Raw genomic sequence first — 72,089 nt, 5'->3', positions numbered from 1 at the left:
CTTAAATCCGAAGGCAATTTTCCGTAGTTTGGTGTACAGTAGAGATTTCGCCTTTGATAGTTAGCAGCCTGGGAGCTGACGAACTTGTGAAGTCTGTGTGCCTGCCAACTCGGATGTCTGTGTCTGTGCGTGCTACCTTTCCCGTGCACGCCGCGAAATGACTAAATTACAGGTGTTTTACATGTGTTTTGTGGCACAAGACAGATACGGTCCACTGGTATAATTTATCTTGAAACACCCTGTTTTACAAAATTATAGAAAAGCACTGCAATTTGCTCAATTTTTTATTTCTAAGACTATGGCAAAATCTTCAAAGCCTGGAGGATGTCTTGCAGATAAGAACTTAGCCAGGCAATCAACAATTTTCATCAAAGCTCCGGGTTTGGGGAAATAGAGCACAATTGTGGCTTTAAAATCTTGGTAATGTTTCCTACTATTAGCTATTTTGTCTTTTGTATTTTGACCTAATTCAGCCACCAAAGGCATCAATTCTTACAGAAGATTAGATACGCACACACACACATACACACACATGCACACAACAGTCCAAATCAGATTATCCACAATCAAGGTAATTGAGACGCACAAAATTGGTCATCTGTGCTGTGCAGCTGCCTTTGGCCTTCGCCTTTGATCCCAAGTGCTCCTGCTGAAGCCCCAGCCATACCCGCGCTCTCCTATCACCCAGGGGCGATTTCCAATTTTAAAAATCGCGTTTTAAAATTTGTTTTGACTTCCTCATCCTTCCTAGCAGGATTACATGTGAAGAGCCAAAAGACTCCCTAGAAAAACGTGTAAGCCTTATGGCATTTAAATAAAACGCAAGACAATTTGATATTGAAAACAATTCTCACTCATGTTCAGTGATTACTTAAAATACATTGTGTCTCTAGTTAGTTCAGTTTTAAATGTTCTTTTTTTTTTTTAACAATCAGTGAAGAATCTCTGGATGTTAGGAAATATTTCATATTTGTGTGATTACACTGATTGTGAAATTTTGACATAGAATTTGACACTCCATTAAACACAGAAATAACAATCAATTACAAAATGGCAATCTTTAAGTTTTATATTTGTCAATGTGGCTGGATATGTCAAATTTATATTTATTTTTTTACTTACGTTGTCTATTTAACATTCTGGAAAATCTATCTGAGTATCTATTATGTATTGATGGGGCTCAATTGGCTAAAGTTAAATTCTGTATCTTAACTTGTTACTTTAAATGATCCTTTATGTAAAATGCTTCTATTACTAAAGACATGATCAACCTTTCTTCTTTGGAACTATCTGAGGTGGGCATAACTTACAGGTATTTAAAAGGGGTGGTTTGTAGGGGCTTTGTGCTTTGCTCAGCTATTTTTTGTTCAATAGAACGAGAACTTCTGCACATTACCCATGAAGTACACACCTCATCAGTAAATCATCCCTGAGAAATTGACATATTTTCTGAATTCATAGTTTTTGATGACTTTACATGTATATGAGGTAACAGACTGAGACAGTGGAACGGAGTGGACCAGGGATATGGCCTTTATGTTGGAGTCCCCTTTCTATCCACTTATTAGCTTCGTGGTATTAGGATTCTAGCTTAATTTCTCTGAAATTCATTTTAAAAAAATTACATCAGCTAGTTGTGTTGTTGGGGAATTAGTAACAATTATAGATAACCTGAATCAAAGGCTAAATGATAGTTATTACATCAAGCATTTTACATACAATGTCTCACTTATCTCACACACAAAAAAATATATCCAACATCCTATGTACTATCATGATCCTTATTTACAGACTAGAGGCCCGATGCATAATGCGTGCACGGGTGGGGTCCCTTGGGGTGGGAGATCGGACCACAGCGCGCCCCCAGCCTCGCAACCCCGCCTGGCACCCCACCTTGGCCTGGTGCCACCCCCTCACCTGCTCCACCATCCCTCCTGCTGGGCGATCGATTGGGGCCGGGCCCCCCGCCTGGCTTTCTCAGCACCTGGGAGCCAGGCGGCGGCCCTGCCCCCCACTGCTGCTGCTGGTTGCCGTCTGCTGGGCAATTGGCTGGGCAATTGGGCCCCGTTCGCACCCGCCTTGACCTGTTGCTTCCCGCTCACCTGCTCCACCATTCCACCACAGTCCCGCTCTGGTCAGGGCACATCAGGGCCAGCAGTGCCTCCATGCCTCCTGCTGCCAGTGCTGTGTCACTGACGCCTGCCATGTTCTACACTGCTCCCTGGTGGTCAGTGAACCTCATAGCAAGTGGTCGAAAGACCACCCACGGGGACAATTTGCATATTAGGCTTTTATTATATGGGATATCAAAACTGAAGTCCAAGGGAGCTAAATGCTGCCTAGTGCCATAGAATCAACTCAAGATCCGGACTTCGAATCCAGGCTCTTTGAATCCAGAGGTCACATCTTTCACTACGTTATCCTCGAATCCTAAGACACTGTTTAAAGTGAGGTATGCACAGAAAATGACAGGGAGTAGTGAGGATGTGGGGACAGTGGAGGACTGGTGCACTGTTGATGGAAATGTAACACGAAAAACTGCATCTCTAAAAAAATGAAAAATAGAATTACCATGAGACCCAGCAACTCCATTCTGGGTATATACTCAAAAGAACCCAAAGTAGCAGCATTCTGTGAAATATTCTGAAAAGTGAAAGTAATCTAAGGATCCATTGATGGAAGAATGGATAAACAAACTGTGGCATAAATCTATAATAATAAAAGCGTAATATGCTAATTAGACCAGACAGCTGAGTGACCTTCCGGACGCCCTTCCAGGTGACCTTCTGGATGACACTGCAGCTGTATGGGCCAAGCCCCTTGCACAAATTTCGTGCTTCGGGCCTCTAGTAAACATATAATGGAACATTATTCAGCCTTAAAAAGGCAGGGAATTATGATACATGAAGTACACACCCTCATCCGTGCATAACCCTTAAGAAGTCGACATATTTTCTGAATTCACAGTTTCTGATTTGATTTTACATGGACATCATATTACAGATGAACAAAGAGGACATTATGTGAGTGAAATAATATACAAAAGAGCAAGTCCTGCATGATTCCCCTTACATGAGGCACCTGGCAGAGTGAAATTTATAGACACTGAAAACAGAACGGTGGTTTCCAGGGGCTGGGGGATGGGGAGGAGGAGGAGTTTCCGTTTTGCACGATTAAAAGAGTTCTGAGGATGGATAGTGGTGATGGGACGCAAGTACTTAATGCCACCAAACAGAACGCCTAAAAACAGCACATTCCAGGCCACAGGCATTGTGCCGTGATTTGGTGAGGGGGCTGGGGGTTGAGGAAGATAATGGACACTCTCTTTTTTCTTAATAAAAGGGGAAGAGGAAAGAGGCCATCTCAAATAGGAATTAAATTTTGCCAACCACGACTTCTGAATGACATGAACTTTAGATTTTTCTGATACATTGGATAAAAAAAGAAATCAAAATTACCCACGTGTGCAATTTTAGCCACTTGTACGAGAAGCATCGTGGTCCAGGCTCAGGGCTGACACGTTTCAATTAACCGATCATGACGTGGAGCGCCCGTCCGTGCTGCCTGACACATCCAGGCCGAGCCCAAGGCGGCCACGGCCACGCCGGCGAAAGGGCTCTAGCCTGCAATTTAATTGACGAGCTGAGCTCTCTCTTTCTGAGAAGTTGTAATTCCCCAATTTCGGATATCGCAGTAAATGTGACACAGAAGACAGCATCTTAACATAGCATTACTTAACAAAGACGGCTGTCATTTCTGTCGCATGAAAACCTGTCAGGAGCCGCACTTCAACTTTCCTGTTGCCATAGATACCGCCTTTCCTTTTGTGACCAAAAGTGAAAAATGCAGCTCAGTGTCACGATTCAAATATAAAGAAGGGAAACCACTTCAGAAGTGTACACAAAGGCTCAGGAGCCAGTCGCTCACCACCGGGACTTCAGTGACACCGAGGAAAATTCTGGAAAATCGCTAGGTGTTGGCTGGTGGAGGAGTCGAGCGCAGAATACCACGAACCAGCCCTGCCCGTTTCCATCGGCGCATTCTGCATTCATGTTTTCATTATGAATAAAAGGAAGTACCTGGGACTTCCCATTCAAGCTGTGAAACCTAACCTGGATGAAGGGAAGCTCTTGGCGTAGTTATATTAATAATGGAGCGAAGGGGACAGTGTGTGTCATTGTGGTGGTTTTATCCTGGCCTGTACGTGTTCTTTCCAAATATATTTTTATTGATTTCAGAGAGGAAGGGAGAGGGAGAGAGAGATAGAAACATCAATATTGAGAGAGAATCATTGATCAGCTGCCTCTTGCATGCCCCACCTGCAACCCGAGTATGTCCCCTGACCAGGAATCGAACCCGGGACTCCGTTCCTACGTCACCACTCAACCACTGAGCCATGCCTGCTGGGCTGTACTACATTTTGTACTGAAGAATGGTAGCCACTGGTTACCCATGAGTTTAAGGATAAATTATAAAAGCTGTGTATTTGGGAACCAGAGAAGTTTGAAGAGCAAAATTACCCAAATGAAAATGAAAGCTCTGACGAAAATCCTATATAATAAAGGTCTAATATGCAAATTGTCCCCACGGGCGGGAGTTCAACCTATGGGGAGTTAGACGTGTGCTGACGACCAGGAGGCGCCGCTAAACATGGCAGGTGTCGGTGATGTGGTGCTGGCAGCAGTGGAGGCGATGCTGGCCCTGATGGGCCCCGACAAGAGTAGGACCACGATGGGATGGTGGAGCAGGTGAGTGGATGGCACCAGGCCACGGCAGGTGTGAGCAGGGATCCCAATCTCTCCACTGGCCACCCCACATATCAGCCCTGATCACCAGCCAGGCCTAGGGACCCTACCCGTGCATGAATTTCATGCACTGGGCCTCTAGTAATTATATGACTGGAAATCACCTGGAGCAGGAAACTGCATGTGCAGAGAAAGGGCCACCCTCACAGGCCATTCCCTCACCCCGCTGTGTGGCCTCTGACAAGCCGGCTGAGGGAAACTAGCTTTCTCCACTCTCTCAGGTCCTCTGGGGAGGGAGAGTGGCAGAGATATAAGAATCCTTGTTCAGTCGGCGTGGCTCAGTAGTTGAACGTCCACCTATGAACCAGGAGGTCATGGTTTGATTCCCTATACTGGGGTTTCAGGCTCGATCCCCAGTAGGGGGCATGCAGGAGGCAGCCAGTGATTCTCTCTCATTATTGATGTTTCTATCTCTCTCTTCCTCTCTGAAATCAATAAAAATGTATCTTAAACAAAAGAATCTTTGCTCAAATGCCTTTGCAATTAAAAAAGGATTGAAAATGTAGGGGTTTTTTCCCCCCTCCTTTCTTGTGGTCTTTTAAAAATATATTTTGTAATAAATTCAAGTTGAATAATCCTCGTTTAAGAAAAAAGGGGTGATTAAAATAATGATCCACTAAAATAGTTATTCATACAACTATTTTTTTAGAAAACTGTTCCCTTTCTGTACAGAAAGGCAAGTGGGGAGGGACTATTAATGTTTACTAATGCGCTCAGCATTATTTTTGGTGGGATAGTGTTCAGGGGGATAGAATTCCTTCATAGTTATCACCTACAATAACGGGGAAGCAACAGGTGTGATGGGTGAGCCTATGGGCTTCAGTGGTTCTCAACCTTCTGGCCCTTTAAATACAGTTCCTCATGTTGTGACCCCCAACCATAAAATTATTTTCGTTGCTTCTTCATAACTGTAATGTTGCTACTGTTATGAATCGTAATGTAAATATCTGATATGCAGGATGGTCTTAGGCGACCCCCATGAAAGGGTCGTTCGACCGCCAAAGGGGTCGCAACCCACAGGTTGAGAACCGCTGGCTTAGGGTTTGATGGACTGGCCTCTGCCACTCAGTAGGATGGGACAGTGAATAAGTTACTTCTCTAAATCCTGATTCCTTCCCCAAATAAAATAAAAGCAACATCCACCTGCTGGCGTCATTACTAATTTAAAATGATAATACAAATAATTATCACAGTTCCAACCACATGGAAAATCCTCATAAAAATATGAGAAACACTACTGAGTGCCACAAACATGGCTATGGAGAGGGAGAAGACATACCACCTGATCTGATGGGAAGACTGGATTTTGTAAGGAAGGCTGTTTTTTTCCAAATTACATTGGACACAGTCCCAAACAACATTAGCAGGAACTGACAAAGGTCATGTGGGAGACTAACTGGAATCCAAGAGAAAAAAAATAATTTTTTAAAAAAGTGTTAATGATTCTAAGATATTTAAGATTTACTAACAAAAATCTAAACAATATGTCATATTGCAAGAATTACGAAGAAGCTTAATAGAGGATGAATACCTCAGAAGCAGATTCCAGGAAGTATAACACTTGACTATGAGAAGAATGTTGTATAAAAAGTCAGTGGAGAAATAAAAGGTTACTCTCAAGGTGATTTTAGAAATATTGGATTAACGTATTAAGAGAGTAAAGCTAGACTATATTATATATCATAGGTGGAAACAATGTATGAATGTGCTACAACACTAGAAGTGAAAATTAAAATCATCCTAAAGCTCTAGAAGAAATCACGGAATATCAATGTATTTAGGAACAGGAGATGAATTTCTAAGTGAATGAGTCTGGAATTCCAGTGGGAAAGGTGTTTAGATGTAAAGAAATACGTTTAATGTCATATATCAACAATTTCATAACCAAATGTATAAGACAAATAACAAAAAGAAATATGTTTGTAACAAACAGCATTACACAAAGATCAGTTTCAAGTCAAGTAAGAAAAATGGCCCAATAGGAAAAATGGCCCAAGTCATTTAGATGCGTTAGTGAGAAATACAAATGGCCACTAAACACAATAAAGGCTTCATATCACCAATAATTAAGTAATGCAGAATCACAAAAGATGCCATCAACCTCCATAAAAGTGGCAAATATGAAAAGAATTCCAAATGCAAAGATAAGTATGATGGGACAAGGATCCTCATAAGGTACTTTCAGAAGTAGCCTTTCGGGAAAGCCATTTGGAAAATAGAGGGTTTTGTGTTTTTTTTGACTGTCTTTTCTTCAATATTCGTTCTTTCCAGATCTCTATCTTAAGAAGATGGAAAACAAAGGTATATGTGGAAGAATTTTCATTGCAGTGCTTTTGTGAAAAGAGTAGTAAGCAATATAATTATCATCAATTATAAAATCTATAATAATAAAAGCATAATATGCTAATTAGACCGGACGTCCTTCGGGTCGAAGCCAGGGCTGCGAGGGAAGCCCGGGTCCTGGGTGCCAGAGGGAAGCTGATGAGGGCAGGTGGGGGAAGGAAGGCCCACTCTTGCACAAATTTCATGCATCGGGCCTCTAGTAGTTAAATAAATGATTAGCCAATACTTTATTATATTTTCATTAAAATTATTTTTCAAATAAACGACATTTCAAGTGATCAAAGTGTATTAAATGAGAAAAAGGAGCAACTCAGAATACAATGGCCTACCTGCATAATTTTAATTTTGTGTAAGTAAATATTTATAATTTACAGTTGTGTGAATGTATTCTAAGTAGAAATTCAATTAGAACATTGACAGAAGTATATTTATGAAATGGTAGTGAAAATATTTCTCAGTTTCTTCTCTATACATTTTTGGATTTTACCAATTTCCTAAAATGAATAATGAAATATGTTCAAATAATCTAAACCTCCGACTCCTCTGTGTGGTAGGGTTTAATTGCTCCATTTGTTCAGATGCGGAACAGACCAATAATTTGTCTGAGGCCATAAAACAAAAATCTAACAGATGCCACTCAATCCCCAGATGTGCTTGGTTCTGGTGAGTTAGCCTGACCCGTGCAATCACAGCAGCCATTTGTTGTAAAACACTAATCAATTAATAAATTTTAACACATACTAATAAACGAATCAATAAAGTACTTAGTCCATCAGATTTGAATAGGATATTCAGCCTACCCTAAGTCATTGGACTTTGATGATTCAAGGCTTATGAACATCTTCTAGTTTTAATGTTTGAATAAAAATGTCTTCCAGCCAAAACCGGTTTGGCTCAGTGGATGGAGCGTCGGCCTGCGGACTGAAAGGTCCCAGGTTCAATTCCGGTCAAGGGCATGTACCTGGATTGCAGGCACATCCCCAGTGGGGGATGTGCAGGAGGCAGCTGATCAATGTTTCTCTCTCATCGATGTTTCTAACTCTCTATCTCTCTCCCTTCCTCTCTGTAAAAACTCAATAAAATACATATAAAAAAATTTAAAAAAAAAATGTCTTCCAAAGAGAAAAATAAAAAGTTGATAGTTATCACTGTTGATGTTTTTTAAATAACCTGGAGGACAAATAACATAATAATGAAACCAAGGCTAGTGATTAGCTGCTCAAGTACAACCTCTTCCATCACTGGAAATGCTTTTCTGCATCAGTAAGGACATATTATGTAAAATAGATGTTTGGCCTCAGCTTATAACTGGTCTGCCCATAATTAACATTATTGAAAAGCTTATACCTGGTCTGCCCATAATTAACATTATTGAAAAGCTTATACCTGGTCTGCTCATAATTAACATCATTGAAAAACTTTAAGTCCTAACCACATTTTCCATAAAAGGGAATATATTGTAGAGGGAGAAAATTTTCTCAATTATTTTTAACAACTTTATCCATAAGACTCTAGTTAATAGTATTTTCATTTTAATGCTCTACATTTTAAAGTTATATTTAGTAACAGACTACAGTAGTGTGATTAAAAACTTGTTATTTGAAGTGTATAATAATCTAAAAAGACCTATAAGTAACTCTACACTTAAGAACATTGTCTTTTTTATTCAGAAACAATGCTTTTTATGCTAGTAATTGAGTTATTATAAAACTAGAGGTCCGATGCACAAAATTCGTGCAAGAGTAGGCCTTCCTTCCCCCGGCTGCAGGCACTGGCTTCCCTCTGGCACCCGGGACCTGGGCTTCCCTCGAAGCCCTGGCTTTGTCCAGAAGGTCGTCCGGAAGAACGTCCAGTCTAATTAGCATATTACACTTTTATTATTATAGATTATCAATGAAGTCTCTGGTATTTCCAAAGGTGCACTCATTTAACTTCAACCAAAATTCCATATTCTTTGGAAATTACTCAGAAATTTGTCACCCTAGACTGCAGAGAAAAAAAAATCACAAACTAACTTCCAAATAAACAACATACTTAGCACAAACTGTTATGTAATCAATGTTATAATTCCTTTTTATTATAATTCTAATGACTGACTTTTTTATCTAAATGGATATGAATGTATGTATACTAGAAGCCAGTGCACGAAATATGTGCATGGGTAGGGTCCCTAGGCCTGGCCGGCGATCAGGGCCGATCAGGGCCGATCAGCGCCTTCCTTCCCCTGGCTGCTGGCTGGGGCCTGCCTTCATTCCACACCGCACCCTGGGGGTCAGTGCACATCATAGCGAGTGGTCAAACTCCCGATTCGGACACTCGAGTGGACAATTTGCATATTAGCCTTTTATTATATAAGGATGTGTATACATACATGTGTACATTGTACATTTTTTAGAAACAATGGCAATAGCAGTCCATATTTTATTCCTTGCTTTTAGGGAAAAAGAGTAAATAAAGTATCAAGTACACTGAGAAAATTATATTTTTCCTGTGGAGCCCAAAATTAGTGAATTGGATGTCTAAGAATATTTTATTCTAGAAAGAAATCACTGTAATTCGACATCTGAGCACAAAACCTCCACTTGTTTTGAAGTACCTTTTAGCTTTGTAATGTGCAAAGACTAATGTGTAAGTTCTAATGGCAATGGTTTTATATTAATGGATTTAGTGCTAGAAGGAATTACAACAGCTCCAAAATTCTGCTGTAAGCTAGAAGAATAAGAAGTGGAATCAAAGTGTGTTTTTGAAATACAAAATAACATACATACTAACATGCTTGCAGTGTGTCTGTGTACATGACACGCATAATTTATAAAGTGTACCTATAGAAATATAGGCTTCTACTGATCTCATTCACAATGAATTATCTTTCATGCAAGAGCTAAAATGACAAAAATATATTTCACATTTGATTCCAATTCAAGGTTCAAGATAATTTTATCAAGAGAAAAGTGCTAAGACATTCATTATTTAGTATTATTCATAGCTTTCTAATTTATGATTAAAAGTATTTCAATGGCCTTAATTTTGAAGAATAATGGTCAACTGAAAGAAGCCATTCTCCTGAACTATTATTTTCTACAAAGAAAAATGCTGATGATGAACAATAAAACTACAACATATGTAAATAGAAAAGAAAGAATAATGTGCCCAAAGCAGATAAAGCAAAATTTGGAAGGAACAGCAAGTGAAACTGAAAGACCAATCCCATAGTCGGTCTTCCTGTTATCTTTCCGAAGAGGTGCTGGCGGAGGTCTCTCGGTCGCTGCCACATCCCTCCATCCCAGCCTCATGTCAGCACAAGACCAGAGCGCCTTTGCTGCCAACATGGCTTTGTTTGAGGTGATCTTTCTGTATTCAGTATAAGTCACTGTATTGTTGGTGGAAATGTTTTACTAAAAAAAAATAACAAAATCCGAGCACACACACAACCGATAGCTGGGTATGCAACAGATCACTTCACCTTGTTCATGAAGCCTCACGTTAAAAATAAATGAAGGCAGAGCTGCTAATGACACGCTTTCTCGGAGTTAGTTCTCTGTGACCTGACAGCTCGCATGTCTCGGGGCCTGTAAGTCTGACAATAAGTGTCTGAGCGTCCAGAGACCCAGTAATGGGGGCGCACACGGCCGCTGGTGGGCAGCTCTTCATCAACCTCTAATTCCAGTGTCATCACCTTAGCGGGAGACACCCTGTGTCCCTTCCTAAAGAGGCCGGCAGCGGCCCCTGGCCCAGTGGCCTTGGTGCCCCGCAGGGGAGGTGGCCAGGGACCACTGCTCTCTCATCCAGCGCAGCCTGGCTGAGGCCTCCCCACGGTGACTAGCAGCCGAGTGGCCAGCACTCACTAACTGGTAGACTAGCAGCCGAGTAGGCCAGCACTCACTAACTGGTAGACTAGCAGCTGAGTAGGCCAGCACTCACTATCTGGTAGACTAGCCGCTGAGTAGGCCAGCACTCACTCACCGCTAGACTAGCAGCCGAGTAGGCCAGCACTCACTAACTGGTAGACTAGCAGCTGAGTAGGCCAGCACTCACTAACTGGTAGACTAGCAGCTGAGTAGGCCAGCACTCACTAACTGGTAGACTAGCAGCTGAGTAGGCCAGCACTCACTAACTGGTAGACTAGCAGCTGAGTAGGCCAGCACTCACTGACCGGTAGACTAGCAACTGAGTAGGCCAGCACTCACTAACTGGTAGACTAGCAGCCGAGTAGGCCAGCACTCACTAACTGGTAGACTAGCAGCTGAGTAGGCCAGCACTCACTAACTGGTAGACTAGCAGCCGAGTAGGCCAGTACTCACTAACTGGTAGACTAGCAGCTGAGTAGGCCAGCACTCACTAACTGGTAGACTAGCAGCCGAATGGCCAGCACTCACTGACCAGTAGACTAGCAGCTGAGTAGGCCAGCACTCACTAACTGGTAGACTAGCAGCTGAGTAGGCCAGCACTCACTCACCGGTAGACTAGCAACTGAGTAGGCCAGCACTCACTAACTGGTAGACTAGCAGCCGAGTAGGCCAGCACTCACTAACTGGTAGACTAGCAGCTGAGTAGGCCAGCACTCACTCACCGGTAGACTAGCAGCCGAATGGCCAGCACTCACTATCTGGTAAACTAGCAGCTGAGTAGGCCAGCACTCACTCACCGCTAGACCAGCAGCCGAGTAGGCCAGCACTCACTAACTGGTAGACTAGCAGCCGAGTGGCCAGCACTCACTCACCGGTAGACTAGCAGCTGAGTAGGCCAGCACTCACTCACCGCTAGACCAGCAGCCGAATGGCCAGCACTCACTGACCGGTAGACTAGCAGCCGAGTGGCCAGCACTCACTGACCGGTAGACTAGCAGCCGAGTGGCCAGCACTCACTGACCAGTAGACTAGCAGCCGAGTGGCCAGCACTCACTAACTGGAGCCTGAGCTGGAGCAGCCAGTCTGGCAGGAAAATGGGACCCGCCTGCCCTAATGTTTGCATCCCACACAGAAGGAAAAGCTCACTTATGTCTGTGAACTCAACATCCAGATCCCAGTGGGCTGATCACAGCAACATGGCCCCCATGTCCCCTGACCCGGACACACATGAGAACCCAGAGACCTGGGAGCTGTGGGAACCCCATGCCCTGGCCTCCTGGCTCCAGAAAGCCCATGGCACTTGTTCAAGGTCCTGATATGGCCAGATGCCCTCTCATGCCTGGCACAACCGGACCCCCCACTTCCCCAGCATGGCCATCCCTCTGGGCCCTATGGGAGCGCTGCTCTCTCCAACGCTCCCCCCACCCCACCCTCTGCAGCGTCTTCCATGCCCCACCTTATGAGCCGGTAACTCCCTGGGCCTGGGCCTCAGGAGGATCCTGCCCTTTCTCGGGGGCTGGCAGTGAGGCGATCTGAGGTGGGGACACATTAAGGGGACCTCCCCCCGCCTCAGCGCTACCAGCCTCTCCTCGGGCTTCCAGGGGGAAGCCAAGGGCAGGTTCTTCTACACAGACCATCCTTCCCCTCCTGCGAACAAACCACACCCCTGAAGAGGAGCAGACATTCCCTCACCCCCAGCCCCAACACCCCCATATACATCCTGCACGTTATGGTTGGATTCTCTATTGGGGGACCCCTCCCTCCACTCCTCCAAGTCCTTGGAGAGCCCACCAAGGGGCTCAGAGAGGCACCGATGTTTGTGGCGGGCGGCCCCCTGCCCAGGCGTGAGCGGAGCGGCCAGAGGAAACCACGCGGGCATTTCTGTGGTCATTTCCTGTGATTCCACACAGTCTGGTTAGTAACTCTGGCCGAGACCCTTTCTGAAGGTCATTTCCTCCGGAGCCCCCGCCCCTGGGAAAGCCCTTATTCCGCCCAAAACGGCACAGGAGGCCGATTCTCATCAGGCGTCCACTCCCTCCCGCTCTGGGTGCGATGAAAGGCTCAGGAAGGACCGCACACCTTCGTCTGTGCCAGGGATGTGCAGGGAGACAAAATTCTAAGGTAATTTTTTAAAGCAATCCACGGCAGGTCTCCTTAAGGAAGATTAATGGGACATCTTTCCTACTGTGAAAAGATATTAATATGATCCTGCACAGGAGATCTGAACTGTAATATCCAAAAGGCCACAAACTTTTCATTTTCTTCGATGTTACTAAAATTTATTTTTAAACAAAAAGGCATGACATAACATGATATTTTTAAAACACCCTCTTCTATTTTTCAACTATAACAATTCCTATTATAGAAATTTTATCCAAAAGTTAAATGTCCTATGTTTACATAATTTCAGGACTTCAGAAAGTTAATTTTTCCTTTTGACACAAGCAGCAGTTATTTTTTTTTTATCAAACTAAGACTGCAGCAATGGATAATGAGCAAATAAAAGTCTTCAATTCCACTGCTCAGCATAACCTGCATTTGCGTGGAGAAGCCCTCTTATAGAAATGAGACACCTTATCGAAATGGAAACATTTATAAATTTCTCTTTCAAAGAATAATGTCTCAAAGAAAATTCAAATCGCCATCATCATCCATTCTGACTATACATTGTCAGTATTCTTATGTGGCTTCACCCTACAAGGACACACTGGAAGAAGATGGCAAAGTTTGGAAAGAAGACCATGGGTTCAATTCTAGTATGTGGAGTGTAGGTGCCTTTGAGGTATCCCAGGGAAGATGTGTGGCCAGTTAGAGAGTTGGAATTCAGAGAACTCAGAGGTAGAAACAGAGATTTCAGAAACTGTTGCTCTAGAAACAGTAATTGAAGCCATGGGCATGGATGAGATATTCCTACAGAAAAAGGGGAAATGAGAGAAGAGTAAAAATCAGAAATACACTTTAGGACTTCCAACATTTAAGAACCAGATAGTAAAGTTTGAAGTGGAGAGAAGACAAAAGAAATGGCCAGCATATAAGAAAAAGTGGAAAACTTTCCATTGTCAATGCCAAAGAAAAAAAGTTTATAAAATGAAAAAAATAACTCGAATGCCATTAAAGACCAAGTACCGTGAGAACTAAAAAACCTGATATGCTGACTGATCAGAAGACCAGAAGAACTATTTCAGGAGAGTGATCAGGATGGATAGAAGCCAAATTTGAGTGAGTTGCGGAGTAAATAAATGAGAAATATGTAAAGTGAATGGGGACAACCATTCTACTCTCCCATTAAATGTTGTAATTAAAGAGAAGAAATTGCCTAGTAGTTGGAGGGCTTGATTTTGTTGCTGCTGTTATTGTCTTGGGAGGTAAGGGAGTTGAGTTGATGAAAAGACCTTAGTAAACAAAGGTCTTTTCATATGAATGAAATTAATAAGAGAATCCAGGCCTGGTCACTGTAGTTTTTATTTCAGGAGCTTCTATTTTGTCCTAAGGAGATTCATGCTGGTCTTTGATGGGGATGTTTCAGGGCAGTGAAGAGGCAGGAAATTTGTTCTTATGGTTTTCCATCCCCGGGGACATTTCTGACGCTCATGGCATTTGGGTCACCCTGCAACTGTGATGACCAGTAGATATTCCGTAGTAATTTGGGGGGTAAGCCTTCCTCTGTTTCAGCAGAGCTCCCTCAAGATGGTTAAAATGCAATGAAGCCCCATTCCTCAATTCTGTTTGTTAGGCTATTCCTCTCCAGCCCTAACACAGCCCAGGTTATCAGGTGAAAAAGCACATTCTTCAATGAAAAAAAACTGGGTGTTCTCAACAGAATAATACAGCACAGAGAACACAGAGAAGGTACCTGTGATTTTTCGAGTCCCTGCAGATATAGACTTGGATCTTCACTGTGAGTATGCCCCACCTCCTGTTTCTCTCACTTCACATTTTCAAGTTTTCATATCTTCCCCCTCACCCGCCCTCAGGAAATCCATTTCTTTTCCATAAAAATGTTGTTCCTCCTACACCATTCTTATGTTCAACCTTAGTCTCTTTGTGTGCCTTACCAAGTAAAGTATTTCAATTTAGCCCAGATGACCATGGAAACGTCTCTTTATTTCTTGTGATTGTAAATAGGAAGTGCTGTGGCCTGCAGCCCTTAAGTGAGGGTGGAAGTAGGTGCTCCCATTCTAGATCGCTTCCTTATCCGGGAGGGCGAGGATTAAGTTTTTCACTTGTTTACCTAAAAATCAAACCCATCTTACCCAAGGAAAATGTGAATGCTGTTACAGTGGCTGATACAGTCTCATCTAATCTGAGTAGACTATATTATTTATTTGAACATGTGGGAGATTGGTAATCACAGATTAAGAGTGTTACCAGTCTATGCCAATGCCTAACTTTCTTGAGCAATGATCAGCTTCAAGATAATAGAGTAGGTGAATATTATTTGCTCACTCAGGGTTGAGATTTTGACAAATTGATCACATAAAAAGCAATATTGTTAATGAAATGATAGACAATGGAGTCTAGGTCAAAAGTGAATAAAAATAAAAGGTGGAGGGGACTAGACTGATAGAAAGAAGAGAGTCCCCAAGGAGGCAAGGAAAAAGTCTCAGCAGGGAGAGTTGAGCTTGTAAGCAGGAATCATGAGGACGTTTTATCAGAGAATATCATGCTCTTTCCAATGACCTGGAGTAGCAGAGTAGTTTGTGGAGTTGACAGTGTTCAGCATGTGACCTTGGTCCTGTGGATGAAATAGAGGTAAACAAACCGAGAATCAGAGAAGTCAGAGATTTGGGGGAGTCAGTCATGAGGTTCACAACATGCCCAGAGACGAAAGAGTCAAATGCCAAAGTTGACACTTTATAAAGAGCAAGGGAATGATTTGGCTGTAGAAACTTAGCCCCAGTGAATAGGTGTTGTCACTTTATTTTAAGTAGGTAAGTTGAGGAATAACTGTCTGAAGAAGGAATCAAAAAAAAGGAGCACACCACCCTCTCCTCTAAGCCATCAGTCAAATAAAAGAATACAGGGAGACTGAGAAAAGCTAAAAACATTGAAAAAAATCTAAGACGTCCCACAGAAAACACTATAAGTAAAATATTGGCACTTAATTCAGATATCTAGTAGTTTAGCTAATTAGCAAATTTAAATATGTAATGGACATTTTGAAGCATTGCTGGATAAATTCCCTTGTATCTAAAAAATGGGGAAAACCATCATGAGGACTTGAGTAAGAGCATCACCCTGAGATGCTGTGTATCTGGGGTAGAAATGCCATATAAAAGCTTCCCTGTGCGCTCATGAAATGCACAGCTCACCTTGAAGAGACACGGTCAATTAGTTTTAACAGCACGGGTATTAGGGAAGATTTGTTTAATGATGACACCCTCATTTTACTGACTCAATACCAGGAGGTGTTTTACAATGAAATGTCTCTCTCTAGTGAGTAATTTACAATAAATAAATCCGTAAATCTATCAGAAAATAAAGCCCTTTATGAGTCTGGGAATCTATAAGATGCGCTTCGGTAAAGATCAGCAAGAGGTTCTGACACCGAAGTTCCAGGTCAGCAAACAGGTCACCGGAGCTTCAGTAGTAAATTTGGGGAGGGCTGTGCAAAATGATCCCCTCACTCGGCATCCGCTTATGGATCCTAAGAAGACCCATGCACAAACGTCAGAAATGGATTATATTTTTGGGCAACATAATCGGCTCCCTTCACATGCTCCTATGTCTTGTCCTCCTGAGCTGCTGGTTACGTATGTCTGTCCTAGAGTTTAGCGATCTGTGTCCTACTGTAGCCACTTTCTAGTAGTGTGACCTTGAACAATTTACTTACCTCTCTATGCCTCAGCTTCCCCACCTTTAAAATAAGGTAATAAAAGCATAAGCTCATGTGGTTTTGAGAATTAAGTGAATTATTCTGTGCACAACACTTAAAACTGAAAACAATGCCAGGCACAGAGTAAGCACTCAATAGCTGTAACCAAGTGTCACTACTTCATTCTCATGATTAATATAGTAAGAGACTAGAGTGGCAATATTATACACAATATTTCAACAATGAAAAAATAAAAGTTTACTTTATTTTTCAGGACTCTAATTGTGTCCTTTGCTGAAATATCTAAAGTCAGTATGTTAATTTTTGAATCAGGGTTATTGATCTGAGTAATAATCAGAAATGCCACATGAAAGAAAATGTTCAATTTTCCAAATGAGAAAAAGTGGGACAGCTTTACGTATAAAAACCTGAATGGACATAGGCACGCACCTCTATTAAAAGCAATAGGTTTGTTGAAATTACAAACTTGTCGATGAAATGACCCATCTACATGGGATTTGGGGGCTTTGTGTCCATGTGGGGACATTTGTCCATTTCCTCTTTCTCATTCAACATAGTCCTTGAACTTTTGTCCAAACTAACTCTTCTTACGTGCTTTAGCTTACCTCCTAGAAAAGCACACTTATCATTTTTTATTTTAATCATGTTCATCCTTTCTTCCAGCAATCTGAATATATCACAGCACTGAATGATTTTAAAAATAAACATCTGGTTAGTATTTGTTATATGCCAGGCCCTATTTTATTTTATTTTATTTTATTTTTTATATTTTATATATTTTATTGATTTTCCACAGAGCGGAAGGGAGAGAGATAGAGAGTTAGAAACATCGATGAGAGAGAAACATCGACCAGCTGCCTCCTGTACATCCCCCACTGGGGACGTGCCCGCAACCCAGGTACATGCCCTTGACCGGAATCGAACCTGGGACCTTTCAGCCCGCAGGCCGACGCTCTATCCACTGAGCCAAACCGGTTTCGGCAGCCAGGCCCTATTTTAAATAACCCCATGGACAAGACACCGTTAAGTCCCCGCATTCCAGATGGAAAGACGAAGAGGTGGAATAAGCTGCCCGAGTCCATAGAGCCTGTCAATGGTACGTGTAAACCCAGACTTTCTTGAAGCCAGGAAATCTGACTCTAAGCAATCTTTTCAGAGATGCAATCCACCATTGGCCCCAAGTCTCTGCACACATCTTCGCTGGGTGTGCCATACTGCAAGCCTCACCGTCCTCTGACCCTGAGCCATTCCCGAAGCTGTCTCATAGGCAATTAGTCAAGGCAACCGGAGTGTGACTGCCATGTGACAACTTGCTCCCCCCCCCGCCCCCCCCCCCGGGAGTTGTGTTGGTTTGCTTACTGCCTGCAGTGATAGGTGTAGAGCCTTCCCTCTGGGTTCCTTAGCTTCAAGGCCACCTACCGAGGGTGAGGCCATTATGTGGCCCGTCGTGCCACTGGTGGCACCTGAGGTTAGGGGAACCAGTGGTGCAGTGCTGATGCTTGTACTGTTTGCTGTGCTGTGAGCAATAGTCTGCTGTACATTGATCCACTGGGATGCTTATCTGCTTGCAGCATCTCTGCAGGCAACCTGCTTGCTTGCTTAGTGGTCGCCTCTGGAGTCTTGATATCCCCGCTCTCCTCTTTAAGGTGCGTGTTCTTTCCGGACACATTGATCCCACCGCTGAGGGCACTGTCTCAGATTTATTCTCTGGGCCCATAGCTCTTCCTCCTACTGCGAATCACCACTGGATCCTGGCTCAGGGAGACGTTCCCTCCAGGAACAAATCCACAGGGCCGGAAACATTTTATTCCACCTATTTCTTATGTCTCTAAGTTTTAGATATTGTAAGATTCTTCCACACAGGGCTGTCTCTAACTTACCTATGCAACACCAGCTGCTGGTATATTTCATGACACCTAGAAAACATTCCATAGCTGTGTTTTGAATGGAGGAAAAACATGAATGAGTGACCAATGGAAAGGAGTGTACACGTGGTGTTTCCTACCTGGGCAATTGTTCGGTTTTCCCTTTTACCTCTGGCCATCTCTTGGATAGAACGGGCCTCCCTGTCTGAAACGTTGTCCTGCAGAGGCACTGTGTGTCGTAAAGTTTGTTTTTTAAGCATCAGTGACTCCCCGTGTGTGTGTGTTTTGAAAGGCAATGTGACATTGTATAATAGTCAAGTTCTAGGGTTCATTATTAGAATTTTAATAGGTCTGTCAATAACTAAGCATCTCATTTGATTTTTCTGAACTGAAGGATACTCATCTTTAAAATGAAGCTATTAATATGTGCTTTGCTTATGTCACAGGTTTCTTGAAAAGAACCGATGTATGAATCTATGCAAGTCAGGTACGAAGCATTTGGCTGCAAGTAAGTGAACTGCCAATTTTAAATACTTCGAACAATGAGATTTGTTCTCTCAAATAAGGACTTAACAGCAGGGTAGCTCCAGGTTTCACTACTTCAACTGACAATCTGATTGGATCACAGAGACAGCGACCCTCCCCTGTCCCCGCTGCCTTCCTGAGCTTGGCTCTTTAATCTAACTGTCTGCAAGGTACCTAGGTGGCGACTGCAATTCCATGGCTCACACACAGACATAAAAGCATCTGGGAGCAAGAAGAAAGACTATTGCTTCTTTAATGTCTCCTTTTAAGACTAAAGACAAATCCCCCTGATCGCTTTCATGTTTTAGTGACAAAGAAATAGGGCCTCCGCGGTTTACCGTAGATGATGGCGATCCTGACTTTCCCCTCTCGGCTTCTCTGCAAGTTCAGCATGTACACTGCACTGTGCACTGTGCACAGACGAGGAGAGGCAGCAACTAAATGCCTGTGGATTTATTTTCCACGGTCTAATCGTACTTGGGTGGTAAAGAGACAAAGTAGTGCAGGCTCCTTAGAGGACTGATGAAGACTCACCCTCCACCGGGGCGCCTGCTGAATTAAAAGGATCAGATGCCAAGCGCGAAGCTCCTAGTCAAGATCAAAGTGCACGAAGCTGGGAGCAGTGGACGCGATGCTGACACTAACTTCCGGTTTCCACCTGTGAACGCCTTTAAACTCTGGCTCTCAGGGATGTTTTTTTTCTTCTAATGGGCAGCTAGTCTGGCTGATCTAAAAACGGCAACAGCATCCATCAGATCTATTACTTCTACAGCAGTGATCCCAGTGGGCAGGCCCAATCTTTGCCTTCTGATGAAGACATTATTTTCTCACCTGCTGGCACATCTTACAGGAAAACGCGGCTCCTACAAAAATTAAGGCAGTAGGAGGTGAGCTAACAAAAGTAGACCAACCTCTTCTACCAGGGTCCTGCCAACAGGGGCAGCCTCTGCACAATCGGGATGCAGGTGGCTGGGTCTTCATAGAGCAGTGCTGCATGTGCCTCGGTAGCACGTTACACGCGAGCAAGAATGTCCACAAGATGCAAGCTGCCGTGCCCTTGTAGAGTGAGCGGCTCCGATGCTTCCCTGGAAGCCAACATTACACCAGGTGTGTGTGTGTGTGTGTGTGTGTGTGTGTGTGTGTGTGTGTGTGTTTCTAAATAGCAGAAAGCAGGAAACAGAGGCATTTACCTGAGGAGTCTGCCTAGCTCTCCTCCGGATGACCCGTCCCCTTTGTTTAGGTAAAAATGCTTGCATTTGGGGCCGAGGGGAGGGTGCTCAGATGCAGCTGTTCTATTCAAATAACAGGCCAGTCCACTCTTCCACACATGGACCTGGAAAATGCCCCCTGGCTTTCACTCCCACATGTCACATCTGCCCTTTCACAGACCCAGTGTGTCCCCGTGCAGGCACTCTCCAGAGGAGACAAACACTAGTAGGTCAACTGCATCCTCAGCTGGAATCCCCCTTCTGCCGCATCAGTCAACAGTTAAACAAGCATGGTCCTTATTTCAAGAAGCTCTGGGGTATGATAAACACGGAAACAGAGTAATAACACAGTGTGAAAGCACAGTGATCATTTTATGCAGGTGAGTTCCACAGAGACAGGGTGCCTGCCTAAGCACATCGGAGAGTCCATGCCAAGCTCTTGTGCGCAAGTGAGATAGGCCCAGGAGTGAGCATCGCAGACCTCAAGGCCTCAGGCCTCACCACTGGTGGACTATGGAAACACAGACTTGGTTTTCAGGTTATTAATTTCAGAATCATCATATGCAAACGTATATAATTATACAGAGTTAGGCAACAGAAGGTTTACAGCTGTGAGTATGTGAAACAGTTTATTCTTGTATTAGTATTTATTAATTGCCAGTGGCCCAGTGCACAGATTCATGCACATTGAAAGGAAATTAATTAGAAGAAATATTTTAATATCACTATTCGCCCTTTCTCTATAATAGAAGTGTCAACCAAATTCACGATTGACAATGAGATCGAAACACACGTGTGCGATTGGCACCAGCAAGAACTTTATATGTATTGTGCAAGTGTGGAGTCAACTTAGCCTTTTATAGATATAGAATAAACTTGCTTAATTAGACCTGCTTTCTGATTTTGCTAAACTTTTTCCAGCCCAGTAAAGCACCCCAACTTCTCTTTCAGGTAATTGTCAGCAGCACAGCAGTAAATATCAACATGAAGCAGATTATTATTATAGATCACACAGGGAGAGCAAAGGGTAAAATATTGAACTGCAGCAGTGTTTGACTATAATCTGTGCAGTGAGAAAACCTGAAGTCATTTTCAAGGTCCACCATTTCTTACTTCTTTTCAGCCAGGTCAAGTTTCTAAGCTTTCTAAGTCTCCATTTTCTGGCTAATGAAAAGAAAGTAGGATTCCACCGAGTCTCCTATCTACCTACTCCAGGACTTCTGTGAGGATCAAATGAGATGAGGCATGGGAAAACACTTCACAGACATTTGGTTACAGTGTAAAGTATTTCCACCTGGCTATAAAGCAAGTCATGTTCCTGGGCTGAAGAAACTCCAAGGAGGCTAGTCGCTAGGGGGAGGAAGCTGGGCGTTGCTACATGACATCATTACCCAGATGGACACTTAGCATATTAGCCTTTTATATATATATATATACACTGTAATTAATTATTGATTTCCACAGGAACAACTATAAACCTACTTTGCCCTCCTCTGTGTATTCCTCCTACAATATTTTATGAAGATTAAATGACAGGATACATACAAACCCCATATAAAACCCCATATAGAAAGATCTTGCGAATAGAATGCCCTCAATAAATGGTAGTTATAGGTTTTCTTCAGTTCTATCATATATCCTTTTCACATTTTATCTTTTCTAAGTTGAAAATTCCTCTTATGATTCATGCAAAAGAAATGTGTCCTCTGTCAGGAAATACTCACTTTCTTATGTGGAAGAGGAAAATAATGTGAAAGTCTTTGTTAGTCAAGAGAAATGAACAAAATTATAATTTTTGCATTACACTAGATGGATGTATCAGTTAGCAATTACTGCACGGTATAAGAAAACTCTCTAAAACTGTATGGCTTAAATCAGTATGTGTTTGTTTATCCCACAAGTCTGTAGGTTTTGTAGGCCCTGCTTATAAGAATCAGCTGGTCTTAGCTAGACTTGCTAATGACTCAGAGGTCAGCTGGCAGGTAAGGTCTCGAAACCGCAGCTGAGACTGTCTCTATTCCACGTTCCCCCATCCCCCAGCAGGTTTGCTGAACTTATTCTCATCATGGAGGAAGGGCAAAGAGAGGAAGAGAAAGAGAAACCCCTTGAAAGTTAGGCTCAGAAGTAGTGTACCTCACTTCTGACACACTATGTTAGCCAACACAGTTCACACAAACAGACTGGATTCAAAGAGAACATGACCCATTCCACTTGGAGGAATAAAAAAAAAAATGTAGATTGATATGGTTCAACCCCAATCAACCAAACTGGGGTTTTAGCATCAAGTAAATATTTACTTCAACAGCATAATTCTTTAGAATTAGTTCTATTAAGATAAAGCACAGGATTTGTTTTTTAAAATCTTAGATTTTTCGTTTGTAAAGCAAGGAGTTTAGATAGACCCAATTTTATTTTTCAGACAAAATGCTTCTCAACCCAAAGAGATTTTCCCAAAGTTTATAAAAACCAGCCAAAGATCCAAGAGCTCAGAGACACTGCGCGACATAAAACCAACTGTCCTCTCCACACACAGACATGCATCGCACCAAAGCCAGGCAATCTGAAGGCAGTCGATGGAAAACAACACATTGCCAACTGAGTAATGAGGATAAAATCACGTCGCACTTACCTGAAACCATGCAAGTTGGAGTCAGCGTGGGACAGACTTTCACTTTCCTTCTCGAAAAAAATCACTGATTTAAATATCTCTATTGGCCATTTTCTTTCTCTTTATCTCCAAGGACTAGTCTTGAGTTCTTCGCTTTCTCTTCTTTATTTTATACCATATATTCTTCCATTAACTCATTCATTTATAGGCACACATTCACATATTAGTTCAGAATTGTTTCTTGAGTCTTATTTCTTTCTAACTACCAAGTTATTTGAATGTGAATGCCCTGAAATTCCCCACATCCAATTTATATTGGCTACCCGACCTTGCTTTCTACCAAGATGGAGCAAAAGAAACTGGCTTTACTCCTGCCTGAAGCAGCCAGTAAACAAACAAAATATATGGCAAATAATGCCTTCTAAGACAATGAGCATCAGCAGTGAAGGCCAGTGACCCCTGACCTGGTAACGAGAGGCGATATCACTACAGATTCTACTGACATTGAAAATACAAAAGTGACTATGATGAATAATATTATGCCAATAAATTAGACAATGTCGATAAAATTGAAAGACCCAAACTAGCCAAGTTCACTCACAGCAGCAAGGGCCTTAGAAATCAAGGCCTCCCTTTCTCCATCCTCAAAGCCAATAATGATGGGTCCAGTCCTTCTAACTTTCTCAATCTTTCTGGTCTGTCTCCTTCCGGGAACCAGTGACTACCTAAGACTGAGGTTTAATCAGGACAACAGACTCGCCAATTCAGTTAAGCAAAGTGCACACAACTTCACTAGGAAATCCCGGAAGACCTAACTTGAAGATAGGTTACAAGGAGTTACCCATACAGAAGGATAAAATCAATTAATAATAATAATGACAATAACAATTAAGAACTAGAGCATTCAACAGCTTTGAGTCAACATCAAATGGTATAATCCACAAAAAATTAGTCTTCTAGAACAGGAAGAAGAAATAGTGGAAGAAATAATTGCCAAGAATTTTCCAAAGTTTATAAAAACCAGCCAAAGAGCTCAGAGACACTGCGCGACATAAAACCAACTGTCCTCTCCACACACAGACCTGTGTCGCACCAAAGCCAGGCCATCTGAAGGCAGCCGGTGGGAAACGCATTGCCAACTGAGTGACGAGGATAAAATCACATCGCACTTACCCGAAACCAGGCGAGCGAACACGATAGATGAGACCACAAAGTGCTGAAAAGAAAAAGAAACGTTTGTCAAATCACAATTCTGCTCACACGAATGCGCTTCACATATACTTCACAAGTGAATTTAAAATAAAGACGCGGATAAACAAAGTGAAAATATATCACTAGAAGGCACCGCTGCGGGGAATGCTAACGCAGCGCATTAGGCTGAAGACCATGAGACCAGACAGGAACAGCGACCTCTACGAAGAGATGAAACGTCCTGGACATGGACTGCATTAGTCGTAAGTCCCCAGATTATGTTATATGTATGTAAATATATAATGATTTTAATGTAATACAGTAGTTTATAATATATTTTATAAGACATTTTATGTAAAATATTTTTATATTTTATATGAGATTTTTATATAAAATATTTTCATATTTTATATGAGAGAGAGAGATGGAAAGAGAGCGAGAGATTCGCTGTGAGGAATTGGCTCACGTGACTATAGAGGCTGAGAAGTCCAGAATCTGCAGCGTGGACCTGGGAGTGGCTGGCGCGGCTCTAATCCAAGCAGTCGCCTGATGGAGGGGTTTCCTTGCTCGGGGAGGCTGGTTTTCTGTTCCATTCAGGCCTTCTACTTACTGGATAAGGCCCACCTACAGTACAGAGGGCATTCACCAGCCTTGCCTGTCAGCTGAGCCCAGGATCACAGCCAAGTCTAGTTAAGGCCAGCTGAGTCTGATTTTTATAAGCAGTGCCTAAAAAAAAAAACAAAAAAGAAAACCCTATTAATATTAGTCTCATACAAAAACTTAAAAATTAAAGTTGACAAATGGAGTTAACCATAACACTATCTAAAACAAAACTAGTGGCAATGTATTGAGTCTTCAGCGAATACATAAAAGCAGCATGTGTAATAAAAATAACACTAAGAATGAGAGGGAGGAACAAAAAATGTAAGTATGTAATGCCCACAACATGTGAGGCAAATAATATCAACTAAAAGCAGATTATAATAAAATTAAGTTTGAGTGTTACAAAACTTAGGAAATCCCTAGAATACTTGGGCAGGGTATAAATAATAGTGGTGACATATAAAATCATAAATCAATCTTAACCAACTCAAAGGAGGTGAAAGGAAATAAAAAAAAAAAAAGACTGAATAGGAGAAACAGATACCATAAATTGGAAGACAATATTTTGAGATAATAATTCTCTCCTAATTGACTATACATTTGAAGTGCTCTCAATCAAAAATCCAAACACAACCTTTGGTAAGTTACACAAGCTGACTCAAAAATACATGTGGAAGAAAAATAAACTAGAATTGTCAAAAAATATGAAAAAAGAACAAAAGTGGAAGACTCACAAGAACAGTGTCCAGACTACTGAGGTACTGGTAGCAAGTGTGGCCATTGAAAAATTCAGCAGAATAGAGAATCTAAAAATACACCCACACGAATATTGCCAAGTGATTTAATAACAAAATGCAAAAAAAAGTCAATGAAAAAAGGAAATTTTTCAATTAATGTTGCTGAAAAATAAATCGGTCATCTATTTATAAATAAATAAAAAAGAATACTAAAAAATCTAAACCTTGTACATTAAAAAGAATTAGCCCAACATAGTTCAAAGAGCTAACAAAAGACATAAAACTATAGAATTTCTATCAGAAAACATAACGGAAACTTTTTTGACTTTAGGTTAAACAAAGAGTTCTTAGATCCATCACCACTACCTGACCTTTGAGGGGGACACCAGTAAACTGGAGTTCACCCAAATTAAGAGGTTGCACTGGGGAGGACACTGCTGAGAAGGAAGAGAGAATCCCGGGCTCCCCGTGCAAGGAGCTGGAGTCCCATGTCCTGACCCCGAGCCAGACCTGAAGGGACAGAGAGCGGGGCGCAGAGAGCGGGGTGCAGGGCAAACCCGCGAGGCCGGAGGCAGCAGGCCAGCGGGGAGGCTTACCCAGCAGACGCCCAGCAGAAACCCGGGAGCAGTGTCGGAGGGAAACCCCAACTTCCATGGAGGCGCTGCCCGACTCTCAGAGCAGACAGCTCAGCTGGGGAGAGGAAGACTCCGGACCCGGCATCGATACTGGGAGCCTGGCCACCCGGAGCAGGACCAGATCCCCACGGTCCGCAGGGAAGAAGAAAAGCAGCCATTGTGAAACCTTCCAGAGCTTTCTGTTCTTAAGAAGGCCTGCCCCCAGGTGAAGCTGGTTGGCCAGAACCTAACCTGCTGGGTTTGATCAGAGCGAAACTGCCCCGGGAAAGGAACGCAGGGCTCCCACTGGCTCTGGCTCTCCACCTGGGGGCAGGGAACTCCCCACCTGCAGCCCATTCTCGGGGGAGAGAGAGAAAGAAACTCTGAAGTTCACAGCCCAGAGGCACAGACTCAGGGGACACTTAGGCTCCTCACCGGCTGTAGGACCCGGCCCTCCCTCACTCCTCACCGCCATGGCCCCAGGGGCCTCGCACAGCGGTTCCATAGACCTGGTACATCGTGTCCATCAGCAATCAATTACAGGACATACTGAAGGCAAAATACACAACTTAAGAGGCAGAGCAAGCATCAGAACCAGACCTGGCAAGGACCGTGGAATCAGCAGTCAGAATTTAAAGCCACTGTGACCATTGTGGGAAGGGCTCTAATGGATAAAGTGGACAGCTCGCAAGAATAAATGGGCAATATACGCAGAAAGATATAAATCCAAAGAATAAAAAGGATATGCAAGAGATAAAAAATACTGCTAACGGAAACGAAGAGGGATTTTGAAGGACTTATCAGGAGATTGGACCCAGCTGAAGAAAGAATCTGTGAGGGAGAGGGTATATAGCACCAGAATCCTCAAAAACAGCCACAGACTCAGAGACGGTGTGTGGGACGCCACAAAAAGGTATAACATATGTGTAAGGGACATATCAGAAGGGAAGAGAGAAAGGAACAGGGCAAATATTTGAAATAATAATGATTGAGCATTCCTACAAATTAATATCAGACACCAACCCAGAGATGCTGGAAGCTCCGAGAATTCCAGGAATGACCCTCAGGTAAACCATGGGATTCTGGGCCATTGGCATCTATCAGAGTAGGATCATTGTTGATAGAAACGTGAATGTTAACAGAGGAGGCTGTGCGGGTGTAGAGGGCAGAGGTTCTCAAGTACATTTCTCTACTTTCCTGACAACTTTGCAGTCAACCTAGAAGTACTCTAAAAAATTGTCTTAGAAAAAGGCAAATATTACTACAAATCAGGGACAGAGGTAAAAGGAAAAGCAGTGCCAAAATAAAAGATAATTTGCAGGCCAAGATAAAATATTTGAGAGTCCATAAGACAAAGACGTGAATCTAGAAAAATACATATGCATGTACGTATGTATGTATATTTGTGAATAGACACAAATATAAATTCAACAAGCAGACAGCTCAAAAAGATAGATAGATGGCAAATAGGCCTGTGAAAAAATGCTTATAATAACTTGTCTTTAGGGAAGTCAAACTTAAATCAATGTTGCACCGCTGTTGTGTGGTACAATGAGATACCACTCCATATCACACAGAATGACTAAATAGTTTTTCCAAAGTAAAAGGAAATAACAATACCACACAGCTGCATGATTTAGAACAGTGGTCCTCAACCTTGGCTGCACATTAGAATCACCTGGGAATCTTTTTAAAATCCTGATTTCTGGGCCTCCTCCTCCGGAAATTCTGTTTCTTTGTGACTAATGTTGTGGCCCCACCCCATCACAAAGAAACAGAATTTCTGGAGGATGAGGCCCAGAAATCAGGATTTTAAAAAGATTCCCAGGTGATTCTAATGTGCAGCCAAGGGTGAGAACCACTGATTGAGAACAACTGGACATCTAGCATTGCTGTGGAGACACGCTATGTAGCTCCTTTAGAAAACAGGTTTGTGGTTTTTTTTAAAATTAAACACACTTACCATATGCCCACCATTGTAGTGTGGGGCCCTGACCAGAGGGCACAGGAGGCTAAAGGCCCCTTTGCCCTCCGTGCCTGAGGGCGATGACTCAGCAGTAGCACTGTAGGTGCTGGGCGAACGCGCCCTTGGGTAACCGGCTTATGCTGATGCGGCCTCAGGAACTGGCACGGGGCCTCCTTTGTCTGAGCGGGTATATGAGGTGCCACTGACCAGCGGGTCGTTGGCCGCTTTGCTCCTAAGAAAGTGTGTCCCACCCACCCACGGCCACTGGTGTGTTCTTCCAATTTCCTGCGCCCGGAGGGGTCCAGTCCCTGGCTGAGGAGCTTGCGCCCAACACCACTCCCTGGTATTTGCCTAAGAAAAACGAAAACTTGTGTTTTCACAAAAACCTGTATGCAAATGCTTAGAGCAGCTTTACTTGGGATTGTCAAAAACTGGACACAACTCAAATATCCTTCAACCATTGACGGGTCAGCAAACTGGCATGTGTGTAACATGGAACACTCACACGGGCACTGTAATGACATAGTTAGTAATACCAGGTAACAAACTCCTGGTCCACACCCCATGGGTGACCTGAGTGCACTTTGCCAAGTGAAGGAAACAGTCCCCAAAGAGTATGTATTCCCGGTGTGGCCCCAGCAACAGGATGCTCAGGAAAAAGCCAGAAAACACCCCAGCCGTTGCCAGAGGCCTGGGCTGGCCGAAGGAATTGATTGCAAAAGAAGATGGGGGGCGGGGATTTGGAGGTGTGAAGGGGCCCTTCTAAATCCTGGCTGTGCTACGGGGTCCACAAACAGCATGTTTGCCAAAACGCACTTTTCAAAATCAAGGATTATACTGCTCCTTTAAAACAAGAGCTGGTAGCATTTCTAGGGTAAAATTCACGGTCCCACCCTGAGTGTACTAAATTAGTTTTTAATCAGGGGATGTTACTTAACGTTAGTTGTAACTTTAAATTCCAGTCAGGACGTTTGCTACGCAAACACTGGGACCTGAATGAAAAAAGAGAGTGCTCTGAAACAGCATAGGTTGGTGATAAAGGTTTGAATAATATAGTTTGTTTACAATAACAACTCAAGTTAAACTCAATGTGGGCTCGCTGTATTCTAAGTAAAGTAATAAAGGTGTATTTAATTGCAAAGTTAAAGAAAACCAATTCTAATGAGCTGGAGGACTGAGGTATAAAACTAGAGCGGCTCTGCAATAATAAATAATAAAGCAACCCTGGCCAGTTTGGCTCAGTGGATAGAGCGTAGGCCTGTGGACTGAAGGGTCCTGGGTTCGATTCCAGCCAAGGGCATGTACCCTGGTTGCAGGCACATCCCCAGTAGGGGGTGTGCAGGAGGCAGCTGATCGATGTTTCTGGCTCTCTGTCCTTCACCTTCCTCTCTGTAAAAAAGCAATAAAACATATTTTTTAAAAAAATAATAAAGCAGACGAAGGGAAGCTTTCCACGAAGTGCGGATGAAATCATGGAAAAATCAAAAATAAGAAAACAACCCCGGGAGCAGTTTTCACCCAAAAGATGAAGATTTGGGAGTCATTTTCATTTACACGGCCGACAGCTAAAGTCATTCGAGTTGATTACACCTCGAATAGGATAGATACGCAAGAAAGGGACATTGGGAGAAACACATACAGTGGGGCCTTGACTTACGAGTTTAATTTGTTCCAAGACCAAGCTTATTAAGGAGCTCGTTAACTCAAATTACTCTATCAACTCAATGCAAAAAATCGGCGGAGAGACAGTTGGTATCTCAAAAAACTCGTTAGTCGGGACACTCTTAAGTCAAGGCCCCACTGTATATTGTTTATAAATCGGGGGGAGGAAGGGGTCAACATGTGGCCAAGTAAGGAAAATGACAAGGTGTATAAAAATATGCAGCCAGCCGAAACCAGTTTGGCTCAGTGGGTAGAGCGTCAGCCTGTGGACTGAAAGGTCCCAGGTTCGATTCCGATCAAGGGCATGTACCTGGGTTGCGGGCACATCCCCAGTAGGAGGTGTGCAGGAGGCAGCTGATCGATGTTTCTCTCTCATCGATGTTTCTAACTCTCTATCTCTCTCCCTTCCTCTCTGTAAAAAAATCAATAAAATATATTTAAAAATATATATATATATATATATATATATATATATATATATATATATATATGCAGCCAGACACGAAAAACAATGTACTTATGTTCTCTTTCCCATGTAACCTTTCTAAAGCAGAAGGGAAGATCCAGTGACAGTGTCAGTGACTAGGAAATGCTAGAGGTAGGAATGGATGGTCCGTGAGCTTTACCCCAAACTCACCCTCTTTTTGCTCATCATTTTCCAAGCTCACTGACAGATGGTTAGTCTCCTGTTACCCCTGTTATCACTGGTTCTCACTGAGCAGTGGGGCAAGCATGCCCACAGGCCATGATCCACGGACTAGGGGAGACTTGACTTGTGGCGGACAGGAGGAAATGTTCAAATACTTCCTTGTCTCTTAACTTCAAACTTAACATAACAAAACAAATGACCTTTTCATCTTGTGCTGTCTGGTGGGTTAAGGAGGTACAAATGCTTCTTTAAAAATGTGTTCCATTTAAAGAACATCTTCCTCTAATCCCTGCCTTTCACTCCTATACACTAGTGCGTACAGATGAATGGTGGCTTTGTTGGGGTGTAAAACAGTTTTGCAAGGACTGAGACCCGTGAGTCGTTCATGTGTTCTCGGCGTTTTGAACGTGTAAAAGAATGAGTAAGGGATGCAAAATACAGCTTGGAAAGATCAACTTTACCTCTCCGGGTTCAGAACAGGAGAGAAGGTATTTGTTTCAGGTAAAAGAAGTTACTAGGGAGCATGTCGAGTCTCTGAAGCAATTAAATTCTAGGAACCACAGACTGCTAATCCCACTGCTCACCCCCTACCTTTATGGGAAATTGAATAGAAAGAGGATATTTTCTTTAATGATCTTTCACTGTAACCAATATTTATTAAATCTTTGAATATAAAAGGCCAGCACACTTTCTGGTCTTTGAACGCCCCTTTATTTTTATAAGAAAGTAACCCCAACTGTAATCAAATCTCAAAATCAAATAACCTATTTAATTGTAAAAAGGAAAAAACATTGGAAAACACTTTCATATATTTTTCAATTGGCATACAACAAATAAGACATGTATAAAGAAATTTGAACATAAAATTGAGTAAGCAGTAAGATATGCAAGCAACAGATTCAGAACTGAAATACATATAATGATTTCTCTAATTTTTTTCTACTCACTTACCTAAAATTATAGAAGTAATTAGATGGAAGCCATAAGTAAAGACTCAGGGAATTTATTTAAGGAACTCAAGAAGCCCTTAAAAAATAAAATTCTGACCAATTATTTGAAAGCAAAAATTTCGTAAAAAACAAGAATGAGAATGTAACCTGGAAACCAATGTGCTTTGTGGGGATTTCTTTACAACTCATTATTAAATTGCTTACAAAAAAGAAGGACCTTGTAAAATTCCTGGTGATAAAAAGCAGATAAGCAAGCACTTGGAAATAGGAACATGTTATATGGGTCTTAGGACCAGGCCTTTTCAGAGGGTCCTAGGGACATATATTTAACATGCAATTAACTCTCCGTGTTTTAAATCACTAAGCCTGTTTCTGAAATTCACAAACTCCCATGGAAGTAACTTAGTTCTCTCTAATAAAAAGCAAACATGCTATACTTGGATGATTTTTTTACAGAGAAAATTCGGGGTAATCATCTTTCACTTTAACAACCTTTGCAGAATGTTCAAATGTGGAAATACCCTGATTCCCTCCTTATTAGGGTCCCCTTCTTAAGAAGTAAATCATTCTAGCTGTAATCAAAGTTCAAATAACTGTTTTGGCTCTCTAGAGCAAAGAACATAAAAATGACTTCATATTTTACCATTAAACCATTATTTATAATATTTCAATACATATTTATAAAAAAGAAACATGCACACAAAATTGAATTAGTAGGCATTGTACCTAGATTTACACTACCAGAAATAAAACCATAATGCTTTCTCTAAAATCCAAACACGACTATTTGTCAATAATGTCCTGGATAAATACATGTCCTTAACAAAGAGCAGTGTTAGAAAGGTGGTCCACAGGAGACAAATTCCAGTAGTAATTCAAATTTCAAATAATTCAAATTATCTAAACTATTAAAACTATCTGGAAACACATTCCAGGTGTATAAATATGACAAATATATGATAAGAAAATTTCTACATTAAAAATATTCTCTAATTACACAAAAGAATTGTTTTCTGCTGCAATAGCACATAGAAATGTGGAAGCACAGATCAAGAAGGCATCTTAGAGGCAGACAGCTTGAGAAGGAATGGGAAATGTGGTGAGAATCCCTCAGACAGAGGCGGAAGCAAGACGGATGGATGGTCTGGGCAGAGGGTGCCATGCTGTGACAGACTTGTATCTCTCATAGAGCAAGTGTGTTGGGCTCCAAGCAATTTTCATGTGCTGAGCTTCTGTGCATGCCATCGACTGTGGTCCTACTATCCGTCTGTCAGGGGGAAAGTTGATGAGCATAGGAACACTCAGCATTCATTTGGTCCTCCATCCCGTCCTATATCGGGTCAGCACACATATACTTTATTTATTTATCTTTGTCTACAATGACTCAGGAGCTCCTTGCTTCCGTGCTTATTTCATCGGTTTTCCATACGCACATGAAGCACCATAGGATTAGGGTAGTGTGGTCCTTCCACCCCGATAGACACTCTTCTTAATGTGGGAACCTACCTCGCCACTTTTCCCTCGCTTCTTGCGAAATGTTTTAAAAGGTTTCAATCAATAGACAATGCAATTTGAGTAGCTCAAGATGGTGCTTAATTTGGTCCTGTAACGTAGCATGCTGGCATCAACCTTAGAACTATAGTGACATCAAGAAAACATGGGATAGTGAGGTTTATTTTGTTTTGATTTGCTTTTTGGGAGTTTGTAATAAGTCTACTTATTTTTTATGTAAGCATATTATACTTATCTTTGTGCTTCTATTTGAGGTGCTAGCACTCCACCTAATGAAGGTGGGGAGACTTTGAAGAAACCTAAGTAGGGAAGGAGGAGGATGTTGAGGAAGGAGAGTGAGGAAGGGTTCCTGTGGCCGCATGAGCCTTGGGCAGCAGGAAGGACCTCTCTTCCGGTCCAGAAGAGAGACTTCAGTGCAGGCCTGCTGAGAACGGATCTGAAGAAGCGGAGAGGAGATTAGGGGAATTCTTCATGTGTTCATTTAACAAATACCATGAAACATTGACTGTGTGCGGGACATGATGAGAAATGCTGGGCCGTCAGAAAGTCATGTCTGTACCCACAGGAAGACAGGTAGTTCAACAGCTGAAAATCCACAGAACAGCTGAAATCCACAGAATCAGGAGGAGGTGGCCAAGTGTAGAGGGGATGAAAGAATTTCAGACAGAGGTAGTAAGTCTAAAGTTTAAGGATCATATGACACAAAAATATAAAGGAAGTTGGCTGATGCAAACATTGTGCGTATGGTGGGGTGGAAGGCTAGGAACATAGGAGAGCAAGATGCATAAGAAGAAACTGGAGAGGCAAGGGAGAGAGATTAACTGGTTTTATTCTAAAGACAGTGGAAACCATAGAGGGCTTTTAAACAGAGTGTGATATAAAGTGATAATAATGAGTCCAACGGTTGGCCATGTAGAACATGAATTAAAATAACTTTGAAAAAAGAAGGATGGGAGGCCAGAAGACTAAGTAAAGAGATATTTCCTGGAAGAAGGTTGAAAAACAAAAAGAAAAGTAAAATATGCTAAGATCTTAAGGGGGGAAATGATAGAAGCATATGCCCTGATACTTCCGGTAGCTGTGGCATCTGTGAGGGATAAAAGCCAAGCTTACAGCATTTGGAGAGAAAGGACTAAGCTACATTATAGTCAAATATGTGCCCTTTGTTGACCATCCTAAACATGTGCTTGAAAACAACACAAGGAAACTAGTCCTAGTTATGTTCCTGTTAATATCCGCTCACACTTACACGTGATCTGTACCAGCATGAGGAAAATGAAGCTATTTGCAGTTGTAAGATTTCTAAGTTTCTACACACATTTTATTCTATTCCCATTGCTCCCATAACTCAGGCCAACAGTACACACAGGATTCCAAGGGCCCTGTGAATGCTGATGGGCGCTTTCTCTTCTAGAGGTCGGTTTTTATCCTCGGAAGAATTATCTCATTTTGGAGAACATTATTTTTTAAAGCGTCTACATGGATGCCCTAATGCTGGGATGCTCCTAAGCCACAGCGCCAGCATTTCCATCAAACCCCAAGGAGGCCTTGGGCCTGGGGCAAGGTGGAAAAGACCCTGCGCTCAGGTTTAACCGCCTCAGTGATGGATTGGCTGAGACTGGGCCATGTGGAGGGCCTGCGCACTCACGGTTTACCGTCCGCTTGGTAGTCTCCCCGCATCTCACCCACTAAAGCCTATCCCACAGTGTGGCATTTGAACACTGGCCGTCATAATGTTTAACTTATTAACAGCTTCGTCCCGTCTTTTATATTCTCCCCACTCCTTCTTCCCAAATCATACACACAATGTACTCACGCTCCCTGTCTAGAAAGGTGGGATTCCATGCTTGCCCTTTCCTCCTTACCTGCTTCTTGGCCTGTAATCAATGTTGTTGGCCCTTTGGGCATGGTTACCCCTGGCTATGCTATGACTGTAGACCTAAACAGCTACATTTCTCATAGGCCTGCTCAGCTAAGAATATATATTTTGAATGCTTTTCCACTCAAGTTTTACTCTTCTCTTCTTGTTTTTATTAATTGATTTGAGAGGGAGGGAGAAAGATATGTAGATAGATAGATAGATAGATAGATAGATAGAAAGATAGATATAGGTGATAGATGATAGCTATAGATTGATAGATGATAGATAGATATGATAGATAGATAGATGATAGACAGATAGATACATCAATTTGTTGTTCCTCTTATTTATGTATTCATTGATTACTTCTTATATGTATACTGACTGAGGATTGAACCTGAAACCATGGCTTATCAGGATGATGCTCTAACCAACTGAGTAATCCAGTCAGGGCTTCAACAGGTTTTTAATAAGCATGACATTTAGTTGTTATTCAGATTTGTAGGGAGTCACAGATCTGTGGTGTGGTTCATGCAGATAATGCCATCTTAAAACACCAGGCTTTTTGAAAGCATACTTTTAAAAATAAGCAAAAAAAAAAAAAAAAATAGAAGCGTTCATTTTCCCACTGTCTTCACTCTCTCACACAATTTAATTCAACTCCTGTATTTCTGTGATTCTCTCTCTCTCTCCTCATGGTGGTTTTCTCCATTTTCTGACCCTGTATGTTTATCATTAATGTCACATGACATGAACCTCATTTCTCCTTCAATGTAGGAACGACATCTTATGTTTCATTAACATCCTCTCCACCAACTCCCGTCCTTGGACTGGCACTTATGTAATAGAAATGATTGATTTACAGTTCAAATACTAGAGCACGCAGTTGTCTCTTTATCAAGCAGCGCATCTATAGATTGTTTTAGGCCCACTACCAGGTCCTTGATTCTTGACACATAAATAATGTGACATGCTGACTAAATTATGACATAAGCTAGGAAATGGTCCCATAAGGATTCATGTTCTCCAAATGGAGAAATTGTACAATTAAAACATCACAATGAATAGACATCTTAAGAAAGTCACATGGGCCATCTTATTCATTTGGCAAAGACATCTCCCCCGCCCCCGGCACACACACTTCTATCTTGCCTCACATCCTTGCTAACCACAGAAGCTTCTCTGACAGTACGGATGACCTTATTTTGACAAAGTGAAGGATGACAAAGTATGGACGCAGGGTTGGCATCAGCTAAGAGAGCTTAATCGGATAAAGTGGCAGATTGCTCTCTGGAAAAGCCTGTCACAAACCCTGTCACTATTCTCCTGGGAATGCTGAGATGACTAGTGTCCTTGCTGTAGCTGATTTGAAATGGGGCTGGAAACTCACTCGGCAGCAGAAAAAAGACCACAGTCGTAGCGAAAAGGCGCTCTAGAGCAGCGGCTGCCAACCTTTCAGACCTCACAGACCACCAGTGAGATATAGAGTCTAGGATTTGTTTCCTTATCACCGTTCCTCCAGACTTCCAATCAGGTTTCTATTTCAATGAACTCTGCTGACTCTGAACAGCTTCTTAGTTGCCCTGTTTTGTTCTCTCTTGGTTGCCCACCTGCGGCATGCCACCCCATTCTTAATGAAAAGAAACAAATGTTCACTTAGAAAGAGCCTCCATGACAGATGCTAATAAATTACACCAGGGTAAAGTTCAAGATCGGGATTGTTGGAACACTAGACTCCCAGGTGCGGAAATTAAAACGACAGGAAGGCAAATAGGTGTCTCTTGTGTGAAAGGCATGGGCTGGTGGGACGGCACTGCTCTAGGTGCCGAGTGAGACTCACCAGGGAGCAGTTGGACTCCATTCTCTGCTTCCTCATGGAAACGTGTCTTAAAGCAGGTTAAATGCTCTGAAATAATATCGGGAGAAACAGAAGTTGTGTCATAATTAAAATTAGTATCACAAATGGCTGCAAGTCACTTCCAGCAATTATTTTCCGACAAGGGACTAAGTGTACGGAAAACCCAGTGAAGTCTAAATCGAAAAGATAAGAAGACTCCTATGGGGCTCAGAGCTGTTACAAAACTGTGGAGGATTGTCATTCTTTTCAATTAATTCCAGGACATCATGAAAGGTAGAGGGAAACAAAGACTAGACAAACAGTCTGATAAATGTAACCAATGGGGAAGCCAATCTTCTTGAATTAATTGATAAGGAAAGCAGGCATGAAGTGTGAATATCAGCTTCAGTGGTAGCTGAGTGTCAGCCACATTGACCCACAGGAGAGAGCCAGGTGATCTGTGAACAATGCTAGAGATGCAGTAACATTGTCCTGTGTTTGTAAAAGACATTGACACGCACCCAAAGATCTGGAAGCCAACTTCACAAGGCACCCAAAAGTGTGCATCTCATCATGACATGTATTTTGCATTATTCTTATAATATTGGCTCCATTTTCATCTGAAGAAAGTATAGTATGTGGTTAACATATTCTTAATACATTTAGATGAAAGTTCTTAGCTATAAATCATGTTTCCAGTCATGAAATAGAAAATAATAATTATATTTTTTATTAAATTGGGCAAGTTTATATTTATTTGATTCCACTAATTTTACTTAGAATGTTTTATTAATTAAAAAGCATCAAATTGTTGTTCTTTTTCTGAACTTAGAGGCATTTCAGTGTATAACTTATACTTATAAATAGAGTAAGTAACAGGCATGATTATTAATCCATACCTCTAATCACATGCTCAGAAATGGATATAAATATGTGAACGTGTAACTGCTGTTTTCTTCATTAGAAGCTGAAAACATGATTGGATTAGGATAGATGATCAAAATCGGGATTTAGAAATAAACCTAAAGGGAGTTTCTAACTGTAACCAGAAGAATAAATTTATTCAATGAAAGAATTATTCATGGCCTAGAATTTAGTCTCTAAAAAGAGAGAGGGAGAGAGAGAGAGAGAGAGAGAGAGAGAGGGAGAGAGAGAACTCATGGACATGGACAACAGTGTGGTGATTGGAGGATGGAGGGAGTGGGTGAAGGTGGAAGAGGATATAGGGAGGATAAATGGTGATGGGGAAAAAATAAAAAGTAAATATATATATATATAATAACATGGTGTTGAAAAATGTGCTCCAAATAAAAACCCCTTCTCAAAGAACAAAGCTGGAGGGACACACCTGATTTAAAACTACACTACAAAGCTATAGTAATCAAAGCAGCATAGTACAGCCCAGCCAGCATGTCTCAGTGGTTGAGCATCAACCTATAAACCAGGAGGTCATGGTTCAGTTGTGGGCTCAATCCCTAGTGTGGGTGTGCAGGAGGCAGTCGGTCAATGATTCTTTCTCATTATTGATGTTTCTATCTCTCTCTTCCTTTCTCTTCTTCTCTAAATTCAATAAAAGTATATATTATTTTGAAAAGCAGCATAATACAGGCAGAAAAACAGACACATAGACAATGGAACAGGAATCCAGAGCCCAGATGTAAACTGTCACATATATAGTCAACATATAGACAAGGGAGACAATTATCCAATGGGGAAAGGATAGTCTCAATAAATAACGTTGGGGAAAACTGGACAACCACGTACAGAAAAATAAAATAAACTCTATCTTACACCACTCGCAAAATTAATTGAAAATGGAGTAAACATTTAAACATATGAACTGAAACTGTAAAACTCCTAGAAGACCTTTACCTCTAAAATAAAAAAAAATGTTATGCAGTGTTAAATTTTCTATTTGTCTTCAAGATCAAACTCCTAGCTTGACTAATAACATTTTATAACCTGACCTTTGTTTTTTATCTCCAATTTCACATCTTCTAACTCCAACCTTCCTCTTCCAATCAACTCCCACCTCCCACCACTTGCTCCCCAACCCAGCACGCACACTCTTGTCTGGTTATATTAACCTACTAGGAGCTTCCTGACTGTACCAGGATCTGCCATCCTTTCCTATACCACTCTCTGTCCTGTTGACTGGCACATCATCTCACCTGTTTCCATGACTGACTCACTTCATCATAAACTTTAAGCACATCAATGTTAAAAAACTGACATCGAGTTTGTGTTTTTAATTCTTAGAATTCTGGTTAACATTGGGTGTAAACCTAATGTTCAATAAATCTGTAATGAATTCATGAATGAATAAATTCATCCATTTATTCAGTAAATATATAAAAATGACTACTATATTTTAAAAATGGTTGTAGGCCCTAAACATTAAATGAACATAAAGAAAACAAGGTCTCTGCTCTTTTGGAACTTTTATTTTACTTGGATAAGATAGAAAATAAACATTAACTAAGTAATTTCAAATAGGCTAAAGTAAACAAAAGGAAAAAAATAGAATCTTCGAGCCTTAATTGTGGATAGTAAATTCAATAAATGCATATCAAACTTAATATAAATCCTCATATTTTACTTCTCAGTAGAAATCCCTTTTTGTTAAAGATGTCAATGTGCCCAATGGACATACTCTGTTCTCAGAATTCCTTGTATTTAGGTGTGTCTCTATAGGATGTGGCCTAACTAATGAGCTCAAGTCACTGGATGGGCTCTTTTTGTTTGGTTTGGTTTGGTTTTCTGCATCCATCCTCTCACCTGGAATGTGGAGCAGATGATTATCAGCCATGAAAGTCAGTCATGCCCTGAGGGTGCCAAGAAGGCAGAGGGCCTGGTCTTAAATGGTGGTATTAGCCCCGGCTCGCCTGGCCCTACCCTCCGTGTCAGATACGAAAACAAACAAGCAGACATGCATTTATGAAGCTACTTAGGGTTCTCCTAATTGCACATTAATATAATCCTAACTGATACGGTGGGTATTCAGGTGTCAGTGGAAGAGAAATGTGCTGACAGGCTGCAGAAATCCATGAGTGCAAGACAAACGTCACCCTGGTGGGAACATACACATAATGTGTAAAAGGCTTCCATGAAACTTTATATGCTCTATCTATACAAGAGCAATCTAGACTTGAGAGCCAAAAATGTGTTTTAATTCTGATTTCAATTCTTATTAAACAAGGTCATATACTTTTATAATGTTGGCATCAATATATTCCTCATCATAAAAAGGCAGTAGAAAATTCAGTAATAAATAACATATAAAAGCCTTGTAAAAAATGCCTATGGACAGAAGACATCACTTAAGAACAGAAGGCATGAAACGGATCATTTTCTTGGGCGGGGGTAGCTAGAGAGGGACGAATATTAGCGGAGTCAGCAATTCTCAATGTTGTGACAAACAACAAGGCAAAGAGGCGTTTTGCGCCTCCCCCACTCCGACCCGCTGGCTCTGGAACAGTGGGAATGTCAGTGTTAGAGCCCCAGCGCTTCAGCCTCGGACTCTGATGTTTCAAGAGACATTACTTGGAAAATGCATCCGGGAAGGTCAGCATTGAAGTCTTCGTTCATCTTTTTCTCCACAGTGAGAAGTTCACAGGATTCTCTTTAGCCAGTTGGGAGTGTGTGTGTGTGTGTGTGTGTGTGTGTGTGTGTGTGACTATATGTGAAGTTTGTGGCTACATATGGGAGGAAAGAATATGAACAAAAGGATTTACACTCCCAAGTTTTGTTTGCATGTGGTGTTTTTGTTCCTAATTATGCAAAAATCAAACATCAGATTAAAAAGCTCACATTTGATTCTTAATTGAAACAAATGAGCTCGCCTCCCTGGACAGGTGGAGCTGAGCGACTTTTCATGGAGGGCGGGGGGCGGGGGGGTAAAGGGGGGACGGCTCCAGCCAAGCCCTGATTCCCTGGCTGCAGCCTCCAGCAGGGTGTCAGGTATCAGCTGCCTGGAAGGTTGGCGCCAACCATCCTCTTCTGTGAACCACAAACCAGAATTAATAGCGAATCAATCGAACAAAGTACAACTGATCAGTAAACCAATTAGTAATTTTAGCTGTTCATCCTGTCTTCATTTACTGGGGGAAAGTGGGAAATGGAAGTGCTTTTGCACCGCGTATAAGGTTGCAGCTGGCCCTCACTGCCCCGGCCTCCCACCTCCCACTGAAATGCCGTCCTGGTGTTAACCTGCGGAGCCCAGAGTGCAAACTGCCATGCAGGCGTCTCCGAATCGCTCCACTGTGTGCATATAAGCTTATTTTGGCCAGTAATTGCTGGAGAAATTAAACTATGCTTTCCTATGCAAATATGGCGTGGCCTATTTAAAAATCAGTAAGAAAAAAATTAATGTAACATCTTGGAAAAAGAATGTAAATAAGGAAAGCCAAGCTTCTGCATTAGGTCACCCCTCCCTCTATCCAGTCTTGGCTGGACGAACACAGTACCCACGTTTGCAACTCGGGGCTTAGGGTTATTTATACGCAGAAATTTAGCAAAAGTGATGAATGGCTAAAGTTGGTCCAAGGTTCAAGGTTCATATAAATGGATTTTCCTTTAGGGTCCAAAGTGCTAACAGCTGAGAAGGGAGCTCCTCTTCACATTGGTGTTCCTTCGCCCATGGGCCCCAGGCTCCTAGCTACCTTTCCTTGGTTACAGAGACCATAGGGCCACTCAGCTCCCTCTCCAGAATGGTCTTGTGTTCAGCTCCACTCTACCCACAGGGAAGGCCCTCACCCTGGATCCACCTCTCATCCTATTGGCACGTTGCCCGAGCGTAAGTCATGGGTTCCAGACATGACCTCCGCGTGCACGGAAGGCGGTACGGCACAGGTGCATGCGCCAGGCTGGGAAGGCAGCTTTGAAAGACCAGCCAGCTGCTTTGGTTGCAACACCTCCACTGACCAGACCTTCTGCCCTTTATTCCCTGCGACAGCCAGTGAGGAAGCCTGCGCTGCGGGTAGCCGTGTGAGGTGTCTTCTCTGGCCGTCTCTTCTCACTGTGCCATGGTTGGGCTTTGGGTTACAAACAGAAAAGTTGTTGAAGGAACCTCACCCACCACATTCTCACTTTACTTTTTTCCTTCACTAGGTCCCCTTCCAACAGAGTGTGTGGCCTTCCGACATTACTTTTTCCCTAAAACTATTTCTATTATCATGTACATATATATAGAATATCAGAGAATATCAGCATAGGTTCCCAAAAGATAGATTTCCCACAAATTAAAATATTCTATTTACCTCTAAATATGGAAACTGAAAATATACAACCCACTGGGAAATGAATTACTCATGCATCATGAGTCACATTTTAAACCAGCAACTCTATAACCTTAAAATACAGCTCCATCTTAAAGTATTAATTTTGAAATGATGCATTTGTGCTAATGATTTACCAGGAGGAGAAATCCTTTAATCTACCCCTTTTGCTTATGAACTTGAAAGTTGAACTCCATAGAAATGACTGATGGCAACAGCAGGACTTGTCGCCAGCTGATCGAAATTAACAGTTTCTTTCAATTGTTCTAATTAAGACCAAGGGGAGTTCTGGAATGTACCAACAGTATCTCAAATGGCTCCTTTGCTTAAAACTAGCTCCTAGGAAGGAATATGAGCTTTTATCTTCCCTACAAATACTTCAGTCTAAGTTGCTATTGTTATTATTTACTAAAAGGCCTTTTATAGATCTATCCTATGAGACCTTTTTTAAAAATTGTATGACATTCAAAAGGGTAACAATTAAAGATGAGAAACATAATCATCTCAGCAGGAATTTGTAGGAAAATGGGTGTCCTATCAATGTTCTATAAAGTCAATGAAAGTACTATAAACATGTGTTAATCTTTTACATAGTAATAATTTTATCTTACTCAATAATTATTTCACATACTGGAAATACAATTAGAAAAATCAAATAATTAAGTCATGGTCATGGTAATAATATCCAAATTAAATTTATAGAAACCCTAAGTCATATAATCATACTGCTTTAAAGAGTATATTTTTTCTTTAGCGGAATATCTCTCAAGAATTTCTACCTATCAAAATCAATTCTTTCCTAGTAAGTTGTACTCTAATGTCATTCATCATCTCAATTTATGGTCTAAGTTTCTAATAAAATGTTTTCTTAATCATTATGTCTCATAATAAAACATGTTTTCTTAATAGTAATTTATTCTTAAACTAGAGGCCCGGTGCATGAATTAGTGCACAGCCGGGGGGAGGGGCCACAGGCAGTTGGCTGGCCAGCCCCGCCCCCTGGTCGAACTCTGGGTTGAACTTCCGGTCCAACTCCAGTTGAGGGGACAATTTGCATATTAGCCTTTTATTATATAGAATTATTCATTTAAAATGTTCATTTTCTTCAAACTCTTGATTTGGAGGACTTAAATAGATTTTACCATTTAAATAAAACATCTACCTTAGAAGTTATAGAAATGGTGAAGAGTGCATAAAAGCAAATACCAATATTTTTGTCACTAAAGCAAAACCAGAGCAAAGTTTAAAATCCTGACCTACATGTAACTCAATAACAAGGTATTTAAATGGCAATTATGAAGTGAGAAAATAATTAAATAAAGAATTGTTTTCAAGGGCAACCTATTGAATTCCCGAGTGCCTCCCATCTTTTGATAAAGGATCCAGGTCCCTGTAAGTCAACCCAACACCAGTTCCCTTATAAAGTAGGATTGTGTTATGGGTGATGAAGATATGTTGTCTTGCTTCATCACCATTTTAAGCCATTTCTTCTTTGAGTGTGGCCAGGCTCAATTGGAAGACCTTGGAGAGGGCATCCTCTTTAACCCCACACACAATCCCTAAAGAGTAATTGACTCTTTCAACTCTCAGGGCTGTGCTAAGATATGAGCCACCTCTTGTGGTAATTAGCATGCCTTCCTGGGAGAAGGGTGGAGGCTGTGCCTGCGTCTTCCCTGGGGCATTCCCTCCCCCAGGGCTGGGGCAAACTAGTTAAAGCCACTGTGAGTCAACAGGATTAACATGGAGTCAACTTCCTTGGGAAGTGGAGCCAAAGAGATTCCAAGGAGACAAAATACTTCAAGGCAATCGTGCTGGTGGTGAAAATCACCAGACTTACTGGTCCTGTCACATCTCATTTATCTGATGACATGGACGTTAAGCAGGGCCGCAAAGACTTTTCTTTATGAGCTTAAACTCTTTTTTGACTTCCTGAGAGCTTAGGATATTTCCATTTTTTTTTTTTTCAAACAGAAACGAGTGAAATCCATCATGAAAGTTGGAAAACATCTCCTGTTCATTTAGACCTGCATGCAAGGAGATCAGCGCCTCTGTGAGGGAGCAGTTTGCCACCAAATGTTAAAATGGCCAGGTTGTTGGTTTAACTTGCAATACTTATGATGCACCTTTTAAAAGTTTTAATTATATGTAAATGTTTTAATTTCTAGATAAAGGTTCTATTTTGTGGAACTTGTTTGTGTAAATTTCTTCAAGGATTTGAGTATTTTTTCATTGTCCCAATAATTGAAGACATAAACATAGAAGTAAAAAAAAATAAAATAGAACTTCAAGAGACATTTAATTGTCTATGAAATGATATTTCAAAAATCAATAGGCTAAATCTAAATATTCTGTTAATGGTAACATTTTTGGAGAAGATACAAATTTTAAATATAAAGAGCTGTCATTCCTTGTTTTGTCTGTATAATTAGTAAAGCATGTTATTAACGACCAACTATGTACAGATCATGATGACACAGATTTGTAGTGAAGAAATAGACAACACAGATTTTCCTTCTAACGCACAGATAACGTAGTTGGGTAACCAGACATTTTCATAAATAACAGGCCGTATGAACTCGGACGGTGGGTTATATGCGGAATAACCAGCTTCTAGGTTGAAACTTCAACACTGGTGTGACCACATGGCCCAGCATTAAACCCCACCCAGGAGACTGCAGATGTCAGAACTCCACCCGTGTTTGCAGGTGGAGGGTAGCCTGGGACTTTGGATTAGTTACAAAATTTAAAGGAGATCAGTGCCCAACAAGAAATTTTTATTTTAAGAGAAAATATATGAATAATTCTTTCTCATTGGTATGGTTCCTTGATGGCCCAGGAGGGAAGATGCAGGGGACTCTGGGGTGGAATTCAAGTCATTCATTCATTAACATGTTCATCCGTTTATGTATCACATTTAACAACAGGCCCTGCTGTCAGGCAGACAATGTGCTAGGCAGCGGCTTAACCACTTACAAATACTGTTTCTCCGCCTCCCAAGACTTCAGATCTCCTGGTCCATGTAATACAGTGGTTCTCAACCTTGGCTGCACATTAGAATCACCTGGGAATCTTTTTAAAATCCTGATTTCTGGTCCCTGGGTGACGTGTCGTGTGAAACCAGCTCACTAACTGCTCATGAGGCCCAGAAATCAGGATTTTAAAAAGATTCCCAGGTGATTCTAATGTGCAGCCAAGGTTGAGAACCACTGATGTAATCGCATGGATTTTCCCTAAGTAAGCTAAGGCAGCGCTTGATTGCAGCACTGGCGTAAAATTAATTGGGAAAAAGGAAAAAATGATGCAGGGAAAGTAATGCTAGAAACCAGCCGGAGGGAACCTGTGCCTCTGGGAGAAAAATTAATATTAAAATAAAGACCAAAGCAGCCCTGCCTGGGGGGTTTCAGTGATGCCGCAGAGGGTCAGCTAGGACGGCCGGACGCTGTGTTGAAAGCCTCCATGACCCAGGCACCCTGGGCGCTATGCTTGCTGGGAACAAGTCGCTGCAGGGCCCTGGGTGACGTGTCGTGTGAAACCAGCTCACTAACTGCTCATATTCTGTGCCCAAGCACCCCTGCCTGGGACACCCCAGCTGTGGGACAATGAGTGAAAGGGACCTTTCCTCTCCTCTCCCTGAAACAGACTGGGAATTGGCACAGGTCTATGACACAGGAGGGAATCATTAGTAAGATAATATTTTAATAATCTGAGACCTAAAATCTTAAATACACTCAACAGATATCAAGAAGTAGACCTTGAGCCCCAGCCTGTGTGGCTCAGTTGGTTGAGGGTCATCTCCTGCACTGAGAGGCCACCAGTTCGATTCCAGTCAAGGTCACAGGCCCAGGTTGCAGGCTCCATCCCCAGTAGGGGGCGTGCAGGAAGCAGCCAATCCATGTTTCTCCCTCTCCCTGTCCCTTCCTCTCTCTCGAGATATTTATTTTTTCAGTAGACCTTGAAATGGATATGGGAGCTTTTGCATTCTCACAGGAGGGTATGATCAGGAAGAAAATGTCACATTCGAAAGGCCAGAGCCTTCTGATTTGTACAGGTCATTATCTACTTCCAAACAAGATCAAGAGGCCATGAGGTGAAACCCTAACCTTCCGATTATACCTGAAAACAGTGCCTTGGCTTGGGGGTCTAATTCCACTGCTGTGACTGAAATGTTAATGGAAAAATGGAAGATTGCTAAACTGGTGTCTTTTCAGAAGAAGGTACATTCCCTAGACTATTGTTTGTATACCCTGCAAATAACTGTGCTATGTCTTAAACATGATTTAGTAAATCTTATACTTCTTGAGAGTCTCCCCAATATAATGGGCATTATGCTAAAAAATATTTCCACCAATAAAATAAAATTCATCATATATACATTTAAAGTTAAAAAATAGACTGTCTGTGTGAATGTGTGTGTGTGTGAGTGTGTGAGTATGTGAGTGTGTGTGTGTGTGTGTGTGTGTGTGTGTGTGCCCCCAGGCCACAGCTCTTGAGAGCCTGAAATCTGTAGGAATAGAGGTTGCTTAGTAAAAACAATACTTTATTATGTGATACCAAATAAATAACAATTTACTGTTGTACCCTTATTAGAATGGATGAACTTAAGTTTATAGAAATAAAAAGGTTCCACCTGGTTTCCTCCCAAAGATCCTAAAATAACTGGATATGTAAACTTGAACACTCAACTTCTTCAGTTGCAAAACTAATATAATAGTTGCTTTTTTTATTTCCACGTATGTTCTAATGAGAGATAATAGATACGAATGCATTCTGGGGGAAAAACGCTAAGGCAATATACTAGGTAAAAAAAAAAAAATTTACATGTGAAATTGCCTAAACTGATAAACACAAGTACCTTAACTTTTCACCACACAAAATAGACCACAAGTAGGATTACAATTGTCCCAGGCAGGTAGCACGTCAGAGGTGATAATGACAGACTGGGGGCCAGGATCTCTCTCCTCCTCCGGCTGCGCTGCTCCGGGAGTGGGGAGGGAGCCTCCGGAGGTCCCCTAAGCCCTGCAGAGCTGACTGCCAGCGAGGAGAGGGGCGGGGGGGCTGGAGGTTAGGAGACAGGGGGGCCTAGGAGAGTGCCTCTCCTGCTTGAGAAGTGGCTCCAGCTGGACCCCATCCCCTCCAGAGCCTCACCTTCCACTAGTTTCCTGTCTGGTTCCATGTCCCTTGGGTGACTCACCTCTCACCCATCCCTTTAGTCTTGACACAGGAGCTGCTTCCTGCTCTTTCTAGTCTCCGTGTGGCCTCACTGTGCGGAGTTGTGTCTATTTCCCTGGTTGAACCCTGACTTATCCAGCAGTTAACACATTTCTAATATTTACAACATGATATGCCAGACTCCTTTCAAAATGCTTTATATTCAAGAAATCAGTTAATCTTCACAATAACTATATAGGAGAGGTTGCTAGTATTGTCTCAGTTTATCTATGAAGAAACCACAGCTCAGGGAATTTTTTCTAACTGCCAGTGCTCTCATGGCTAGCCAGCGGGGTGGCAAGATTTGAATCAGATAGTGCACATTCCTAGCCATGCATGAACCCACCTCTCCTATAGCAGTGACCTCACTACCTCTAAGAGATTATCATCCACTCAAACATTTGATCATAAATACACTACTGTGTCCAGAGTCCCCTGCCATCTATGAAACTTAGGATGGTGCCGGACAAGAAGGAGGCATTCAAGGACTCAAGAAATTTCAGTCATCATTAGTGTCATTCACGTGATTCCAGCACTGGGGACTCAGATTGTATCCAACTGAAGACAAAACTACTCATCCCTTTAAGATTTTATGATTAAATTTCAAATAACTTAATAAAAATACCCAAAATCCTGTATAATAAAAGCCTAATATGCTAAGTGTTCTGTTGTCCGGTCATCCATTCAACCAATCAAAGCGTAATATGCTAATGATATGCTAAGGCTGCTTAGCTGCTCACTATGACATACACTGACCACCAAGGGGCAGATGCTCCGACCAGTAGGTTAGCTTGCTGCTGGGGTCTGGCCACTCAGAACTGAGTGAGATGGGCCTGACATGCCCTGGAGCCCTCCCACAGTCCCTCCTCTGCTGGCCAAACTCCAGCATCCCTCTCCGGCCCTCATCATGCACTGGTGGGGTCCCTTGGCCTGGCCTGCACCCTCTCACAATCTGGGACTCCTCAGGGGATGTCAGAGAGCCAGTTTTGGCCCAATCCCACAGGCCAAGTCAAGGGACCCACTGGTGCACGAATTCGTGTCAACTATCCTATATAATAAAGAGGTAATATGCAAATTGACCATCACTCCAACATACAAGATGGCCACCCCCATGTGGACACAAAATAGCCGCCACAAGATGGCCGGCAGGGGAGGGCAGCTGTGGGTGATCAGGCCTGCAGGGGAGGGCAGTTGAAGGGGACCAGGCCTTCAGGGGAGGGCAGTTAGGGGCAACCAGGCTGGCAAGGGAGGGCAGTTAGAGGTGACCGGGCCAGCAGGGGAGGGCAGTTGGGGGTGACCAGACCTACAGGGAAGGACAGTTAGGGGCAATCGGGCCAGCAGGGGAACAGTTAGGCATTGATCAGGCTGGCAGGGAAGTGGTTAGGGGGTGATCAGGCTGACAGGCAGAAGCGGTTCAGGGCAATCAGGCAGGCAGGCAGGTGAGCGGTTTGGAGCCAGCAGTTCTGGATTGTGAGAGGGGTGTCCGACTGCCTATTTAGGTCCAATTGGGCCTAAATGGGCAGTCGGACATCCCTCGAGGGGTCCCAGATGGAGAGGGTGCAGGCTGGGCTGAGGGACACCCCCCTCCCCCCCATGCATGAATTTCATGCACCAGGCCTCTAGTAACAATCATAATTATAATAAGAGAATTACCATATTGTTACCAAATTTAATTTTTCCAAGTAAATTTTTATGTGCTATCTATAATAATAAAAACGTAATATGCTAATTAGACCAGACAGCTGAATGACCTTCCGGACGTCCTTCCAGACAACCTTCTGGACAACCTTCTGGACAACCTTCTGTGGCTGCGAGGGCTGAGCCCCTTGCATGAATTTCGTGCACTGGGCCTCTAGTACGTTAATAATTTTAAAACAACCTTAAGTTACAAATCCCTTTGAGAAGGTGAAAGCTATAAAAACTTCTGAGAACACTGTGCCTATGCTTATCGGTGCACAAGGTTCTGAAATGGCACTCTCCGTTTGGATGCCATCTACCAAACTCCAAGTCTGTAGACCCCAGGTTGAGTCCTCCCATCTGTGGAAATAGCCATCCTTAAAAAAAAATCCAATATCCACTTCCGGCTCAGAAATCTTCCAGTGGCTGGCAATTACCAGGCAGGATGGGTTCCCAGGTGTTTGTGTTTCGCTCAAGCAAAACCACTTCCCCCCTTCGCTCTGCTCTTTCCTGGAGCAACAGATCAGGAAGGCTGAGTGCTTACAGGTCTTCCCTGTGCCGGGCCCTTCCCACCACCACTGCGGCGTTCTCGGCCCCTGTCACTCAGGGTACCTCGGGGGAGATGTTTAAAATACCAAACCCTGGGCAGCAGCCCCAGCGATTCTGAGTTAACTGGGCTGGGGTAGTGCCCAAACATGACTACTGGTTAAAATGTCCCCAGGTGACTCTAAGGTGCTTTCTGGGTTGAGAAACGTGTGCATTGTGGAGTAAACTGATTTTCATAAAAATGCCCCCTTTACATGCAGCAGATCACAGGCACTCATCAGGGCTCTGGGCACTGACATGCAGGCTAATGGATAGAGTTAAGTAAAGGGAAAAAGAGCCGATCAGGAAGGATTTGCTTGAGAGGTAAAGGGGAGGGTGCAATCCCAGAAGGAGAATAATTCAGAAGCCATAATGACACAAGCACTACTCTTCCTCCTAGAACCTTCCACCCGACCCCTGTACCTTATAGGTAAACAGTGTGAAACTGTGCATTAACTGGGACATAGTGTGAGTGCTCCTGCTGCATGTAGTGGACTGCCATGTGTTTGAGTGTAAGCGTGTGCTTGTGTGGGGGGAGAGGGTGGCTATCCATTTGTTTGAATTGTGAAGTAAGAGGAATTTATAAATCATATTTCCTCTTCTTCAAATTCCAAAGGTTTCAGCCAGCAAATGAGATTATAAGTCTGCACCTGGTTGAAATAATAACCTCATCCCACATGTTCATGTCCTTAAAGATGCAAATAAATCATTACTAGAAGGGATGATATGAGAAATAAAGGAGGACATGCTTGCCATTTGCAAACATGACACACATAATTGGTAAAATAAGGAACTCAATCAAATCCGTTCAGACACATCATAGTGCCCACCTGATCTTTCAGCGACATCATCTATAATATAAAAGCGTAATATGCTAATTAGACTAGACAGCCGCATGACCTTCTGAATTCCGTGCATCGGGCCTCTAGAGTTAAATAAACATTGAGGTAGCATTGCTCTGTGGGAAAATGTTAAGTATATTCTAAATCAGAGTGGTTTGCCCATCATCATCTTCATACATTTGTCTAAGCCTGCCTTACATCTTTCCCAGTAAAATGAAACAACCCAAAGAAAATCCTTTATACAGTGTGAGCAGAAAAAAAAGGGAAATGACTGGAACGAAGCTGAACCCTTTGTATACCATAAGCGTCTATAGATGCTTTAAAATCATTTTTTCGTGAGAATTTTCAACTGAAAATATTCAAGGACACTCAAATTGTTAGCAATATATCTATTTTCACATTATTCATTGAAAATTAATTTTTTAAATTAAATTCAAAATCTCGTGGCCCGTGGGGATGGTTTCCGTTTTGGACACATGGCAGGTAACTGGTGAATGATTACCAGAGGAAATGAACACCATTCTGAACAACTGGAAACGTGGTGATCTGAAGATACAAGAAGGCAGATTCCCTAAACTCACATGAGCCTGGGCAGCAGGAATAGGTGCCACCGCCCGAGGAGCCGACAGGAAGAGCCATAAGGCTCCCACCTGTCACCACTGTGCTGAGGTTACTCACTCTGCTTATCACGAGATCTAAGTGTGGTGTCGGATGCCGTTTCACACCACACGATCTGAATACGCCACCTAGAAAATGCATATGAAGTTTCACAGTTATTTTTCTTAGGGCTTGACCCCTGCATGTTCCTACTAGGAAGATTTTTTACACACAACTCTGATACGATGCCATGCACATAGATATGTATACAAATGACTGGCCCCTTGGCTCCATTAAGATACAGAAGCACAGAAGCTCATTTTCTTGAGGAAATTCTAGGCTTCTAAGAGGAACCCAGTAATAGGATCCTACTTCGGACCTCACACCGTAAGGGCTGTCAGGCTACCCAAGACTGAATACATGTAATAACAAAATGACTTCAGAGCGGAAGAACACATTACCGTCTGAAAGGCCATGTTAACTCTTTCTCACCTGCTAACTCTCGCGAGCTCTCAATAATTGCTGCTGGAATACCAGCTGCTTTCGCTTCTCCAAGAGGCACCTTTGGCCTGTTCCTTCTCCCTAGTACAGGAGATGAGGTAATGCCATGAATTGACTCCTAGCGTTAGATAATTTTGGCCACACAAACCATAATGGATCTCAGATGCATCAGCTAGGTTGATGGAGAATATAGCATAAATATGCCTGTCCATAACCTCATGTGAATAATCTCACATTCGGGAAATCAGGAAATGAAGGGCTAGGTTAGAAGCTAAAGAGATCACCATCATGATGACTCTTCTGCTGTTGTTACCCAGGGGTAATACCATTGCCCAGGGTTACCCCCACCAGGGGCCTGGGCCTGGAGGGGGTCTGCCTCAGGCCCGCTATGGTGTGGGGGTTCTTGACTTCGTGCAGGAAAGATCTCACAACACAAGTCCGAGTGATTTGGAGAGTATGTCTATGAGAGCTGGGGACAGAGAAACAATGGAAGGTGCTTAAGGTGGAAGCAGCAGCAGGCGAGAACCTAGGTGGGGTGGCGTTGGCTCTCTAGAAACCTTACAGGAAAGAAGGGAGTCACGGCAGGGCTGCTGTCAGCTCCCTGGGAAGTGAGAGGAAAGGGGGCCTTGGAGACAGGGTCAGGGCCTCAGCCAGGACAAGCTGCCACTGCCTTCTGTTCCCCTGGTTGAAGTCACATGGGGTCCCTTAGAATTTAGGAGAAAAAGAGCAGAGATACAAGGCATGGGCATGCTCTAGGACAGTGATGGCGAACCTTTTGAGCTCGGCGTGTCAGCATTTTGAAAAACCCTAACTTCACTCTGGTGCCGTGTCACATATAGAAATGTTTTGATATTTGCAACCATAGTAAAACAAAGACTTATATTTTTGATATTTATTTTATATATTTAAATGCCATTTAACAAAGAAAAATCAACCAAAAAAATGAGTCCGCGTGTCACCTCTGACATGCGTGTCATAGGTTCGCTATCACTGCTCTAGGAAGAGCACCCATGGGTCCCTTGTCTTGAGGCTCTTTCTCTCTCTTTGGCCTGTGGGAATCCTATGGGAGGTTTCAGGTGAGGGTCTTCCTTTTTTAAATATATATATATATATATATTTCAGAAAGGAAGGGAGAGGGAGAGAGAGAAACATCAATGATGAGAGAGAATCATTGATCAGCTGCCTCCTGTACACTCTACACTGGGGATCAAGCCCACAACCCCGGGCATGTACCCTGACCAGGAATCGAATTGTGACCTCCTGGTTCATCGGTCGATGTTCAACCACTGAGCCATGCCAGGGCAGGCTCAGGGGAGGGTCTTAATAGAACATTCATTAGCTTTGCAGGTGTGCCCTTCAATATGTTGATTCAAAATGTGCATAGAGTGGGATCAGGGTTACTTTCTGGTTAGTTTTATTTTCAAAGAACATCATCAAAGAGGGACCAGAAGTGAGGCCGGTCTGCCCCGGCAAGGGCTGGACTGTAAACCAGTGTTCTGAGGTGCCCTTGCTCAGGGAAGATAAGACCGAGTGATCCACTAGCTGGCTAGAAATTGCTCAAATTGTTCGGCCTTGTCTATTTATTCTGTCTCAGTTTCCCTCTTTCTACTTGTTAAGGAACTTCCCTAGCTTCTCACTGCCCTGCCTCACTGCCGCTCGCCAGAGAGAAAGCAAGGACCGCAGAGTTATGCTCAGGCCTGGCTTATCTTGATGTTTTCACTCAAGTGCAACTTGAAGAATGTTAAGATGTTACTGGAGAAGCACAACTTGAGGAAAATTAACATATTAACTCGAAGCAAATTAGCATTTGCTGAGGAACACTATCCATAGTCATATTTATTGAAATGTACATGGTTTTGCTATTTAAAGAAGAAACCCCCAGATGAGGATTATCTGCCAGGGAAGCTTGGGTTTTTCCATGATGGGGAAGTCGCCTCTAAGATTTCTTATAATATTAGGTTATTTCCTCTTAGTGATGTACAGAAGTACAAGATGGTGAGAAACCTGAGGCATTATAAAGTGATTCATCGATGATCAAACACCAACAGAGCCAGAAATCATTGTGATGACTTTTATTTCCCAACACAAGGCGAGCAGAATGGCATCTTTAACCCACTGCACGCCATAAGTATCTGTAGACTCAAGCAGCAGACTGTCCCCACATGGCGTCTATAAAAAAATGTTTTCCTTAAGTGGCAGCCTGACCAACTTTAAAACCATTTTTCGTGAGAATTTTCAGCTGAAAATATTCAAGAACACCCGGATTCTGAGTAATATATTTATTCTTATAATATTCGTTGCAAGTTGATTTTTTAACTTAAATTCAAAATATCATGGGGGGTAGTTTCCAATTTGGACGCGTGGTTGTTAACTGTTAACAGCAGCATCTCCAATAAAAAGATGCAAACATGAACCTGGCACAGTTTACGATTATAGTGTTTGGGTTGGAGGGAAAATACTGTAGTGCTCATTCATTGGTTCATGTTGTCACTCATTCATTCATTCAACAGGCTTCATGTTATTTCCTTCCAGAGATGACCAGATAGCATCTGTCCCAAAATGACAATGAAAGAAAGAATACCCTAGGAGTCACCTAAAGATTCCGGCTTTATTTGTTTTAGTTCTTCTCCTATTGGTTCCCCAAAGACGGCATCTCTTGCAATGATTTCCTGATGGATTTCCTGACTTCAGAGCAGGCCAAGCTTCTCTAATGGATTGGCTCCCCCTCATCCAGACCTTTTTCTATCCTCTGTAAGGAAAATCCAGCCAGCTGGACCCGCAAGTACAGCTGAGAATTCCAGGCCCACAGGTGTCTGTCCTTGCATTGGGTCGCTTGCCAATATCAAAGCTAGATTTGTCGAGGGGATCCCCGCAGTTGTTGCACAGAAAGAAAATTATCCACCGGCACTAAGAGTACTAATCCCCTCCTCCGTGTCTGACTTAGTCCTGGAGCCAGAGCCACAGGCCCCTCCCCCACCAAGACTGAGCCAGTATCAAGTTCTCCATCCTTTGAACAAGTGGGTGGCAGACGGTCAGGACAGGAATCAGATGGGTGCAGGTGGCACCACCTGCTAGCGACGCTCTGCGCTCTCTGTGTCATCACTGCTGCTCGCCATGGCATCATCCTTTCTTTTCTTGCCAATAACCACGGTTCCATTTGTTTGAGCTTAAAGTTCGTTCCAAACTTGGATTTGGGGTAAAAAGAACATGAAAGGGATTTTTTTTTTTCATTGAGAATATGAAACGAGTCAGAGAATAAGTTATTATTATGTTGTGTCCAATGGAACACAAGGTGATCTAATTGGAAAGTGCAAGGTTTCATTAGCAGATGAATGAGAAAAAAAATATTATTGATGATTCCCCAGGAGCTAATTATTTTTGGATGTCAGTTTAGCTGAAATATAATCATTGGGAAACTGGAGGTTCATAGATAATACTTATGGATACGAAATTCAAATGTAAACATTTAGAAATGAAGAAAAATGAATTCCTGAATCACCTGTGTTTCATTTTGAAAAGTGCCTGCTACAGTCCATTGCTTCCTTTAGAGTTTTCAATCATCTTATTTTATGTTTCAGCTAAGCTTTAAACAGATAAATGGACTGGCATTTGCTGGCCCTGGCAGGTGGGTGGGGTTTCCAGTGAGCCAGCAGCCAAAAGGGGAACTGTTTGCAGAGCCGAGCAAACTTTAACCAAACTGGTTGGAGTTTAAAAGTATGCATGCATATAAGCATAACCAATGGACACAAGACACTGGTGGGTAGGGGAGGCCGGGGAAGGTCAAGGGGGAAGAAAAAGGAGACATATGTACTACTCTTTGTAATACTTTAAGCAATAAAACAAAATTAAAATATGAAAAAAAAGAAAAATAGCTGTTCAAATGCCACCGTAACATACCTATTACCATGCAACTTTCTGACCCAGATTACACTTATATCTTGTTTTCAAAACATAATTGTAAAGTCCCATAACCTTTCAGCATCCAGATCCTCTGTCTTTGGCTCTTCTTGACAACAATTTCAGATATCTCCCTTTTGAAAAAATTCCCACTCACCAAGGTGCTGCGTGATGAGTTTGATAGCAACCACACAAATGTCTTTAACATAAATAGAGCAAGTGAATCCAGACCATGGAAACACATCTGCGATCATCGATTTGAGAACTCGTACAGCCCGAACCTGACATTTCCATTCCCGTCTTCATTTTGCTTTTAAGGAGATTTCCTTTTCTTGACATGTTTATTCTTTTGACACTGAGCCAGTTTTCCCAAGCACTTTTACTCCAAGGATCCTAAACTGGACAAATATTTATTATGCTATTTAAAATACTTTTAGCTTTACTTAGAAAAGAAGCACACTGGCAAGTAAGTGACGGTTCACACATTGAATTTCTCACCAGAAACCTGCCACCTTCATTAATGAATTTGAAACTATACTCCCAAGCTTGTCAATAGAAAGGAAAATATCAGCTTCTGAAGAGGTGACTGGTTTTTACTGCCCTTCATGGTTTTATATATAGCTTGGCCTTTATGGGTCAACCTTGTAGGACTGACATTAGATTTTATTAAGAGTAGAATAAAGAGCGGTATTCAAAACACTTAACCACGGTGTAGTAGGGGCAGAAAACCATCTGAAGGGACATTGGCTGTAGTTGTGGCCCCCAATTGTGTCTGACATCATGATTTTATTTGCATGCTTGTGAGGGGTATTAACAGGGGGGTAGTCAGGGCATCAGGACCATTCAGCAGGGTTCAAGATAGCAATTATTTATCGATTGCTGTGAAATGATTACAATCCTGGAACTATCGGTGAGTTGATATGCACCAACTAAATGTCAACTAAAATTTCATTTCTTCTTGCATCTTTATGGACTGACCAGCCTTAAGTGTAAAACTCAGTCCCTTCACAGGACTACAGAGGGAAATCAAGCATGTACATTGTACTTTTATTGGAGATGTGTACGTCACAAAAAGGGGTCACATCTGTGACACATAACATTTATTTGATAAATCTCCATAAAGCTCTTCTTCTCAGGGCTCTCCAACCTGTCTCAGACCTCAGAATCTTACTTACTAGTATTTCTTTACTCCCTTGTTCCATTGTCCTCAAAGGCAGAGAGCATTAGCTTCCACCTGAATATTCTCATTTTCCCTGTAAAGCAGGATTTCTCAACTTTTGGGGTTATTGAAATGTTGGATGAAATAATGCATCATTATGAGGAAAGGATGGGGGGAGGGAGTTCTTGGGCATTACAGGATATTTAGCAGCATCCCTGGTCTCTATGTTCCAGTTCCCAGTATCATCCCTCCTCCCATGTTACAACAACCAAAATTGTATTTGGAAATTGCTAATTGTCCTCCTAAGGGGCAAAATTGCTCCCATGTCAAAAAACTGCTCTAAATCTATTAGTCATTTCTTATGTAGAGCAATTTAAATGCTGTGTTCTAGGTGGCTTTAACCGTCCACACAAACATCCATGAGGAGCTCAAAAGACAAAGGACGCAAGCTCATAAGAGGGTAGTAAAAAGGGAGTGCAATGCTGCTGCTGGCCAGAGGATTCCCCCAGGAAGAGAAACATACCTTGCGTCTGACGGGTGTTCCAGGAGGCGACGAACTTCATTATTCCCAGCAGGTTATGTTTTGTGGGTTTATGTTGAACAGACCTTCAAAGATTAAACACCATCTATTATTGTGTTGCATATAGCCTCTGCTCTGAAAAGGTCTAGATTAAATACAACTTTGTGAAATACTTTTAGTGTAGAATCTTCCTTCTTGGTTTGCAGAATCCTCTAGAACAGCGGTTCTCAACCTGTGGGTTGCGACCCCTTTGGCGGTCGAATGACCCTTTCACAAGGGGTCGCCTAAGGCCATCGGGAAACACATATATAATTACATATTGTTTTTGTGATTAATCACTATGCTTTAATTATGTTCAATTTGTAACAATGAAAATATAGCCTGCATATGAAATATTTACATGATGATTCATAACAGCAGCAAAATTACAGTTATGAAGTAGCAACAAAAATAATTTTATGGTTGGGGGTCACCACAACATGAGGAACTGTATTAAAGGGTCGTGGCATTAGACAGGTTGAGAACCACTGCTCTAGAGGAAGTGGAGGTAGGGTGAGCATGCTCTTTGATAACTTGCTGGTCCATCTGCCTAGATATTCTTACTTCCTTATTTCATTATCTTTTACGCCTCCTGATTGGTTATTTACATTCCTCTCTTTACCCAAGTCATACGTGGTGCCATTGATTGTGAAGCTTACAACCAGTTCTAAGATCTTGTATATTGTCCATGTAAGTTCATATCAGTATGAGAAATTCCTCTCAAACCAGGTCCTATTTTGCACAGTATTATAACTTGTTTCAGTGAAATTCTCTTTTGTTGTTTTAGTAATCATTATGGTACTTAATGTTCGGTCCTTAGAATGTAAGACTTAAAGCATGTAACCCTGTGTGGACTGTTATAGTGATTATTATAGTACCTAATGTTAGATATAGGAATACTGTGTGAGACCCAAGAATGTACCCTTATAACCCACCTAGTCCTGGTAAACAACCTATCTGATGGGAACGCCCAAAGCTTGTACACACCCATAGATTAGCAGACCCTGGGTGGATCCACACATGGCAGCCGCTGATAACACACGCACCAGCGAGGACCACGTCTACAGAGGGGTATATAATCAGACAGTCTGATCGACCCAGCAACGTGCAGCTCTCCTGTCACCAGAGTGTGAGGACCTGTGTGTGCTCCCATCTCGGTTCCCAGCACGAAACTCTGCCCAATTAACTGTCGATCGACGAAGGAGCCAGCAGCCAACGGCGTCATCTACCCCTTTGTGTGTGTCAGCGAGCATCGCCGAGTGGATCCTTCCCAGCGCCTGAGACCCATCAGGAACTGGTAAATAAACCCCCTGTGCGCTTGCATCTAACCTGTTTGTCCGTGTGTAATTTCTCCGGCTCGGCTCAGATCTCGGTACTGTCTCTGTGAAAGTGTCTGACCAGAAGGTATTGGCACAAGCCTCAAGCGGATGGTCCAGACCACCTGTGCATGTCCTGCTTAGGAGCAGCACCTATATGGGAACCCCCCTCACCTCAACATAGGTGACGGGCCTTAAATATATAAGAAATAGAAGCTATTTGGGACATTTGTCAAATCAGATTTTCTAAGAAAACACTCTCTACCAAAAACAATGCAATTATTGACCAACTTATAAAGTGGTCAAATTTGCATTTGGTTTTCTGGGCCTCTCACAATCACATAAATGAAGGTTTATGGAGGTGTATATCGTTCATCCATTATTCCATGATTAGTTAAGCTATCAGAAACATTGCTTTAACAGCTATTTCCAGACCTCTCCTTTATAAAGAAACTCAATGCATTACATTTCCTAATCTTTAAAAGCAGGACTCTAAATTTATAAGAAATAGAGACATATATTAAGCCTTCTACTCCAAATACTATAATATCACTTCTTGAAACAGTAAATAGAAATCTTATCTCTAAAAACAACTACAAAAATATGAATTATACAATGTCTAGCTAGTTTTATTTATTAATTTAAATAGTTCATGAATACATACAACTAAAATGTTTGATACCAGACCCACATAATTGTGACTAATAAATACCCCCTCTTTAAAATAATATAAATTTCCTGTTGCAGGTGACAAAGTCATGACAAAGTCAAGGTAAAATATGTATCAAACCTTAAAAGCATACACAAAGCTATTCTGGGACATTGTTTTATATCACACTTTCTTTTATCTATATTTAAATGTGGATTTGTGTTCTACCATTAATTTCTGTGAGATTCAGCTTAGCCAAGGGAAACTCTAGAACAGGGGTGGGAAACCCCTGGCACGCATGCCAAACATGGCACGCCAATAACTTTTTCTGGCACATGAAACCCTCTCTTATAATCTTCCATTTACAATTTTTTTTCTTAATATCGACTTTTTTATTTTTAAGATAAATTCAGTGTAGGTGCATCTTAGATAAATAAATAATTTTACATAAGAAGTTATCTTAAAGACCATAGCCATGGATTGACGAGAGAGGGGAAGAGCAATTTCTATGCCTCTGCCTTACCTCTCCCTGCCTTCCTAGATCCGACCAGTGTTTTGGTTTCATCCACACACGCTTGTGAATCTTTGTTCTCAGTGATGAATTTGTTAAGTCTCGTAATAGGAGTAGCTTGATGGATGAAAGTAGTAGCTCGTGCATATCTCTTAAGGTCACAAAATAGAAACCTGATGTAAAATCTCTGTCATCAGTGATGCAGCAGCAAAAGTCCCACTGATAGTATCAAACGGAGCCATAAAGTTTTCTGTCGGACTATCAGTGTACATGTATACATTAAAACATAAATGTAGCCAAAACCGGTTTGGCTCAGTGGATAGAGCGTCGGCCTGCGGACTGAAAGGTCCCAGGTTCGATTCCGGTCAAGGGCATGTACCTGGGTTGCGGGCATATCCCCAGTAGGAGATGTGCAGGAGGCAGCTGACCAATGTTTCTCTCTCATCGATGTTTCTAACTCTCTATCTCTCTCCCTTCCTCTCTGTAAAAAATCAATAAAATATATTTAAAAAAAAAACAAAAAAAAACACATAAATGTATTTTTCATCATCATAGACTGTGTTTTTGTCGCTTGAATGAATTTTATTATTTCTTCAAGTATCTTCGCATACGTACACCTGAAGAGATACCAAGTAGGCGTAACATGTTCTCAAAAAATTAGGGTTGGCACGCAGAAGGATTTTGAGTCAGAGATTTTGCTGGTTTTGGCACGGACTCACAAAGGTTACCCACCCCTGCTCTAGAATAACTCATTGCCAGGATTCCGTCTCTTAATGGGAACTTAATTAAAGAAATACAACTTTGATAAGCCTCTCCCCACTCCCAGCTTATTATATAAAATAGACTTGAAGGCACTGATATAAGCCCTATAGGAACACCTCCTGGTTTGTTTTTAACTTTTGACTTTTTTTCTTGGCAAAGCTTAGAAGATTAAGCATTTCTAATTTAAACCTATCGCCTTCATGCGAATTCTTCCCGTGTGGAGAATGCAAACTGGGAAGTGTAGTGGGCCTGGCACTAAGGATGTGTTTCTTTCCAATAAAATCTAAGTACGAAAGACGCCGAGGAGAGTGCAGCCAAATAGGCCTCAGGAACAAAAGCTGATTTTGATAAGCAAGTAAAAAGAAACCCTTTTAAAGAAAAGTGAGTTAATCTAATCACTTTCCTATCTGTTGTCTTTGCTTCGGGCCAGCTATGTAGCCCCATGAGAGGCTTGTTTTCTGTTTTAATGCTGATGGGTTTTACACAAACTAGTGGCACATCGTCCCCTGCTGTTTGGTTCTGCTGAGCTGGTTAGAAGGAAACTGTTTCCCCGGATCCAGCGGTGGCTCCCCCCGCCCCCCGCTCCCGAGAGCGCCGTGTGGACACTGGGCTGTGAAGAACATAGTTCCTCCCGCGGTTCTCCTCGCATAGCCATCCAGCGGCCTGTGTCAGTTAATTCACACAAGGCACCTTCTGCCTGAGCTGAGGGCTGGCATTCTGGACACTTTTAACCCTAAAACTAAGGAAGAACATTGTTATTTGACCTCTCCTTCTTAGCGTAGAAGAACACTCTATTTAGTAAGTCAGTGTACGTTCCATTTAAAATATTATATTCCCATTGATGATTACTTCATTAAAGTTTTTACCTCTAAAATGTGATTTTCTCTCGAAAAAGTCTGTCACTCATAAATTATTTTATCATGCATTAGAGCAGTGGTTATCAGCCTTCGGGCCCTTTAAATACAGTTCCTCATGTTGTGACCCAACTATAAAATTATTTTCGTTGCTACTTCATAACTGTAATGTTGCTACTGTTATGAATCATAATGTAAATATCTGATATGTAGGATGGTCTTAGGTGACCCCTGTGAAAGGGTCGTTCGACCACCAAAGGGGTCGCGACCCACAGGTTGAGAATCGCTGCATTAGAGAATAAAAAAGATTTTAAAATTCAGAAGGCATAACTTATTTATATTACATGCCACTTTTCCATTCTAGCTGCCTGCAATTGAATACATATTTTTAAAAGGCAAGAACTTTGAAAATATGCACATATGTTTTAAAGCTACTTATGTTTAAAGCCACTTGTTCACTTCCTGCCAAAATAACATTCCTACATCGACAAGGTGACTCCTCCCAGTGTTACAGCATATATTGCAATGCTTACGGCCTGGGCTTTCCCAAGAACATGTGCGGAATATCTACCGGAGCGTTTCCATGAGGAAAGAAACTGGGATGGACTGCTGCTCCCCCAGAAGGAAGTGGCCAGGTCAGCCCTGGAACTCACATGCAGTGACGTGCAGGCGCTGCCTGGTGAAGGTGCTGCCTAAACCACTTGCTCGATGTATGCTTGGAAAATTAGAAAACCTATTTTTAAGAATAGCCATAGAATAATATGCGGTTCATTATATTTGTCCACATATTTTCTATTTACAAAGAGAATAAAATTCTACAGAAAGATTTTTTTTTTCTGACAACGTTTCTACCCTGCCTACCTTTCCAGAGGAAGGACAATGGGTTGCAGGGGGTGGGGGAGAAATACATCAACTCAAGAAGCATAAAAAATCTAACGTAAACCAAAATTGGATAGAGGGCTCCATTAAAATGTAAGCAACCCATGGAAGCTAGCATTTCAAGATATAATTTGAGGTCAAGGTGTGTATATATCTTATAGAGATATACTGAGGTATTGCCCAAATTCTCCATTAAACTTGATTTTAAAATAAAGAGATTAGACCTCTAGGAAGATTGGTAGACAGATAGATAGAGTCCTGAATCAGTGACTGTTGGATGTCAGTCAATCCCCAAAAGATAATAAAAATTAAGTGTCCCTGGGAGCTTCTTACTCCAGCATTATCTCAAGGGTTAACAACGTCCTTCAACACACATTCCCTCCTTTTCACTCTGGACCAGTTCATCCCCGGAATGAGTCACGTCAATGAAGGGAGTGTATACAATGGAGAATTTTGAGACTCAGGCCGCCACTTTGTTATTGAAAGTAAGCTACGTTCCAATAAATTATTGTCACGTTCAAAAAGAACGGTATTTATTCCTTGGTGACCTTTAGTCAAACTGTGCGTAATGCTGTTTCCTGAACAAGAACCACCTGGACAGATAAGCCTTGATTTATGTTCGTGATCATTTGGCAAAATATCATGCAGCTTGATGGTCAAAGCTTGGCTGCAGCTTCCTCGTCCTGTAGAAGGAAGAGCTCTGTTTGCAATACTGTTTAGATGAAAGGCCTAAACAAGGTTCTAACAAGAGGCACGCTCTCTCTTGGAAAAAGGTGCATTTACGTCGAGTGCACGACCTACATTTAACAAATGTGATTATCTCACTCATGCAAACAAAGGACAGAAAAGAGACAGAGGAGCCCTAACTCAATTATCATAAATGCCCTGCAAAGCCCCCCCCCCCCGATATATAGATTCATTATATTTGCAAGGACCATGGCTTTTTTATGCCTCATCACATGATAGGTGACCTGTCCCAGGTTATTCAGTTGGGAAGAATGGGATCCCCATATTTGAAGTTGTGAACCGATCATCTTAATAGCCCATCTTTTTAACTTGTGTTTTGTTTTGGTCTTTGGTGGGTTATTTTGGTATTTTTACACAAATACACTGTCCTTCAGCCACAGATTCTGGCTCAGGTAAAACACTTTCCCTCTGTATGTATGACCTGGGGGCCCAGGAGAGAGCGTTGGGGGTTTATGGGTTATTGTTGTCGTTACTAATGATACTGCGACAGCATTCACTGCAGAGTCCTCCACAAGGAGCCATCCCAGCTCTGCACCCTCATCTCGACTTGCAGCCCTTCCACATGTCATCACAGAACCACAGAGGCCTCCCGCGTCCCCTCCGGTCCCCTCTGCCTGTCCTGACCGCCCAGCTCTCACTCAGCCGACTGCTCTGTTCTTTCAGACAAAGGACAGGCGCCCTCTGGCGCAGCTCTATACCAAGTCCCTCCGTCCTCCACACTCCGCCCCCTCCTACCCTCCATAGCGTAACACCCTGCTTGCTTTGTGTCATGCCCCCAAATCTATAATTTGCCTGCTTCTCACCTATTTGCTTATTTACCATCTGTCGCGTCCATTTGAACGGACGCTCCCCATTGTACGTGGGGTTCTGTGATGATGTTTGGAAACCGCAGCTACTGTGTTTCATACACAGGAAACATGCAAAGCACGTCGGGGAACTGCACTAAAGTATTCTACCAGGACTATTCAGACTGCACATTTGAAAGGGGAAGTCTGACTGTGTGTGTGTGGGGGGGGGGGAGCATTTTCATCCAGGTTAATAGTCATCGCACTACTGATTGTCATAACCATGTCTGCCCGGGTGCAGTGACAGACACCGGGGTCCAGAAGTGTTCATGCCACGGGACTGAAGGAGAGAGAGCTGGAGAGACGGGCATTGGTCATCCGGGCAGATGTTGCGAGGAAGTGAGTTTGAACCCCACACTTGAACTGGGCTGCAAAGGATCCGAAAAACTCCTCAGCAGAGGCCCAATGTGTGGCTGAGGTCTTGCAGGGGAAAGTCAAAGTCAAGGTAAGGAGAGAGGATGCAGACTCACTTCAATGAGGATGGAGGTCAGGCTGCTAACCTGAGAGGCCCAGGGCTTCTCTCGCAATGTGCGCTGTGGCTTTCAACAGAGCGAGGGGGCCCGCGGCTGTGGGTGTGCCCGCCTCAGGCCCTGGGCAGCTGCAGCCAGGCCCAGCCCCAGCAGCGTGCGCGGTGTGTCCCCATCTGTATGCACAGTGTGTCCCCATCTGTATGCACAGTGTGTCCCCGGCAGCGTGCACGGTGTGTCCCCATCAGCGTGCAGGGTGTGTCCCCATCTGTATGCACAGTGTGTCCCCGGCAGCGTGCACGGTGTGTCCCCGGCAGCGTGCACGGTGTGTCCCCAGCAGCGCGCAGGGTGTGTCCCCGGCAGTGTGCACGGTGTGTCTCCAGGGCCTTACCACTGGGCGTGGGCCCTGGGAAAAGCAGGCGGGGAAGATCGCACTGAACACAAGGAAGACGGTCAGAGAAAAGGTGCTGAGATTAAAGCAGGGGACACACAGGCCATGCAGAGGCTGCCCCCGGCGGCCCCCGGCGTGGCCCACAGGTGCACCCAGAGCTCAGCTGTGTGGTCTGATCGGCAGTCTTTGCTGTCACAGACTGTCCCCACAGTGCATACGGGGACAATTCAGAGCTCACAACTTTGCACTGTTTTTCTTTAAATTGGGGGCTTTCCCCCCACGCAGGAGGGAGGGGAAGATGTAATGTTTTCTATAAAAATACCAGAGAAATAGATGTACACAGATTGAAATTTCAAAATATAATTTTCTTCACTTTGTGAAGTGAGTGAACCCCGAGATAAAAACATAGACTCTTCCTCTTGTTTCCTCCTACTTTGAAAGTACAGATTTGTGCCTAATGTGACACATAAATGCATGTGTGATTGGAAATTGTCCTTTAAATATGTGACATTTTACCTTCCTCATGTTTATTGCCTTAGTCACTCACGAGTCCAATAAAACATCACGCATGGGAATGCAACTGCTAGGGTCTCTTTTATGCACATTTACATTTTCTCTGGGATATCTCCCCTAGCTTCTCTCAGAATGATCGGAAAACTATTAAATAATCAGCCATATTTTTCAAATAATAAGAAAAAAATGCGTTGTTACGCTTATTGCTATTACCTGTTCCTTCATACCTGATGACATGAAAACAAGCAGATAAAACATCCATGTCTTATTTAAACGGTGGGCAGCAGCAGAGGCATGGGGTCCCGCGTTGGCTTCTGTGCCTCAGTTTCCTCACCTGTAAACAGTATAATAGGATCTACTTCAGAAGTCTTTTGTGAGGAGTAAATAACTTAATCTTGGTAAACATGTTTAGAATAAGTCCTCCCGAATAGTAAACACTCTGTAAATATTACTTACTACATGTTTATGCAGATCAGCCTTAGAGGAGTTGAACATTAATTTGGCTCCCCTTTGCAGCAGCCCTGAAATGTCAGTTTGCCGGGCCTTGGGTGGAAGTAAAGCAGGGTTTGCAGAAACGTGCACAGGCCCAGTCAGTAGGTTTCAGCTCACAGTTCCGAGGGGCTCTAACCAGGCCCTAGCCTGTGCCTTCCGGTTCCCTCCGCACGTGCTCAAGCTTTTCCTTTGTCATCAGCATCCTACTCCACGGCCGGCAGGGCATCCTCTGACCCCGGTCCAGGCTGACCATCTTCGCCTTCATGAGATGATGACACGCCCTGGACTTCGGTCCTGCTCTTAGCCATGGAGCACGCACTCCGGACCAAAGCCTGTGAGCACCGCCTCTGGTGCCTTTACAGGTTCGGGGGCCAGGAGCGTGCCCTCGTGGAGTTGTCTGTGTCACCACCTTTCTCCTGCCTTTGGTGTGGATTCCTAATGCCATCCGTGAAGTGGCACCTTGGTTACATTCTCAAGGTCAGCAGCTAGACTTTTCACAGGCCGTGCCCACCCAGCTACCTCCACATCATTTCCTTTTGGGGAAGACTTTGTTTGCCTAGGGTTTGGATTTGAGAAAAAGCAAAGCTCTTACTAAATCTATAAACTCAGACATAAATGAAATGTTCGCTGTATGTTTGAAATAATTATGAGTAAGTCTCTGCTGCCATGTTTTCTTCTTCAGCCCTAAAACGTATACTCCATTCCTTACTGATTCATATGTTAACTATCTACTTTGAAAGCTTGGTTATCTTGTTTTCTTAACAACAGCAGATGAGAGAAGTAATTTAAGGGATGAAAAAAAAAAAGGCTGGTTAGTGTCAAAGAGACGATGAGAAGAGGAAGAACTTGACATATAGAAGAACGACACCTTGGCTTTGAAGGACACAGAAGGAAAGACTAAAGATAAACACCGACTCTAATAAGACAGTAGAGTTAAGTACACTCATAGTGACTCGGGTCAACAAGGAAAGATTAACATAATTTTACTATTTTCCATAAAAAAATCAAATTTTATAAAGAGCCCTTGAAAAACAGTATTTCAAAGCCAATATTCCTTTTTTATGGTTAACTCATTTTCTTTCATTCTTTTCTAAATTCTTTCTTGTTGAAAGTATTACATATGTCCCCTTTTTCCACCATTGTCCTCCCCCAGTCCACCCCCACCCCTAGCAAACCCAAAAAAGACCCACACCAAGGCACATCATAATTACAGTGGCAAACGTTAACAACAAAGAAAGAATTTTAAGGGCTGCCAGAGAGAGCCAATATTCTTAAAAGGGAAATTTAACTGGTATAATTAGTGCTCCTGTGTAGGAAAAGGTATGTGCTAAAGAAGTGAACTTACAAAGTATTTTACTTAAATACTTTATGCCCTAACAGCCATTCTCTATCAGGAGCGGGGGATTTTCTTTCTGCCAAGGGTCATGTGGATATTTACGACATCATCCACGGGCCATACAAAATTAGCAACTTAAAAGTTACCCTTGCCCTAACCAGTTTGGCTCAGTGGATAGAGCATCGGCCTGTGAACTGAAGGGTCCCAGGTTCAATTCCGGTCAAGGGCACATCCCCAGTATGGGGTGTGAGGCGGCAAGGTGATCAATATTTCTCTCTCATCGATGTTTCTAACTCTTTATCCCTCTCCCTTCCTCTCTGTAAAAAATCAGTAAAATATATTTTAAAAAATAAAATAAATAAATAAAAGTTAGCCTGCTCTATTTGGTCAAACATTTAATGAACTCACCCCTAACCCTTGGCAGGGCCAAGCCAAATGACTTCAGGGGCCTGATCTGGCCTGTGGGCTGGATGCTCCCCACCCCTGCAAGTGATCTGTCTAGTTTTGGGTTTGGTGTTTGTTTATTTGTTTGTTTGTTTGTTTGTTTTTACCAATATTATTGGACTCTACTATGAGTCACACTTTGGGTTAGGTATTGAGGTAGGCCAAGGTAGCATAACGTCCTGATGCTGCAGAATGTGTTTGAAATGACCAGGGCAAGTCATTAAATTTTTTTAAAAAAAGATAAGCTTAAGTTGTTTGAAATGTATATCTAATAAAAATATGGTTTAGGTATTATAGGAATATAAAAACACCTCATATCCATACAGTGTTTACACTTTACACGGCATTTCCCTGGGTTATTATCGGTAGCTTTGAAGCTTTAGCTAGAGAAGCAATTAATTTAAAAGTTGTCTCCTCCCCGCCTGCACTCCCAAGCCTGAGCTCGGCTGTAGTGAGACTCTTATTATCTGAGTGTCCAGCAGCTAATACTTTAGGTTTGGAATCAAGCTTCAAGAAGACCTCCTCTGTCCGGATAAAACTGGAGATGATAAAACCCCATGTTCAATGTTTGACTTGCAGTAATTTTATTTAATAGCTTCTCTTCATCATTGTGTTCCTTATAACATCCCAGAGCTGCTTCTCCACATGGAGCGGACTGTGTGGGGAACGTGGAAGGGGGATGAGATAAAACACATGCCGACTGTCACCAGCCTGGACCACCACCAACCAGGCGGTCCACTAGCACCTGAGTGTTTATGAAGATCATCATTAGTCACGAAGTCATCTTGCGTGATAAGTTATTCCCCGAGGGACGCTCCGAAACACGTGGCCCTGCTATTGCGAGCGAGGCACCTGCTTTGGCAACATGAGGAAATGCCACGTTGAAAAATGAATGAGAGCGAGTGGGGAAGCATTTGACGGAAAACAGACCTGAGCAATAAGCCTCCTGGGCTCCGAGGGACAGCCCTGCAGCCCTGGCTTCTTGCTCTCCCTACACGATTGTTTTAGCCATGTCTCCAGCCACATTTTGTTTTTTGTTTTTAAAATCTTTATTGTTGCAAGTATTACATAAGTCCTCCCTCCCCCCCCCCCCCCAACCTCTTCCAGCCCGCTCCCATCCTCCTCTCTCCCCCACAGGCCCTCACCACCCCACCGTCTCCACACTCTAACTTACTTATTTCTTCAGATTAAAAAATCTATAAACTGCATTTTCTAATATCTCAACACTTTTCTATCCAAAACAATTGATTTCACTAAAGGGCCCTGTGTCTCACTTATTCTCCTTTGCAATCTTCAATGTCATCCTAAAATAATATCATGGAATCGTTTTATGCAGTCTTTTAATATAATATGTCTCAGACATCTTTCTGAGACCCTAATAGCCATGTGGATGCATCTCTACAGAAAAGCTGTGTTCCAGCTGGAGCCCACCATGGCAGTGAACAGTGGAGAGCATGCTGCAAACAGCAGCCACATTCACAGCCACGAGTCAACTTCAAGACAGCAGTGTCCACAGACCACATGAGAATGGACATCTAAAGGTCCAGGTTTAAGCTCTAGGTCTGCCACTGATAACATGTGACTTTGGGCAGTTAGTGACTTGTCTTCAGCTATGTGCCCCAGAAATAATCCTCTGAGGCAAAATTCCTGCCTCAACCAGATTCTCTAGGTCTACCTCCACCACCATCACCACCAACAACACCACCACTTCCACCAACAACTCCATCACTAATACCACCAAGAGCTCCACCACAACCAACAACACCTCTACCACCCCCACCAACACCTCCATCACTACAACCAACAACACCTCCATCACCAATACCACCAACTCCAACAACACCAACACCACCACCAACAACAACGACACCAACAACACTCTATCACCAATAACAATACCTCCACCACCAACACGTCCACCAACAACTCCATCACCAATACCAACAAGAGCTCCACCACAACCAACAACACCTCTACCACCACCAACAACACCTCCATCACTACAACCAACAACACCTCCCTCACCAATATCACCAACTCCAATAACACCAACACCACCACCACCAACAACAATGACACCAACAACACTCCATCACCAATAATAATACCTCCACCACCAACACCTCCATCACCAATACCACCAACTCCACCACAACCAACAACACCAACAACAACACCTCCACTATCAACAACACTCCAACAACACCTCTACCACCAACAACAATAACACCAACAACAATAACAATACCTCCAACAACACCTACACCAACACCTCCAACAACACCTACACCAACAACACCTCCATCACCAATACCAACAACAGCTCTTCCAACAACACCAACACCTCCACCACTGCCACCACTCCATTACCAACAACAACACCAATACCTCCACCACCACTAACAACACCAACAACACCTCCACCATCAGCACGACCAACACAAACAATACTTCCACCACCAACAACAACAATAACAACAGCTCCAGTACCAATACCAACACAACCACCTCCAATAATAACAATACCTCCACCACCACCACCAACAACAACACCTCTACTACCTCCATCATGTCCACCACCATCCCTGAGGTTTTCAGATTTTCCCCTTTACATTTTGGGACTTTTCCGTCGTGTAGGGAGAAATGCCAATGTCCCTGTTTGTATTTAGCTCACAGTATTCATGTGACACTCAGACAATATAAGACATTGCTGGGAGATGCAGAAATGAAAGGAAATGGTTGGATAAACTATAGCTCCGTATCCTTGCACACAGGTGTTTAGGGATAGACTAGGATGATTTGAGATTCTCTCCTTTTCTCTGTGAGTAAAACCTGTGTGCTGACCAACTCTTCTGTTGACTTCGACCTGATTCTGTGGGGACGGAGGCGTGGCACTCCACGTGCCCCCCTGTGAATCCATTCCCGCTGTGAGCACTGGGATCCATGGCATGCTTGTATTCCAGATTGGAAACTAAAAGATAACCTTGACATTTCATGAAGTCAGTTTCATTCATTAGGCAAATTGCCACATTTGAGAACAAGCAAGTAAAGCCTTTTCCTTCATCGTGGCGTCTCTGAGTAGGTAATCATACTGGATTGTGTCATGGACCGGCTTCAAAGACTTGTAATTGTATGTCAGTGGGCGGTGGGATGCTGAGCATTCCCCTGGGGCTCTCTGCAGCCCACCATCAGCCTCGCACTCTCCGTGGACATACCGTGATGCCGGACACACAATGAGGATCATTTGGAAGCATTGTTCTTTCAAGCCTCTTAGACCACATCCAATTTGGGGGACCTTGCTGCCCTCATCTTAAGCTGAAGTAATAATAACACACAACAAAGGTAATGAAATGTCGCCATTGTTTGTGAGAACCATGTGACAAAGAAACACTCTGTGTGTGGACCCCTTCCAGGAAACTCAAATTTGTATTATTAATCCTTGTTGTAAATTGCTACCATCTATGGAAATTGCTGTGGTGCAAAATGCAGAAATATATTTCTTTTGTTAAAAAGCTAATTGATTCATTTAGAGCTTTCTATTGTTAATCCACCAAATCACAGCTACTAAATATTGCATGTTATAGCCATAGATAAAGTCATTATTAACACCGCATTACTGTGGGGGGTTTTCAGCCCACATTCACATATGTTTTCCTTTTAATAATATGGCCCATGCTTTAAGAAATTTCCTTGCAACAGAATTTACAGTTCATCTTTAAAGGCAAAGCATTCCAGGAGAACAATATGACAAATCTTCTTCCACTGCATAAGAAATGAGTGTTCGTGCATATATAGGGTGTCCCAAAAATCTATACACACACTTTGAATAATTATAAAGGCAGTGTTCATTAAAATATATTTCATTTTCAAAATTGAGCTATCAGCTGGTAAAGTGTGTCTACGTTTCCTTGGGACACCTTGTATATGGATATATTTTTCATTTCTTATTGTATTAAAAATTTTATTTTATGGAAATCAAAAAGTATATTCCTGATAAAAACTACTGACCAATTGGATCAATTATTTCCCTCCCCCAAATGATGCGTATTTTCAAACTACGTAAAACTGTTTGAATAATTTTGATTAAATCTAGCAATAAGGTAAGGTAAAAGCCTCTCCCTTAAATATGGCCTCATATTACTGATTAAAGTGAGCCTTCAAAATAATAAAACCTAAGAACGTATGACTTGCTATGTGGTAATATATCCATATATAGTAATGCATACTATGTGTATACTTCTGCTTCTTACTCCTCATAACAGCCCTAAGAGGCAAACACCACGAGTTGCCACACCTTAGAAAAGATAAGGAGAGGAGAAGTCCCATACCTTCCCCAAGGTATAGTGACTTGTCTCATGTCATCTTGGATTTGAACCCTGAAGTTCTGTGGTTCTGGACCCTGAATCCTAAACCATTATCGTATACTACCTCTCTTGAAATACAATAACCTTAATATTTGTCGAAGTCAATGAACTGAGTGCACAATTAATTAAAGAAATGTTCAGCTTTTTCAAGTCTTCTGAGTTTCAATATAGTGACTGCAATTTTCATCTGAGATTTTTATTGTGGTCTACGCGACATGTAGACATGATATATTTCTATACAACTTGCATCCTTCTGACTTTTAGAAAGGATCAGAGTGCCGTGAGGAAGAGACATTGTCTTTCTATGGTCTGGGTGTTCATGCCATGGTCGTGGCTTTGGTTCTGCCAGAGAAATCGGGGCCCTGTGCAGGTGGCACAAAACAAAACAGATCGGGAGGGCCATGCTGGGCAGCTCCTCAGCCACGTGTTCTTGTAGCTCCCACTTCTCTACATTTAGTTCCCACACCTGGATGAAAGGGACTAGACCTGAGAGTATGCCAGGCGCTTTCCAACGCTGGAATTTATGATTCTCATGAAACTCTCAGCATGCATTGACTTATCAGGTACTGAGATCATTAACTTTGAAATTTTGCTTGAG

The sequence above is a fragment of the Myotis nattereri genome, assembly GCF_964212035.1.
Source record: "Myotis nattereri genome assembly, chromosome: 4".
NCBI lineage: Eukaryota > Metazoa > Chordata > Mammalia > Chiroptera > Vespertilionidae > Myotis > Myotis nattereri.
Note: the sequence above shows the minus strand (reverse complement) of the source record.